General features: G+C 37.0%; 1 protein-coding gene across 1 annotated transcript; it reads left to right on the forward strand.

Annotated features, from left to right (window-relative positions):
- Nucleotides 1–34,451: 34,451 nt before the first annotated feature.
- Nucleotides 34,452–39,591, forward strand: LOC131030194 (probable beta-D-xylosidase 5). Its single transcript, XM_057960906.2, has 8 exons — nt 34,452–34,555; nt 35,803–36,224; nt 36,383–36,670; nt 36,994–37,163; nt 37,310–37,407; nt 37,539–37,877; nt 37,989–38,402; nt 38,745–39,591. The coding sequence occupies exons 2-8, from the start codon at nt 35,814–35,816 to the stop codon at nt 39,395–39,397; spliced, it is 2,373 nt and encodes a 790-aa protein (XP_057816889.1). The 5' UTR covers nt 34,452–34,555; nt 35,803–35,813; the 3' UTR covers nt 39,398–39,591.
- The last annotated feature ends 32,498 nt before the right edge of the window (nt 39,592–72,089 follow it).

The raw sequence follows: 72,089 nt of genomic DNA on the forward strand, positions 1-72,089 counted from the left end.
TATATTTCAGTGAAGACTGATTCACCCTCCCCCCCTCTCAATCTTCCTTCTTGGCTACTGCTAACAATTGGTATCAAAGCTAGACCCTCTGGTAGAAGCTTAATCACTTGAGGAGATCCAGGATGGAAACTCAAGGTATTATCTTTAAGAAGGACAATCTGAAATTTGATGGGAGTAACTATGCTATATGGAAGGACCGGATAGAAGTGCACTTAAAATGTCTTGGTGAAGATTATTGGAAGATTACAAAGAATACCTAATGTTCCTCCAAATGGACTGACTACTCCTGATGAGATCAAGGAAGTTGAACATAATATTAGAGAAAAGGAAGCATTTCTTAGTGCCCTAACTGATTCTAAGATGAAAAATGTAATGGGACTTCAGACCGCACATGAGATCTAGGTGAAGCTTTAGATTTTGTATGAAGGTGATAAATAGGTGAAGGTTGCTAAGTTGTAGAGTTTGAAAGGAAAATATGAGACATTGAACATGGGAGATAATGAGAACATACACTCATGGCTAAGGTGAATGATCTTGTCCTAAGTATCAGATGTGTTGGTGGAACCATTGAGGAAGATGAAATTGTTGCTAAGGTGTTGAGTGATAACTCAATGATGAACAGATAGTACGAAACCGGTACTAAGAGGGGGGGTGAATCAGTACAAACAAAAACACAATCCAAAACCGGTTTGTCAGTAGACACTGTGGTTTGATAGACAAATAGTAACACCGGTCTTCAACAGAGTACAACCGGCAAACCCTAGAATAAATGGGACAAGCATAAACTAGTTGATACTTATCTTCTCATACAATCTAATACTTCATTTCCATTTCACCCTAGTGCATGAACACGTAATCTATTATCGAAAGATATATAAACAGCTAGATCAACATGATTTACCTTCATACACAAATTACTCAAACCATCACAAGAATATCACCACACATGACATACAGATTTTTCACATGGAAACCCAATTGGGAAAAACCACGGTGGGGATGAATACCCACAAGCTATTTTTTAACTCTTTAAAAGTCCGCTCTGTTAGGAGCCTTGTCCGGTTAAAGACTGATACAATAGGTTTTGTTAGGAACTGATCTTGTTAGGAATCACCCAGTTAAGGGATGGCTAGAATACCCAATTAAGGGTTAAACCCTGTTAAAGGTTACCTTGTTAGAGGATTTCAAGAACTCAATGGTTTTGAGTCACCCTGTTAAAGGATTTATAGCAAGTCGGTTAAAGCTAACCAATTAAGGGATTTCTCAACTGTTGAAGTGGTTAGAGATCAATAGGTATTACAATGATCTGGTAACAGCACTCAATGCCATTGCAGATCTGCTTTAGCTCCTCTTCACCTTCTGCACTTACACTCTGTAGGTATTACTTCTCTCTTCTGGTCTGGCAAGAATCACGTATCTCTTCTCTTGGATACACACACACAACTTTTGCCAACAACCTCAGAAAGAAACACAACATCGACCTTATAGGAAACAGATAGGTCGGTAGCATAAACCCTAAACCCTAAACTTGTTAGGTTAAGGAATTCAAACAATTCAATCCTGATCATTGAGCACATTGCATTAAATGCAACAGTCTTGATCCAATCTCAAGATGTTCTCCATCATTTGTTTTCCACCGATTTCATGGCGGCTGATAACTCATCACGCATTATCACCATTTACAGGCTTCATACATTCCCGAGGTAGATGGGAACAATCTCCTTCATGAAAGATCCTTCATGCGCACAAGGCTGACGTGGCAACACAATCTATTCTTTGTTACAATGCTAACTCATCACACAAAGTCACCGATTGAGTCACACAGGCTTGAAACACTTCAACCGGAAACCCTGAAGTTAAGACTACCAACTGGTAGTCATACAAAGCTTCCATGTGTCGGTTCCCATTACCACATGTCAGTTCACCTTAAACAAACACACTGCTTCACTTTGGCACAAATGTCAGTTCTCACATATACCGGTTCTTGGTAACATACAGGTTCTCACATATACCGGTTCTCTCCTCTTCAGCATATTGACATCAATGACAACATACAATGTCATTATGTCCTCATACCAGTTCACTTAATGCCAACAATCTCCCCCTTTGGTATTGATGGCAATATACAAAGATATCTCTCCCCTTCACATCTTCTCCCCCAATTTTTGTAGATATCTTCTCCGCTGCTCTTCTTCTCCCCCTTTAACAACAATGCCAAAGTGGAGGCACAAGCTTCCATGTTCCATTATGTTGCTCCCCCTGAGGAGTAGCATCCTTCAACACATCAATCCGAAATAAATTTGACTATGTAATACCTGACTGATGTGGAGCATATACCTTTAGTTTACCTCCTGAAGGGGCAGCACCCCTAATTCACCTCTTAAGTACATAAATGTAGCCTTTGGGAGAGGCTTGGTGAATATGTCTGCTAACTACTCCTTACTGGAAACATGTTCCAGTGCAATCTCTTTGTTCTGAACCTTTTTCCTCAAGAAATGATACTTAAGCTCAAAGTGCTTGGTTCTAGAATGTAAAACTGGATTCTTGGAGATGTTAATTGCACTAGTATTGTCACAAAATATACTTACCGGTTCAGATATAGGAACTTTGAAGCCATTTAATACATGCTTCATCCAAATTGTCTGAGTACAGTTCATAAAAGCTACAACATACTCTGCTTCCATTGTAGACTGAGAGATACAACTATGCTTCTTACTCATCCATGAGACCAGTCTACCACCAAGAAAGAATGCACCACCAGTTGTGCTCTTCCGATCATCTACATTACCAGCCCAATCAGCATCTGTGAACACTTTCAGGTGAAAATCATTATTGTATGGATACCATAACCCATAGTCAATGGTTCCCTTCAGATATCTAAGAATCACTTGACTGCAACCAAGTGGGATTCTCTTGGACTTTTCTGGAACCTTGCAGTAATGCCAACTACATGTGCAATATCTGGTCTGCTATGTACTACATAATGCAACTTACCAATCATTGATCGGTATTCCTTCTCATCAACCAATGCTGAGTCATCCTCTTTGGATAGTTTACAACTAGTCAACATTGGTGTACCAACCGGTTTTCTCTCTTCCATGCCAAAGGTCTTCAACACCTCTTTGACATACTTGGATTGAGTGATAAAGATTCCATCTTTCATCTGCTGAATCTGCAGTCCAATGAAGAACTTAATCTCCCCTATGAGTGACATCTCAAACTCTTTCTTCATCTCATCTGCAAACCCATGACTCATCTTGTCATCTCCACCAAAGATAATGTCATCAACAAATACCTCATAGATTAGGATCTAATCTCCTTCAGATTTCAAGTAGATATTGCTATCTTCGCTTGTTCTCTCAAATCCAATCTTCACAAGATGGGAGTGCAAGCGTTCATACCATGCTCTAGGTGCCTGCTTTAGACCATATAAGGCTTTATGTAGCCTACATACCATGTCACTATCTTCAGATAGGGTAAACCCATCTGGTTGCTCTATATACACCTCCTCTTCAAGTACACCATTTAGGAATGCAGATTTTACATCCATTTGATATACTTTGAATCCTTTAAAAGCTACATATGCAAGAAGCATACGAACTCCTTCCAATCTAGCTTTAGGAGCAAAGGTTTCTCCATAGTCTTCTCCTTCTTCTTGGGCATATCCTTTACACACCAGTCTGGCTTTGTTTCTGATCACTGTGCCATCCTCATTCAGCTTATTTCTGAAAACCCATTTGGTGCCAATGACATTTTTATGCTCCGGTCTAGGTACCAAAGACCATGTACCATTTCTCTCTATCTAGTCAAGTTCCTCTTCCATTGTCTTGAACCAGTCTTCATCTTTATGTGCCTCTTTGAATGATTTAGGCTCAAATTCAGAGATCATACATGAGTTTTCTCTAACCTTTCTTCTTGTAAGGATTCCTGCATCCTTATCTCCTATGATCTACTTAGGATCATGATTTAGCTTGACATGTCGAGGAATGGTCTTGATAGATTCCTCTTGCTTTTCTTCTTCATCCTCATCTCCATCACTATCAGCATCTACATCTACCGATGTAGGAACACTATTACTGGTACTTGGTTGACTAGCAACCGATTCCCAGAAGGTTACAGCTGGTTCATTTACCACTTTCTTACTGTCGGTTTCCTCAGTTTTCTCAGAGGCTTCATCAACTCTCACATTTATGCTTTCCATAATTCTCTGAGTCTTGTTATTGAAACACTTGAGAGCTTTTCTCTTGGTGGAATACCCTAGGAATATTCCCTCATCACATTTTGCATCAAATTTGCTCTGGTGTTCGCTCCTCTTGATGTAACATTTGCTACCAAACACTCTAAAGTAGCTAACCATAGGTGTCTTACCAGTCCAATACTCATAAGAAGTTGTATCCTCACCTATCTTGATGAGTACCCAGTTCATTGTGTAGACTACAGTGCTCACCGCTTCTCTCCAAAAGGTGTGAGCTACCTTTCCTTGAATCAACATAGTTCTAGCTGCTTCAACCACAATCTAGTTATTCCTCTCTGCTAGGCCATTCTGCTATGGAATCTAGGGGGCAGACAGTTGTCTCTTGATGCCATGTTCTTCACAGTACCTGTTGAATTCATTGGAAGTGAATTCCCCTCCTTGATCAGTTCTCAGGCACTTGATCATTTTACCACTTTCCTTCTCCTCTAATGCTCTGAAAGCTTTGAAGTTTACAAAAGCTTCAGACTTATCTTTTAAGAATGTGACCCACATAATTCTTGAGCAGTCATCAGTAAGAATCATGAAGTACCTATCACCCTACACACTCCTAGTTTTCATAGGACCACACAAATCAGTATGCACAAGATCAAGCAAATTGTCAATAGTGAAAGGTTCACCTTTAAAGGTTGAGGAAGACATTTTCCCCAGTTGACACTCTCTGCACAAGGTGTTTTCCAGTTTTCTCAGCACCGGCAACCCTCTAACTGCCTTGATCTTACTGGCCTTCACAATGTTATCAAAGTTTACATGGCAGAGTCTCCTATGCCATATCCAGCTATCATCAAATTTAGTCATAAGACATGTACTTATATTTGCAATCAGCTGAAATAGGTTACCTTTGGTCTACATACCGGTGGCCACCAGTTCACCATTCTTTCCTTTGATTCTACACACTCCATTCTTGAATTCCAGAGTGAGACCATTGTCATTCAACTGGGCAAAACTCAGAAGGTTGTGTCTGAGACCATCAACCCAATACACATTGTCAGCACTACTCTTTCCATTTAGAGAGATGGACCCTCTGCCTTTGACCATACATGGTGCATCATTACCAAAGCGAACCACACCACCATCATACTCTTCCAAGGATAGAAACTTGCTCCAGTCACCAATCATATGGTGAGAACAACCACTGTCAATAATCCACTCATTGGAATTATCAAAGTGGGAGACAAGAGCCTTCTTGTCTAACACATCTTCCTTGATAGCAACAAACACAATATCTTCATTTTCTTCATCTTCCGATTCCTCATCTATGACACCTTCATCAACTATCATAAAATAGTTTCTTTGGTTTCCTCCTTTGAATTTCTTGAACCTTTCTGGTTTGTCCTAATTGTCACCATTAGGACAGTTTACAGCAATATGTCCTATCCGGTTACAAGAAAAGCATTTCAAAGGGATCTTACCTCTGTATTTATCGATTCCTTTAGGAAGTTTCCTGGAAAGAAGAGCTTCAAATGCCATCAGAATCTCCTCATCATCCGTTTCTCTACTCTATCTTGGTTCACCACTAATGCTAGCTTCTTTTCCTTTTCTGGATGGTACAGCAGAAGCTTTAAAAGTTGATTCAGTCTTTTGAACACTACCATCAAAACTATTTAGCTCATAGGCTATCAACTTTGCAATGATGGAGTTTAGGGATACCTTAGTCTTGTCTATTGATCTCAGCTCTTGAATAGAAGCAACCCTTATTGCATAGACCGGTAATAAGGATCTCAGGACTTTGCTTACCACAGTGGAATCTTCCATTTTACCACCTGCACTCTTGATATCTCAAACAAAAGTTTTGATTCTTATTGCATACTGTTGAATGGTCTCACCTTCAACCATCTGCATGTCTTCAAACTTCCCTCTAAAGCTTTCTTCCTTAGCTTGTTTTACATGCTCATCACCACCATAGATATTTTCAAGAGTATCCCATACCTCTTTGGGATTTACCTTATCTTGGACATCAATGAACTCAATGTCAGATAAACTACTAATTAGGGCTTCCATGACTTGCCCATTCTCTTGCATCTCTCTCTTTTGATCATCGATGAGAGTACCGATAGGAGCAACATAGGCATTCTCAACATAGCTCCAGTGTTGAGCACCCATGCTTCTGATGTATATCTTCATTCTGTCTTTCCATTACTAAAATTTTCTCTATTGAACTTTGGCCCTTCCCTCTTCATCATTAGACTGGGATCTTTACCTCGAGCGGTTAAGCTTATAACACAGAGGACCTGGAGGATGCTCTGATACCAATTGATAACTCAATGATGAATGGGTAGTACCAAACCGGTACTGAGAGGGGGGGCTGAATCAGTACAGACAAAAACACAATCCAAAACTGGTTTGTCAACAGACACTATGTTTTGATAGACAAACAGTAACACCGGTCTTAAACAGAGTACAACCAGCAAAACCCAAAATAACTGAGACAAGCATAAACCAGTTGACACTTATCTTCTCATACAATCTAATACTTCATTTCCATTTCACCCTAGTGCATGAATAGGTAATCTATCATCAAAAAATATATAAACAGCTAGATCAACATGATTTACCTTGAGACACAAATTACTCAAACCATCACAAGAATATCACCACACAGGACACATAGATTTTTCACATGGAAACCCAACTGGGAAAAACCATGGTGGGGATGAATACCCACAAGCTATTTTTGAACTCTTTAGAAGTCTGCTATGTTAGGAGCCTTGTCCGGTTAAAGACTGATATAATAGGTTATGTTAGGAATCGATCCTGTTAGGGATCACTCGGTTAAGGGATGGCTAGAATACCTAGTTAAGGGTTAAACCCTGTTAAAGGTTACCTTGTTAGAGGATTTCAAGAACTCAATGGTTTTGAGTCACCCTATTAAAGGATTTACAGCAAGCTGGTTAAAGCTACCCTATTAAGGGATTTCTCAACTGTTGAAGTGGTTAGAGATCAACAGGTATTACAATGATCTGGTAACAGCACTTAATGCCAATGCAAATCTGCTTTAGCTCCTCTTCACCTTATGCACTTAGACTCTATAGGTATTACTTCTCTCTTTTGGTCTGGCAAGAATCATGTATCTCTTCTCTTGGATACACACACACAACTTTTACCAACAACCTCAGAAAGAAACACAATATCAACCTTATAGGAAACAGATAGGTCGGTAGCATAAACCCTAAACCTTAAACCTGTTAGGTTAAGGAATTCAAATGGTTCAATCCTGATTGTTGAGCACATTGCATTAAATGCAACAGTCTTGATCCAATCTCAAGATGTTCTCCATCGTTCATTTTCCACCGATTTCATGGCGGTTGATAACCCATCATGCGTTATCACCATTTACAGACTTTGCACATTCCTGAGGTATATGGGAACAATCTCCTTCATGCAAGATCCTCCATGTGCACAAGGCTGATGTGGCAACATGATCTATTTGTCATTACAATGCTACATCACACAAAGTCGTCGATTGAGTCACACAGGCTTGAAGCACTTCAACCGGAAACCCTGAAGTTGAGACTACGAACCGGTAGTCATACAAATCTTCCATGTGTCAGTTCCCATAACCACATGCCGGTTCACCTTAAACAAACACACTGCTTCACTTTGGCACAAATGCTGGTTCACAGTGTTATATCGGTTCTCACATATACAGGTTCTTGGTAACATACTGATTCTCACATATACCAGTTCTCTCCTCTTCAACATATTGACATCAATGACAACATACAATGTCATTATGTCCTCATACTAGTTCACTTAATGCCAACACTGAGATATTTGCCTCCTACATGGAAACATAAGGTTACTGCTATTGATGAGATCCAAAGTGTGACTATAGTAACAAGAGATATATTGGTTGGAAAGATTTTTGGGTTTGAGCTAAGTGAGTTTTGAGAATCACATGGAAAGTCTAAGACTGCATTTAGAGCATCTGCATCTATATTTGGTAAGTAGAGATATGATCCTGATGAGTGTAAAATATCTAGATATGAAAGAGAGAGAAGAGAGATGGAAGAGAAAGAAAGGGAGTTGGATGAACTTGAAGCACTGATTTCCCGAAGATCGCCTAAAGGTGCCAATAAGTATGATGGTTTGTTGCCTTTGAAATGTTTCTCTTCTAATAAGATAGGACATTTTGCTTCTATATTCCCAGAGATAATGGCTAAGTATGATAGGCATGATAAGCATGATAGGAATGATAGATATGAAAAGCATGAGAAGTATGACAAGCCTTACGAGCCTAATTGGAAGTATAGAAACCAAAAGAATTATTATTATGTTGCTCATGAAAGTGTTACAGATGAAGAACCATAAGGAGATGAAGTTGTATTCCTTTCCATTAAGGAAGATGGACATGTACCTATTGATTCCACTAGATGTACTATTGAGGAGAAAGCTTTAGTTGCTAAAGTTGAAAAGAAAGATGAATGGGTAATTGACAGTGGTTGTTCACATCATATGACCGGTGATAGAAGAAAATTATTGAGCATGGAAAGATATGATGGTAGAATAGTTAGATTTGTAGATGACAAAGCTTGTGTGATTCGTGGGAGAGGTTCTATTTCTTTTGATGGTAAGAATAACACTGATGATGTCTTGTATGTTGAAGGTTTGAAGTATAATCTTTTGAAAGTTGGGCAGATAGTTGATAAAGGTTATGATCTACAATTCAAGGATGGAAAATGCAAGATCTTAAATGCCTTTGGTATAGAGATTTCTTCTAGAACTAACACTGAAGGTAATATTTTTCATTTGAATGCTAGTGAGAAAAGCTATTTGATTGCTCAGATAGATGAGAGTTGGTTGTAGCATAGGATAATGTGTCATTTGAATTTTGATTCAATGATTAACATCCATTATACACATGTTGTTAGAGATCTGCCTAAGATTATTAAGCCTGCTAATCTGGTATGTAAGGAATGTCAGTTGGGTAAGAAAACAATAATTTCTTTCAAGAAATAGTATACATCTGATGGACTGCTAAGTCTTGTGCATACTGACCTATGTGGACCTACAAATGTTAGAAGTGTGAAGGGTGAAAGATAATTTATGCTACTAATTGATGATTATTCTAGGATGATGCGGGTTGTGTTTTTGAAGGAGAAATTAGAAGCATTGGACAAATTCAAGATATTCAAAGCTAAGGTTGAGACTGATTCTGGATTGAAGGTGAAGTGTTTGAGATCTAATAGAGGTGGATAATTATGTTCTGATAAGTTCAATTCATTTTGTGAAAATCATAGGATTAGAAAACAATTATCTGCTCCTATAACCCCTCAATAGAATGGAGTTGTTGAAAGGAAGAATAGAACTGTCTTGGATGCTGTAAGGACTATGTTGATTGAAGCAAATGTTCTAAAGATCTATTGGAGAGAATGTATTAGCATTGTTGTTTACACATTCAACAGAGCTCACATCAAAGGTGATACTGGTAAGACCCCTTATGAGCTTTGGTTTTATCATGCTCCTACTATGAGATATTTCAGAGTATTTGGTAGCAAATGTTATATCAAGAGAGATGAGGATATAGGAAAGTTTGATTCTGGAAGTGATGAAGGAATTTTCTTGGGATATTCAACAAAGAGCAAAGCCTATCGGTGCTACAATAAGAGACTAAGAAAGATAAAGGAGAGTGCAAATGTGAAGGTGGATGAGAACCTTGGAAAAGATATCAAACCATGTGGTTATGATGATGGACATCATATTGTTTTAATGCCTATTCAAACCGAAGAGCCTAAGCAGAATGATCCGGTAAAGATACTTAATCCAGATGTTGTTACTGGCAGTGAAGAAGTGAAGGAACTTGATAATCAGAACAATCAGAAGACTTTGAGGTATGTAAGATTGAATCATTTTGAAAATTAGATTATTGGTGATAAGAATAAAGGTGTGATGACTATAAGAAGGTTAGCTACTGAATAAGTATGTTTCATTTGTAAAGTTGAACTTAAAGATGTTGTTGAAGCTTGCAAAGATGAAAACTGGATGAGATCTATGGAAGAAGAACTAGATCAAATTAAAAAGAATAATACTTGGGAACTTGTGCCTAGACCTAAGGATAAAATGTTATTGGTACTAAATGGGTATTCAGAAACAAATTGAATGAAACTGGTGAAGTTGTCAGAAATAAAGCTAGACTAGATTTTAAATGATATTCTCATAAAGAAGGAATTGATTATGAGGAGACTTTTGCTCCGATTTCTAGACTTGAAGCTTTTAGAATGTTGCTTGCTTATGCTTCTTATAAAGATTTTAAGGTATATCAGATGGATGTCCAATCTTCATTTTTAAATGGTGATCTTGAGGAAGAAGTTTACATTGAGCAACCTGATGGATTTTCACTATCAAATGACAGAGATATGGTATGTAAGTTGAAGAAATCTCTCTATGGATTGAAGCAAACCCCTAGAGCCTCATATGATAGATTAGATAAATATTTGTTGAAATTGGGATTTAGTAAAGGTGTTGCTAACAGTAATCTATACTTTAAGATAGAAAATGATAACATCCTTTTTGTTGAAGTTTTTGTTGATGATATTGGTGCAGCTGCACCTAGGACTTAGGCTTATAGTATTTTCTCAATTTTGGCTTGTAATGACCTTAGCCAAGTCAGGTACTTAATAAGGACTCTAGGAGGGTCCAAAGAGTGAGTGTGATGAGTAAAATGTAGGCCTAGATTGAGTTAGTTCTTCTTAGGTTTGCATTTTGTGCATAAGTAGTGGTTTGAGTAGGATATTGACCTTCTTGATGGTCAAAAGTGGTAAAACTTGGTATGAGCATGAGTGAGATTTATAATAGTCTTAGGAAAGCTTAAAAAGTCATGAGTAAAGACTTAGAATAGGTTTCATAGGTTGGAAAAGAAAAAAGTGCAAAATTGTAAAAGTTGTCATGACAACTTTTGTCCAGAAATGCTTAGCGATGGAGTTGGGGATAGCACAACACCCTAGAATTCCTCCACACATGGGAAATGCTATAAGAAATTCCTCTTGCATGGTTACCAAGGTTGGAGATTTGTTTTTGTATGATCAACAATTTGAAACTACTCATTTTCAAACTGTTTGTCACTATTTTGGCTTATTTTGCTTGCAATGTGATACAAATGCATTGAATCCATTGATCCAATAATGGATTGAGTTTCCTTGGTTTGTTTCAGATTAATTTAATTCATTTCAAATCTTTTTATATAGTGTGTGTTGGCATTTTCCAAGTTTTGTTTTCAAACAGCCAGTTTTGGCTTGTACATAGTAATTTTGTGTAAAATGGTTACCCCATGAAATCCCTCTGTGCTACCATCATGGCCTGTTGGGACACAGAAGGAAACCACTTGCACAATGTACATATGTAGGAAGAAGCTCTAGAGGTGAATATTGATATGACTATCACCTTGTTCTAGGTGATTCTAGGAGCAACTCGGGTAGAGAAGACAGGGTGAAATTGGAGTGTAAAGTACTGAGCATAAAACCATAACCAAACCTTTTAGAGGGGTCCATGAAGTTCATACAGAGTTTTCAATGCAAGGAGAAGCCTTGACAAGACCATTTGATTCCCATTTCACAAACTTTACTAGTCACTATCGGTTAGAAGGCCTAGAAACCCTTCAAAACCCTCATTTTTGGGTTAGGGCATTGTACGGTGGGTTGATAAATAAAAACCACTAAAATCACTTGGGGATAGGTGATTCTATGAAGAAAAACCAATCTTTTTGTAGGGTCTTTTGGACCATTTTCTTCCAAGCCCTAGAAAACCGGATTTTGGAGGCCTAATAGGGGCTCATTCCTTGTAGCCCTTTTCTAGGCAAAATGGTGAAATTGGTAAGAAAGCTATTGTATGCAACCCTCAAATGGACCCAAATGGTATTCAAATCATGTTAGAAGCCACCTCCACACCTTTGCAACAATTCACAATAGTAGGAGATAAGATTGACAAATTGAGGTCAAGACAGCAATGATGAGCGTCTTGGGAAACTCTTTGAATTGGTAGGGTTCCTAGTTAAACACTTGATGCAAACACCTTAAGATTGACAAGAAGAAATCCCTAGAAGAGATTGAGAAGGAATTGGAGGTTTTATAGCATAGCTAGACCCAGAGAGTTGGTGGAATTGAGCAATACCAACTAGGTGAAGTGTGAGCAAGCTAGGTGAACCCCATCAGATATTATCTTTGGAGGTGATGATAACTTGAGCATGAATTTTGTTGGTGATATAAAAAAAGAATTTGAGATGTCTATGATTGGTGAGATGAAATTATTTTTAGGTATTCAGATTTCACAGACTGGAAAAGGTATATTCATATCTCAAACTGAGTATGTTAAACTGGAGAAGTTTGGGTTAGATGACTCCAAACCTGTTGGAACACCTATGATGACTAGTTGTAAATTATCTAAGAATGATGAATCTCCTAAAGCTAATTAGAGTTTGTACAGATATATGGTTGGTGGAATGCTATATCTTATTTAGACTAGGTCGAACATTATGCATGTTGTGTGCATGGCCACTAGATATCAAGTTGATCCAAAATAAAGTCATTTCACTTTTGTGAAGAGGATATTTAGATACCTAAAGGGAACTGTGGATTATAGTTTGTGGTATACGAGGAATGATGATTTCATGTTATGTGCCTACATTGATGCAAATTGGGTTGGTGATGTTGATGACCAGAAGAGAACTACTGGTGGAGGATTCTTTTTCGAAAAGAAGTTGGTTTCATGGGCTAGTAAGAAACAAGATTTAGTGTCCTTATCTACTATTGAAGTTGGGTACATTGTTGCTGCTAGTAATTGCACTCAAGTAGTCTGGATGAAGCGAATGTTGAAGGATATCAGAGTTATTTATGATGAGCCTACTATTATATATTGTGATAATTCTAGTACTATTAGCATATCAAAGAATCTGGTGCAACATTCAAAGACTAAGCATGTGTCAATCAAATATCATTACTTGAGAGAGCAAGTCAGTGAAGAGAAGGTGAAGCTAGAGTATGTATCTACAAAGGAACAAATAGCTGATATTTTCACTAAACCTTTGCCTGTAGATACATTTGTCTATTTTATAGACAACTTAGGGGTATCGACCCCTCCTGATGAGAATTGGATTCATTGAGTTGCATCAATCCGGTGGACTTCACAGTCTTATATTTTTATCTAGACTGATGAGTTGGTGTTGCTCCTCTGTTGGAGTAGTCTGTGTTTTGGGGAGAGAGATTCATGTTTTATATTCTGAGGAAGAGTGAGTTTGGTTTTCTATTTTGAGATCTTTGGCATTGTTTTCAAACAGGGAGAGATATCATGTGAAAAATTGCTTTATGTATCCTAATCTTAGGGGGAGTTTGTTGGAGATATCTTCTTTCTTTGCATTGATTATTTTTCACATTCATAGGTTGCCATCAATGCCAAAGGAGGAGATTGTTGGATATTATTGGTTATTGTTGCTACTAGGATATGTTGTTGTCATTGATGTCAACATATTCCTATGTATTGCTCCAGTGATTGTATATTGGGAAGATCTTATGATCCGGTTTGTTGCTTTGGTTTGTTGATCACTATTTTGCAGAGCTCGGTATTTCCTCTGGTATACTCTAATGTTATCAAATCTTGTGCTGATTTTTTGGGATATTTCTTGGGATAGTCTTATGTATCTTCATTTCATATAGATCATGATTTGGTGCTCTGCAAGTTGTCTTTCTTTATGACAGTTTCTGATTGGTTGTGTTCTTAAGCTTTCAGATGTTGACTGATGAAGATTTGATAAGTGGTGTTGGTGCAGCTGTTCCTGATGATTCTAATGTGCTTATTGATTTTTCCTAGTCATGTCCTATTTGTTTTGATGATTCGCATTTATCATTGTGTAAGTTTTTGGTGGTTTATATGAACCGGTGATAATTTTTGTGTTATGCGGTTTTCCTGGTGGTGTAGCGTGTTGCAGTTGATCTTGGCATGATTTCTAGTAGATTTGAGTGTTTGGAAATTTGTTTTAGGAACATGTTATGCTATGTAAATCATTATATTGGTCCAGTGGTTGATCTTTGTATCGTGTGATGTAATTTTATAATTGAGGGTTGAGGGTTTAGCCGACCTTGTTATCAAGGTTGATGAATTGTATATATAGGTGATATTGTCATGTAATTTGGTGGTTGAGATAATGTCTACATTATTAGAGAGAGGTTTATGTGCAAACAAGTGATTCATCCTGTGATGTTGTGATTGAGGATAGATTGGTGTTGTAGACCAGACATATGTGCTTAACCAGAACTATAAACGGGCATTTGGAGATACTATTCTTTCAGTTCATTTCTTCTAGATTGTAGTCCAAATCTTGTTGTAATTTAGTGAGACTTCCTTGAGGTTTGTAGCCTTTCCGGTCATTATATTTGAGTAGTGAGCTCTAGGCAGTATTCCTAAATGCGTGTGCATTCCCCATTGTAATATTTTCACATACTACTACAAAGTAGCATCTTACTGTGGGTAGGTTCCCACTGTGGTTTTTCCCTTAACCGGATTTTCCATGTCAAAATCCAGGTGTTGTGTGTTGTGCTTTCAATTTGATTATCTATCTTATTACTGCAATTTATTAGATCTATGTTTTGTGATTAAGTTTTATATTCCGTTGAAGACTGATTCACCCCCCCTCTCAGTCTTCCTTCTTGGCTGTTGCTAATAGACACAACATTGACAGACAAATTACATGAGTATAACACCTATTTATACAAATCATCAACCTAGACTACAAGGTCGACCAAACCCTCAACCCTTAATTACAAATTTACATCACACAATACATAAATCAACCATTGGACCAATATAATGACATAGACGACATAGCATGGACTTAAATGCATCACCATCGGAAATCTCGCCAAGATCAACTACAACACGTTTCACCTCCAAAAATACCGCATGACACGAAGAATATCACTGGACCCATAAGATCTTCAAGAATGTGCACAAGGATCAATGAAGACCACCAAAACAAATAGGACATGATCAAGAAATGCCAACAAGCATGTTAGAACCATCTGCAATAGCTACACCAACACCACTTAATCAAATCTTCATCGATCAACATGCTAACACTCAAGAACACTCATCAACAATAATTTGGACTAGAAAGATAACTTGTAGAGCACCAAATCATGAACCATTTGAAATGAAGATACACACGAACATCCAAAATGTTCTCCCAAATCCACAACCAAAGATATGTTCATACCGGAGCACAATGGATCAAATACCAAAACACTGCAACACTTAACACAAAAAAATAGTCTTCATACCGGAATCCACAACTCAACCAAATCACCACATAGAATCATGGAATCAATAAAGAATAAGGTATCTCTAGTTGATTCAACATCCCAAACAGATAAACCAACCAGATCAACTCACTGCAAACATCGGATCACAAGAACAACTCTTTGCAACACCAAAACATAAGAATATGTTGACATCAATGACAGCAACATATCCTAGCAATAACAATGTCCAACAATCTCCCCCTTTGGCATTTATGGAAACATATTATTTTGAAAAAAAATCAATGCAAAGGAATGAATCAATATCAACAATCTCCAACAAACTCCCCCTAAGATCATGCACACAAAGCTCCAAAGATAAAGCAGTTTTTCACATGCATCTCTCCCCCTTTGACAGCATTACCAAAGGCAGAATACAAATCATGCTCTCTCTCCCCAAAGTTCATCTTCTAAGAAGGAAAATCACTCCTCCTTGGGAGAAACTCACAACTAATCATCTGAATCATGCACTGACTACTTCAGCTGAGTAGAAGCACCAACTCATCAACCCAAATAAGAAGATAGGGCTATGAAGTCCACCTCATTGATGCAACACCATGAATCTAGTTCTCATTAAGAGGGGCAAAGACCCCTAACTTGTCTCTCAAGTACACAAATGTATCTACAGGAAAAGGTTTAGTGAAAATATCTGCAATCTGATCCTTTGTAGATACATATTCCAATCTGACTTCTTCATCACTGACCTTCTCCCTTAAGAAATGATATTTTATAGACATGTGCTTTGTTTTAGAATGCAGTATCAGATTCTTGTAAATATTTATAGCACTTTAATTATCACAATATATAAAAGTAGGCTCATCATAAACAACTCTGATATCCTTCAACATCTGCTTCATCCAAACTACCTGAGTACAGTTACTAGAAGCAGCAATGTATTCAGCTTCAATAGTAGATAGAGATACAACATCTTGTTTCTTAATGGACCATGAATTCAACTTCTTTCCCAAAAAGAAAGCTCCACCAGTAGTTCTCTTCTAGTCATCAACATCACCTACCCAATCTACATCAGTATAGGCACGTAGAAGGAAATCATCATTCTTCAGATACCATAAGCCATAGTCAACAGTCCCCTTCAAGTATCTGAAAATTCTCTTCACAACAGTAACATGAGTCTCTTTAGGACCAGCTTGAAATCTAGCACAAAGACAAACAACATGCATAATATCTGGTCTAGTCTTAGTTAAGTACAACAATCCACCAACCATATATCTATATAAAGTCTGATTAACTTTATGGGATTCATCATTTTTAGACAACTTGCATCCAGACATCATAGGAATTCCAACAGGTTTAGAGTCATTTAACCCAAAATTCTTCAACAATTCCTTCACATACTTAGATTGAGAAATGAAAATGCCTTTGTTAGTCTGTGTAATCTGCAATCCTAAAAATAATTTCATCTCACCAATCATAGACATCTCAAATTCCTTTTGCATATCATCAGCAAACTCCATACTCAAATCATCATCTCCTCTAGAAAAGATATCATCAACAAAAACTTCAACAATCAAAATATTATCATTATCAACCTTAAAGTATAAATTACTATCAGCAGTACCTTTACAAAATCCCAAACAACAAATACTTATCCAATCTAGCATACCAGGCTTTAGGGGCTTGCTTAAGTCCATACAGTGCTTTCTTCAATTTGCAAACCATGTCTCCTTCATCTGATAAAGAAAATCCATCTGGGTGCTCAATGTAGACTTCCTCTTCCAAATCACCATTCAAAAAGGCTGACTTAATATCCATCTGATATACCTTGAAATTCTTGTAAGCAGCATATGCAAGAAGCAACCTAACATCTTCAATCCTAGCTACCAGAGCAAAAGTCTCCTCATAATCAATACCTTCCATCTGTGAACACCCTTTACATACTAGTCTTGCTTTGTTTCTAACAACTTCACCGGCTTCATTCAATTTATTCTGGAATACCCATTTAGTACCAATCACATTCTTGTCTTTAGGTCTTGGAACAAGCTCCCAAGTGTTGTTCTCCTCAATCTAATTTAGCTCTTCTTCTATTGCTTTTATCCAATTTTTATCTTTGCATTCTTCTGCAACATCTTTAGGTTCAATCTTTGAAATCAAGCATATCTCTTCAGCAACAATCCTTCTCCTAGTCATCACACCTTTATTTTTATCACCAATAATCAGATTGTCTAAATGATTCAATCTTACATACCTCAGTGTCTTCTGATTATTTTGATTCTTGGGCTCTTGAACTTCTTCACCGACAACAACAATATCTGGATTAATTGTCTCTATCAAATCATTTTGCTTCAAGATCTTTACCTATGCAGGCTTTGAAATAACATCTTCATTATCAAAATCATATCCGCATGCTCCAATCTGCTTTCTAATACATTCATCAACCTTCACATCTGCACTCTCTACTATCTTTTTCAACCTCTTATTATAGCATTTGTAGGCCTTGCTCTTAGTAGAATATCCCAATAAGATTCATTCATCACATCTTGCATCAAACTTTACTATATCCTCATTTTTCTTGATATAACATTTACTTCCAAAAAATCTAAAATATCTGTAGGAACGTGACCAAACCATAGCTCATAAGAATTTTTACTGGAATCACCTTTAATATGCACTTGATTGAATGTGTAAACAATAGTACTAACATCTTCTCTCCAAAAAGTTTGTGCAACATTTCCTTCTATAAACATAGTCTTGGTAGCATCCAAAATGGTTTTGTTCTTCCTTTCAACAACTTCATTTTGCTGAGGGATTCTAGGAGTAGATAACTGTGTTCTAATTACATTCCTCTCACAAAATGTATCAAACTCTCTAGATGTAAATTCTCCTCCTCTATCAGATCTCATGCACTTCAGCTTCAATCCTATCTTAGTCTCCACTCTAACTTTCAATATCTTGAATTTCTCCAATGCTTCTGATTTCTCCCTTAGAAAGGTAACCTACATCATCCTAGAATAGTCATCAATCAGCAACATGAAATATATGTCACCCTGCATGCTTCTCACTCTAGTAGGACCACATAAGTCAGTATGCACTAGATCTAACAATCCACTAGATGAATACAACTTACTCTTGAATGAAGTTTTTGTTTTCTTTCCCATCTGACATTCTTTACATACCATATTAACAAGCTTCACAATCTTAGGAAAATCTCTAACAGCTTGAATAGAACTTATCCTTATCATGCATTCAAAATTAACATGACACATCCTTTTGTGCCACAGCCAATTTTCATCAATCTAAGCAATCGAGCAACTTTTCTCACTAGCATTCAAATGAAAGATATTACCTTTAGTTTTAGTCCCTGATGCAATCTTTACACCAGAGGCATTTAGGATCTTGCATTTACCATTCTTGAATTGCAAATCATATCCCTTGTCAACCATCTGTCCAACACTCAAAGATTATGCTTTAAACCTTCAATGTTACAAGACATCATCAATATTATGCTTACCATTGAAAGATATAGAACCTCTACCATGAATCACATGAGCTTTGTCATCTTCAAATGTCACTATACCACCATCATACCTTTCCATACTCGTTAATTTTCTTTTATCACCTGCAATCTGATGTGAACAACCATTGTCAATCACCCATTCATCTTTATCTTCAATCTTAACAGCGAAAGCTTTCTCCTCAATAATGCAACTTGTAGAATTCACTGGTACTGGATCATCTTCCTTGATAGCAATAAATACAAATTCATCTTCTGAATTCCCATTCTCTAATTATTCATATGTCACTCCATCAGCAGCAAAATAACATCTCTTCTGATATTTGAATTTTTGATTAGGCTTATAGGGATTATCATTCTTATCATGTTTCTCATGTCTATCATACTTATCAAATCTATCATGTCTTTCATGCTTATCATATCTAGACATTCTCGTAGAGAACCTAGAAGCAAAACGACCTATCTTATTACAAGAGAACATTTCAAAGGTAACTTTCCATCATACTTATCAGCTCCCTTAGGCAATCTCCAAGCAATAAGGGCTTCAAGCTCATCCAATTCTCTTTCTTGCTCTTCCATCTCTCTCTTTTCACTTTCATATCTGGATACCCAACATGAACTTTCTCCCGGATCATACTTTTTCTTCCCAGATATAGAGGCTTTGAATGTAATCTCATATTTTCCATGTGATTCTCCAAATTCGCTCAACTCAAATGCAGCAAGCTTTCCAACCAACATGTCTCTAGTCACTGTAGTCACACTCCAGATTTCATCAATAGAAGCTACTTTATGTTTATAAGTAGGAGGCAATGATCTCAGCACCTTAGCAACAATCTCATCTTTTTCAAGAGTTCCACCAGCACATCTGATATTCATGACAAGCTCATTCACCTTAGCCATAAAGGATGTTATGTTTTCATCTTCTCCCATCTTCAATGCTTCATACTTCCCTTTAAAACTTTGCAACTTAGCTGAATTAACTTGCACATCTCTTTCATACAAGGTCTCTAGCTTCTTCCAAATCTCATGTGCAGTCTACAAACCCATCACATTCATCATCTCCGAATCAGTCAAAGCACTCAGCAATGCTTCCTTAGCTCTTATGTTAAGTTCAAAATTCTTGATTTCAATAGCAGTAACTGGTCCATTATGAGGAACATTATAGACATTCTTTGTAATCTTCCAATACTCATCTCCAAGACACTTCAAGTGAACTTTTATCCAGTCCTTCCATACAGTATAATTGCTTCCATCAAATCTAGGACTCTCCTTCTTGAACATATAAGTTTCCATCCTGGATCTCCTCATGCGGTCAAGATTTTTCCAGAGGTTCTAGCTCTGGTACCAATTGTTGGCAACAACAATGAAGGAAAACTGAGAAGGGGGGGGTGAATCAGTTTTCACTGGATTAAAAAAATTAAGCACAATCTTTGATCTGGTCAACTGCAGTAAGAATAAAGATAAATACAATAACAACAACACACATAACACCACTATTTTTTACATGGAAAACCTAGTTAAGGGAAAAACCACAGTGGGAACCTACCCACAATAAGATTATACTCTACAGTAGTATGTGTAAATATTACAATAGGGAATGCACATGCATTGAAGCACATTGCGTAGAGATCATTGCTCAAAATATAATGACCCAAAAGGATCCAACCTTCAGGGAAGGTTCACTACCTTACAATAATGATCGGACTACAATCTGGATTACATTAACTGCAAAGATAGCATCTACTAATGCCTGATAACAATTCCGGTTAAGCACATTTGTCTGCCCTGCAACAATCTTTCCTCAATACACCATACCAAAGGATAAATTTTCTTATGTGCACATACACCACTCTTTGATAATGCAGACACAACATCGACACACAAATTACATAACACCTATTTATACAAATCATCAACCTAGACTACAAGGTCGGCCAAACCCTAAATCCTTAATTACAAAGTTACATCGCACAATATATAAATCAACCACTTGACCAATATAATAACATATATGACATAGCATGGACCTAAATCAAATCTCCAAATACGCATCACCACCGGAAATCTCGCTAAGATCAACCGCAACATGTTACATATAATATCCCCAATTTAAGAACTAAAAGATAGATGATTTGATAATTTTGAAACTTATTTATTATGCACTCTAATTCTTAATCATCATGATGCCTCTACAAAAGGGACATTACATTCTTCATCATGAAGACAAGATATATATCCATACCTCATCAACCATATAGTCTCAGAAAATCAGCAAAACCTAACAATGTCGTGTTTCCCACTGGGCCAAGAGTTAATGATAGGAGTACATTGAGAAGTCTTTTCCATCACTCTATTACCATCGAATCATGTTATAGAAGACATTCTTAGAGTAACCAAATGAATATTCACGGTGTCGTCAAAGTGATGATGGACACCAGCAACCAAAGGATGGTTGATCGTTAGTTAAAGAATGACAACAATAGAAGATGTTAGTAAACTGACGATTATAAAAGATAGTAATACATGTTTTTTAAGGCATGTTTACATTAACAAGGGTGCGATTTGTTTATTACTTATCTAATTAATCAAAGACAATGATTAGACATACACATGTGATTTGGATAAAAGAGCAAATAACAATTGATTATGGAAAGGCGTGATTCGGGAAGATATGTCTCTTAACAACCAATGGATACAACTATCCAATAGAAATGAGATATATAAGGGGAAGGGAAAAAGGAGGAGAAGGATATGGAAGCAGATAATATCAGATTGGGACAGAAATATATTAAAGGAAGTGATACCAACATACACTTTGGGATGTCCACAAAGACATATAAGGAACAACAAACCATCATATTGCTCTGAGCGATATTTGGGAACTAATTGTAGAAGTTTAAAAACCAAGATCAGATACGGCAAGAGTATCAACAAGAATGTTGCAAGTTCTTATCGATCTTCTTTGTATATTTAACAATCTTCATATCTAAGATAGCAAGAAATTTTTAACAATATTGTACTAAGAAGAGAAGAAAACATCTTGCACAAACATTGTCAAATACCAAATATCATATATATATATATATATATATATATTTCATTCTATTTCCAAATATCCAGCTCATTGTAAGAACCGGTTATTAGTTGACCTATATTCTATATATTGTTTGATAAGGGACATTACAGTGGTATCAAAGCAAAGTGTTGCCAAGGTGTGGAAAATTGGTGAACGCAAACATATCAATAAAGGAGGGGTCAAGAAGCCATGGCGGAGCAGTTGGAGTAGACTAATGACAAGTTTGAGAAGACAAAGTAGTTAATCCTCTGAGCCATTCAAAACATGAGCAATAACAATACTAGGGTCAATCCCAACTCGGGAAGAGACACACACTCCAACCAATCTGAAAATGAGCATTCATCTCAAGGATCCATCCTTAGACTGACTATGCCCTCATTCTTTCCAAGAGAAGAGCCCATGGTATAAGTGGAGTAACCAATAACTAAAATTTTTGATGAGATAGCAGCGATGTATGCAAGGCTAGACCCCAAAGTACAAGAGCACATCCCTTTTAAAGAATATTACGAGGTTAGGACCCGAGCCAACCTGAACAGGAGGAAGAAGCATGTTAACAAATATCTCAAAGCTAGGTTGAGTAAAATGACATTACCATACTTTGATGGGATCGGAAAATCTTCAACATAATCGTGCGTTCAAAAATTAGATACATATTTATCTCTTAGCCCAATGATGGAGGAAAATGCCATCAAATTTTCTACCCTTCATCTAACAGGGATAGCACACAATTGGTGGCACCATGGTCTTGTCACTCAAGATAATTGAACATTACTACATATGGAAAATTCACTCAAAGGCTTGTCTTAAGATTTGATCAAAGACATCCAGAGTGATTCTTCAAAGAACTAACATTACTCACACAACGAGGGACAGTGGAAGAATATGCAAATGAATTTCAGAATTTGGTAGTCATGGTCCCCAACCTCTCTCAAGGAAGGCTCACCTACTTATTTGTAGAAGGGCTCAAAGAATCCATTAAGAAGATTGTCAATCCATTGGAGCCTCAAAATTTAAGTGAGGCAATACAAAGGGCCATAAAGTTTGAAGATAATTTATCAAAAGAAAGACCAAGATATATGACCTCCAAGACGTACTCTAGAAGAGATCGTAGGGATGAACCTCATAGGGAGAAAGGAACACCATGCCATTTTTGCAAAGAGACATGGACACCCGGACATAGATGTCAAAACAAGGATGGTCTTGGGCAAAGGGAAGAATTGAGGAGAAAGAACTCATGTTTTAAGTGCAAAGAAACATGGAGACCTAATCATCAATGTAAGAGAGGGCAATTACAACAAGTGGAAGAGTCCAAGATGAAGAAGAAGGAAACTCGTACAAAAGACCAAGGTTGGAAAAGCATAGACATGGAACATTATCTATAGTTTCAAACAAATGTGAAGATAAACCATTCAAACTCAAAGGAACCCTTAAGGGACAAAAGGTAATCTCCTTGGTTGATAGTGGGGCTTCCCACAACTTCATTAGTAGAAATTTGGTAGTAAGGAGGAAGCTGAAAGCTGAAGAGTCTGAGGGGTTTAAGGTGGCTTTGGCAGATGGGACCATCAATAATTGCACCAAGGTTATGCCTCAACTAGAAATCAAGGTGGGAGAACATATTGTTAAAGGAAACTTCTATGTGATTTCCTTAGAGAATGATATAATATTATGGAGGCCTTGGATCCACTCATTAGGTCGCTTCACTATGGACCTTCCAAATCTCAAGATTTGTTTATAGCAAGATGGACAAGAAGTAATATTAAAAGGCCTACCTAATGGAGACCCAAAAGTAGTTTCTTGCAAAAATATAGAAAGAATCATCCGACATGGGCAAGGAGAATGGATTGCTCAATGTTTGTTCTTAGACAAATCTGGTCCAAACTCACCTTTGGTTCATATAGACATGCAGCCCATCTTGAAAAGACATAAGGGAGTTTTCAAGGACATTCTACATGGGATTCCGCCAAGGAGAGGATTTGAACACTCCATAGAACTCTAAGAAGGGGCCAAACCAGTGATTACCATTCCCTATAGACACCCACAAAGGTTCAAAGAGGAGATTGAAAAGACCATCAATGAACTCCTTAAAATGGTAAACATTCAACCGAGCTACAGCCCCTTTGCATCATCTATTATCTTAGTCAAAAAAAAGGATGGAACCATGAGAATATGCATAGACTGCCGCGCCTTCAACAAAAGAACCATCAAGAACAGGTACCTTATACCAAGAATTGATGAATTAATCTATGAGCTTCATGAAGCAAAATATTTCTCCAAGATTGATCTATGAACGGGTTATCACCAAATAAGAATGAGGAAGGAAGATGTACCCATGACAACCTTTCGATGCCACTATCGACACTTTGAATTTTTTATCATGCCCTTTGGCCTTACGAATGCACCAACTACTTTCCAATCATGTATGAACCATGTTTTCTGTCATCAATCAAGGAAATTCTTACTTGTATTCTTTGATGGCATCCTCATTTACAACAAAACCTGGGAAGAACACCTTCAACATGTGGAGGAAGTCCTAAGCATCCTAGAGAAAGAATCTTTTTACACCAAAGAGTCGAAATGCGAATTTGGTATGAAAGAGATACTCTACTTGGATCATAAGATCAATGAAGAAGGGGTGAGCGTGGATGAGGAGAAGATCAAAGATATTAAGGAGTGGCCTACACCCAAAACCTTGACCCAACTAGGGAGGTTTATTGGTTTATGCAGCTATTACCGAAGTTTTGTCAAAGGATTTTCCAAAATAGCAGCACCCCTCACGAACCTAACCAAGAAAGCATCCTTCTCATGGAATGTTACAACACAACAAGCATTTGACCAATTAAAGGAAACTATGAGCTCATGTCTATTTCCAGCTATTCCAGATTTCACACTACCATTTGAATTGCAATGCAATGCATCGGGAGAGGGGATTGGAGAAATCCTCATGCAAAGAAGACACCCAATAGCATTTAAAAGTAGGAAGTTGACTGAAAGAGAAAATCACTATTCAATTTATGACAACGAGATGTTAGCTATTGTGCATGCCTTAGCTAAATTCCGACAATATCTTGTATGTGGAAAACTTCATGTTAAAACTAACCACAATAGTCTACACTACTTTATGAATCAAAAGGATTTAAATGACCAACAATAGAAGTGGATAAGTAGGATACAAGCCTATGACTTTGACATTGAATATGTCAAAGGCACCCAAAATGTAGTAGCAAATGCATTATCAAGATGACCGTGTTTGAATACCGTTACAAGCATCATGAAATAATGGAAGAATGACATCCTTGCAGATTATGCCAAAGACTCCCTTGCCAACAAAATCCTAGAAGGGAAAATGCCAAATGATGAATACAAGGTAAATGAAGGCATCATCCTATACAAAAGCAGAGTATACCTACCTACTAATTCAAGGATGAAGGAGAAGATTTTGAGGGATTATCACGATAATCCCCTAGCATGACATCAAGGTTACGTGAAAGATATTCATGGAAAGGACTTAGGAAAGATGTCCTCAAACATGTGCAAGAATGTATGACTTGCTAACAAAACAAGGTGGAATAAGGACACCCAGCTGGCCTCCTACAACCACTACCCATTCCCAACTAGAAGTGGGAAAGTATCTCTATGGATTTTATAACCGGACTACCAAAGGTGCAGGGTAAGGATTGTATTTATGTCATAGTAGATAGACTTACAAAATATGCTCACTTCTTTGCCATCTCTACCAACTACAATGCAGTTCAAATAGAAGAAGTGTTCTTTAAAGAAGTTTTTAGACTTCATGGTTTGCCAAGGAATATAGTTAGTGATAGGGACAACCGATTTCTTAGCCAATTTTGGCAAGAACTTTTCAAATTGGCAAGCACAGAACTTACACCTAGCACTAGCTATCACCCACAAATGGATGGTCATACTGAGATTGTCAATACATGGATATAAGGGTATCTAAGGAACTACATCACAAGGCAGTAGAAAGCATGGCATAAGTGGCTGCATCTTGGGGAATACTGCTATAATAACACACATCACATGTCCAAAGGGATGAGTCCCTTCAAAGCGTTGTATGAATATGAAGCCACATCATTTGGTGACTTTTTCCAAGACAGTAGAGTACCTGGAGCTAAAGACTTTGTGCAAAAAAATATTGAAATTATAAGGACCCTGAAGGAGTGTTGGTATTATGGATGTGTTGCATTAGTTTTGTCATTGATGTCAACACTTATCCTTCTAGAGATCTTTGGTTATGTTGAACCGGCACATTATGTTCATCAGCAAGTTCAGTGACTTATGCACAGTCACCGGTATATTGTTCACCAGCACTGAGGATGACTTGTTACCATCTGGAGATCACTTAGTTATATCGAAGACATGGTTTGGATACTTGGTTTTGGTATTTTAGTTATTGACCTAATCAGGTTGACATATTTGTTGTTACCAGCAAATTGGTCTAGGTTATGAATCGGCATGCATTATCTATTCCAGATCAGCACGACACGTTATGGAGATGATTTAATTAATTGGATATTGTTGTAAATGTATTGAGCCGACATGATGCATTACATCTTGACTTATTTGTAATTGGTTTAATTGTAATATTCTTAGTAAGTCGACCTACACATTTGGTCCTAGGTTTTGGTATATATGTAAGATCTCATTTGTGAGATAGGGAGAGAGTAGATTATTGTAAATAAGGTTATGATTTTGTAACATGGTATGTGCGAATATTGAAGATCATATGAGCAGACCATAGAGAAGGTTCAAGGAAGGTTTGAAGGTGATTATCAGAGCTTAACCGGTACTGAATCCAACATTGGAGATGCTACTTTGAGCAGTACATTATCATTGGATTTAACCATCCAATTGTAGTCAGTGTGACTCCTATTTTATGATTGAGCAGTGAGCTCTAGGCGGTTGGCCTTTCTGCATGTGCAAACCCCATTTGTATACACATACTGTCTATAGTAGTATCATCTGATTGTGGGTAAGGTTCCCCACCATCGTTTTTCCCCTTACAGGGTTTCCACGTACAAATCTTTGTGTTATGTGTTGTGGATGTTGTTTCTTTTTCTATTTTATGCATTGAGTTTCACCGGTATTAATATTAACTGCTAATCTGTCAACCGACATTATATTTGGTTTACCGGTAATAAGTATCAAGTTTGATTAGGTTATATTTGGGTTGAAATTAATAGACAACTAATTCACCCCCCCCTCTTAGTTGCCCCCGGGTCTTAACAAGGAGAACATCCAACAAACCCAAAATCAGCAAAAACTATATGTTGATAAGAACCGTGTGGAGAGATCATTTGAAGAAGAGGACATGGTGTTTTTGAGGTTACAACCATACAAACAATCATCAATTAAGCCAAGTGGAGCAGAAAAACTCAAACCCAGATTCTATGGTCCCTACAAAGTCTTGAGAAGGATAGGGGAAGTAGCTTATGAAGTAGAACTCCTCGAAAGTAGCAAGATCCATAATATATATCATGTCTCTCGGTTGAAGAAGGTTCTAGGACAACAAGTTGTCCCATGTACACAGCTACCACCCTTGGATGATGAGGGGAAACTCATGCTAGAAACAGAGATTATCTTGGATACTAGAGAGAGAAGGCCATGAAATAGAACCATCACTGAGTTCCTAATTCAACGGAAGGGCCTACCAATAGAAGATGCCACATGGGAAAGGGAAGAAGATGTTGAGGCACTCCAGAAGGAGAGCCACACTCATATGTAAAATTTATACCATTGTATTTCAAGTGTAAATATTAGAAAGATGTACCAATCAAAATTTTTGCAATCAAATTATTGGAGTAGGTATAAGGAAAGGGGATGGCTCAAGGAATCCATCACCTTAGAAGAGTAGGATGACACAAAAAGGTCAATCCTCTCTAAGTGTAATGGCTCGAGGAAGCCAATGTGGATAGCTAGGCTCAAGGAAGTCAGCACCTCTCTAGATATTAAGACTGAAGGAAGCCAAGAAAAATGGGTGGCTAGGCTCAAGGAAGCCAACACCCTAGTAGAGTAGGATGACACAAAGAAGGTCATTCCTCACTAAAGAATAAGGGCTCAAGGAAGCCAAAAGGGGGGGCAACTTGACTCAAGGAAGTCAACACCCTAAGTAAGAATAAGGGCTCAAGGATGCCAAAGGTGGGCAACTTGACTCAAGGAAGTCAGCACCCCAAGTAAGAATAAGGGCTCAAGGAAGCCAAAGGTGGGTGGCTTGACTCAAGGAAGTCAACACCCTAAGCAAGAATATTGGCTCAAGGAAGCCAAACCCTCTCAAGTTGGATAGAGATGCCTCAAGGAAGTCAGTCTCTCTCATGTTGGGCAAAATGGCTCAAGGAAGCTAGTCCCTCCTAAGTTGGACAAAGATGGCTCAAGAAAGCTAATCTCTCTCAAGTGGGGCAAATGGCTCAAGGAAGACAATCCCTCCAAGTTGTAGTATATACAATAGAAACTAAGTAGTTATTTTTCTAACATTTATCAATTTTATGTTTGGTACTACTAATCTATGTGCAGGTTCATCTAAGAAAGAAGACAAGGAGGAGGGAGATTGCTTGAGGACAAGCAAATTCAAGAAGGGAGGATTGTAATGTCCCCAATTTAAGAACTAAAAGATAGATGATTTGATAGGTTTGAAACTTATTTATTATACTCTCTAATGCTTAATCATCACGATGCCTTTGCAAAAGGGACATTACATTCTTCATCATGAAGACAAGATATATATCCATACCTCATCAACCATATATTCTCGGACAATCAACAAAACCTAACAATGTCGTGTTTCCCATCGGGCCAAGAGTTAATGATAGGAGTACATTGAGAAATCATTTCCATCACTCTATTACAATCGACTCATGTTTAAGAAGACAGACTCAAAGTAACCAAATGAATATTCACGGTGCTTCCAAAGTGATGATGGACACCAACAACCAAAGGATGGTTGATCATTAGTTAAAGAACGACAACAATAGAAGATGTTAGTAAAGCGATGATTATAAAAGACAAGAATACGAGTTATTTTGAGGCATGTTTACATTAACAAGGGTGTGATATGTTTATTACTCATCTAATTAATCAGAGACAACGATTAAATGTATACACATGCGATTTGGATAAAAGAGCAAATAACGATTAATTATGGAAAGGCGCGATTCAGGAAGACATCTCTCTTAACAACCAATGGATATGACTATCCAATAACAATGAGATATATAAGGGGAAGGGAAAAGGAGGAGAAGGATATGGAAGCAGATAATATCATATCGGGACGACAATATATCAAAGGAAGTGACACCAACATACACTTCGAGATATCCACAAAGACATATAAGGAACAACAGACCATCATTTTGCTCTGAGCAATATTTGGGAAGTAATTGCAGAAGTTTAAAAACCAAGATCAAATACGACAAGAGTATCAACAAGAACATTGCAAGTTCTTATCGATCTTCTCTGCATATTTAACAGTCTTCATATCTAAGATAGAAAGAAATTTTTAACAATATTGTACTAAGAAGAGTAGAGAACATCTTGCACAAACATTGTCAAATACCAAATTTCATATATATATATTTTTCAATCTGTTTCCAAATATCTAGCTCATTGTAAGAACCAGTTATTAGTTGACCTATATTCCATATATTGTTCGATAAGGGACATTACATTATACCTCCAAAAATACCGCATAACATGAAGAATATCACCGGACCCATAAGATCTTCAAGAACGCACACAAGGATCAATGCGGACCACCAAAACAAATAGGACATGATCAGGAAACACCAACAAGCACGATAGAACCATCCGTAATAGCTGCACCAACACCACTTAATCAAATCTTCATCGATCAACACGCTAGCACTCAAGAACAGTCATCAACAACAATTCGGACTAGAAAGATAACTTGCCAAGCACCAAATCATGAACCATTTGAAATGAAGATACACACGAACATCCAAAATATTCTCCCAAATCCGCAACCAAAGATATGATCATACCGGAGCGCAACGGATCAAATACTAGAACACTGCAACACTGAACACAGAAGAACAGTCTTCATACCGGAATCCACAACTCAACCAAATCACCACATAGCATCATGGAATCAATAAAGAATGAGGTATCTTTAGTTGATTCAACATCCCAAACAGATAAACCAACCAGATCAACTCACTGCAAACACCGGATCACAAGAACAACTCTCTGCAACACCAAAACACATCAATATGTTGACATCAATGATAACAACATATCCTAGCAGCAGCAATGCCCAACAAAAAGATGGTACAATGAAGAAAATAGAAGGCATGTGGACAAAGGTATGTACACATAACAAGGTCACATTAAGAGATGATGAAGTGAACAAAGTGATTTAAATGGAACTACCTATCTTTTTTATTCTAATTAATCTATTCTAAACAATAAAAGAATATGATCATAGAGAAGCTATGGTTTTATGCTTAGAAAAGATGGTGGGATATAGAAAATAGAAGACATGTGGACGAAGGTATGCACGCATAACAAGATCAAATAAACTTAAGAAATGATGAAGTGAACAAAGTGATTTAAATAAAACTAGCTATCTTTTTATTCTAATTAATCTGTTCTAAACAATAAAAGAATACGATCACAGGGAAGCTATGGTTTAATAATCAGAAAAGATGGTGGAATGCAGAAAATAGAAGGCATGTGGACAAAGGTATGTACACATAACAAGGTTAGATAAACTTGAGAGATGATGAAGTGAACAAAGTGATTTAAATGGAACGAGCTATCATTTTATTATTAATAATCTATTCTAAACAATAAAAGAATATGATCACAGAGAAGCTATGGTTTTATGCTCAGAAAAGATGGTGGAATGAAAAAAAAATAGAAGGCATGTGGACAAAGGTATGCACGCATAACAAGGTCAGATAAAATTAAGAGATGTTGAGGTGAATAAAGTGATTTAGCAACCTTCAATAGCATAATAACATTAGTGGAATCACACCATGATCTTGAAGGATGGAGAACAAAAAAACATATTGTGTTTACATGGACAAAAATGTAATTGAGCTTTCTGAAAGTGTTATAGAAAATAATGGATCCAAGGTTCTGCATTACAAAGTGGCTACCATTTAACAATCTAAACAATAGAGTTGTTGTCAGGTAATGTGAATATTCCACAGATTTGGAATCTCCGCAACATGAATACTGTGGGTGAAATGTCATGTTTGTATTGTTCAACCTTGCTTGTCTCCTTAAGTATCTCTTTTGCCATTTTGCTGTCAATTATTGATCTTTCTTTCTTGTGAGTGGATTGTTTGATTGGATCTTTATTTGAATTGAGTTTGGCTTGTTAATTATGAAGCTACTTTTGCTGTCCCCTTTGTTAAGTTTTGCTACTATTGTCTTACATTCTCTTGAGCATTTACTTTCTATTTTAATCTTGCTTTACAATTTCTTGTGCCTTGCCAGCCATTATGTCTTCCAAATCTTATTTGAATTGCTTTCTTGTCTATCCTTTTCCCATCCGTTATGAAGCTAGTTTTGCTGTCCTCTTTGTTAAGTTTTGCCACTATTGTCTTACCTTCTCTTGAGCATTTACTTTCTGTTTTAATCTTGCTTTACAATTTGTTGTGCCTTGCCAGCCTATATATATATATATATATTCCAAATCTGATTTGAATTGCTTTGCTCTGTCCTTTGCCCATCGGTTGCCTTGGGTTTTAGCTGTAGTTTTGTCTCTTTTGGCTATTCTTGTTTGCCCGCCACTTCAGTTTTATGGTTGATAGTTCAACCTTGCTTGTCTCCTTTGGTCTCTCTTTGCTTTGCTGCTGCAAATTTTGTTACTGTATATTTAGGATCTTGTTTATGGTGTATCTCTCTTGATTTTTTTATTTGTCTTTTGCTCACATTTGACCTTGCATCTCTACTTGCATTCACAAGCCTTTTTTTCCTTTCAGCATTGAACTAATTCTTTCACTCTTTGTTGTTGCTCTTGTTTGATTTTATCTCTCCTCCTTATTGGCCTCCTTGTTGTGTTTACCTTAATTGTGTTGTTTCCATCAAGCGTGCATATTGTATCATTGAGTATTCTTTATTTGCATCTCCTAGTGATTCCATCACTTCTATATTTGCTAGCTAGGATTGATATTACTCTATACCTGTAAATCCATATGCTTCATAGCAATTTCCTCATTAACCCTTGCAGTTGCAGAGTTTACTATATTTTCACAACACATGGATCACTCAAATTTTCTTTGAAACACTACATTTCTTGCCAAAAACTTTCTAAAGAGTAAGTGCTAAGACATTCTGGTTCCAGGGGCTAAAAGCCAGAACTGCAAGGTTAATAAAATTTGCAAAATTTAATTGTTGTGTTTCTGTAATTTTGTTAAGTTTCATTTCATTATTAATTTATTCAATTACAACTCCTGGTTTTCTTGAATTAGTTCTTTAGCATCTTTCTATCAACAAGCACGCAGTGCACCCATAGTTCATCACACACATGACTCATCTTCAAATCCCTTCGTAATATTGAAGTAATATGAGCCCCTTTGTCTTTGGAAGTCATGACAGAGACTGCAGAGGTTCTTCTTCAACTTCATGCAATCATGGATCAAAGAAATTCCCATGTGGATTCCCCCAATTGTGTCAGCCTACCATATCCCGTCTAGATTCATGTCTGCCAATTAAGCCCTTCTTTCTCTACGTTTCTCCTAAGTATGGTCATTGACAGCTGCCCTGTGAAATATGAAATTTCGTGATGATTGTCTCAAGTTTGGGAATTCGAGCCGTTGGTGAATTTTCTGTTAAGGTCAAATTGCAGTCATACAAGATCCCCAAAACTTAGGCATACCAAAAAAGGATAGGATTGATGTTTGTTCACCTATTTGTGTGATGGACTGTTCCCAGGGACAATTTTAATGAAGCATTGTATAATTAAGTATAAAAAGAAATATGCAATTAGAATGAAAACAAATCAAACGAGATTGACATGTAGCTAACGAAAGCAATGTGAACGGAGATTGAGAGATGGTAGGATGCATTGTCATCATCCTAGTCTACTATCGATTTCAATTTTGAATAGGGCCTCTTGGATATGGAGTTTCCTCTACAACCACAATTGCTGGAGTAAACTATTTCACCAATTGATCACTTTTGGAGAAAAAAGAGATAAACATTTGGCAAAACCAACAACATATTCTTTTTAATAAAATTCAAGAGCTTTAGATTTGAAAAATAGGAGTGTTACATAAACTATGACACTGCATAAAGACAGAACCATGAGCTTCCATAAAGCCACTCATCAGAAAGATGAGCAATTATACTTCAACAACTGGAACAAAATAAGGCTATGCCAAAGAACATCTTGACAAGATCCATGACTGTACACAGTCAAGAGACTTACAAACTGACATAGACCTAAGAAAGCATACTTAAATTAGAACACCATTACAAACTGATATAATAGACATGCGGGTTCGAGGACGCCCTGATCATAAGATAAACAAAAGCCGGAATTTCAAATTGTTTATTGATTTCTGCATTTCCCAAGAAAAATGAGATTTCAAAATTGGGGTCCTACGACAGGTCCCTAAAATTTAGAGACTGAGGGGTAAGGTAGTAAATCAGGGCGTTTCAATCCAAAGTCTGGCCTTGTGTGGAAATTCAACAACCAGCTTATGTGTTGCGGCGTTGTGAGTTCTAGCATGCTCTGAATGATTGAGTGTTGCCTCTAGGACAAGTCGCTTAATAGGATCATATACAAATATCAGCTCAAGGGTTTAGAGATGAAGCTGCTGGAATTCAATGGTTTTTAGCAATTTTTGTATGCAAGCTTCCTGTTTTTGATGTAGTCATGCATTTCCAGTGTACATTCTCCCAGGAAAGGGATTTAATTTTGATTTACCAGTTTTTGCAGCAAAATGATGGGAACTGCCAGCAAGTTTATTGATGACTCTAATTAAGGCTTCAATTGATCAGCGCGGGAACATAATTTATGAGAGTTTTCAATTGACCAAGTAGGTATTGCGCGGGATTTTGATTGACGGCATGAAATAAGTGACAGAAAGGGAAACAGAAAATACTCGAGTTAGAAAAAGGGAGAAATGTCGAGTTAAAAGGGATTGACTGCTGGTTAAGCCTAGCCGGAGAGGAGTTCTTTCTCTCCAATTCCTCTCCAATCGCATGTACTTCTTGTTAAAGTTCATATTACAGAAGTCGAAAGCTAGCTTTTTGTTAAATTACTGCCATTGATTACTAAATCTATTGAGTTAAACTACACTTCTTCACTTTGTTAAGATGAAGAAGTGTGAGTAAGTTGAAGTGTAAGTAGTTAGGAATACACAAATTTGGATAAACTCTAATGATCTTTAGTTGAGGAGATAACTGTTAAAATTATCCTGGAGTGCTATATGAACGGGAAATCTTCGTCACATCCTCACATTCTTCTCTCTTGCATTCTTCTCTTGGTACGTTGCAAATCATTATTGTATTTGTATAATATTTTGGAATTGTTTATATGTGGTGCACTGTGCGACATTGTTACAGTTGTTTTGGAATACTGTATTTTTTCTGAAATCAACTGTTTATGAGAGTTAGTGGCTCAAATTTTAGTAGACAGAAGTAGATTAGAAGATAGAAGACAGCAGAAATGATACAGTACATCATAATATAGTCCAGCTTTTACAGGGTCAAGTATAATGGTCATAGGATATATTTTTTTACGAAGAAATAATAAAAATTGCATTGCAAATAATTATGTTGGACAATGCCAAAGTGTCAATTGGCTTATAACTAGTCATAGTTTATCAGAGCTACATCCTAAATGTGTAGGATAGAGGTGGAACCTATTGTGATTGTCATTTTGTATTTAGGATCTCTCACAGTGTTATTCTATGCATCATTGGATATCTAATGAAATATGGTCTGGTAGATCCTTTTTGTTTCAAGTAAGGTTGCCTGCAGAGGCATTTTGCAGGTGGTATGATATACTATTTTATGGCTGTAAAGTGTCAATGGTGGTAAGTTTCGTTTGAAGATCATAATTAAGCTTTGATTTGTTCAGTTGTATCATCTGAAATCACTGTAATAGATAGGCTCTATTGGTAAAGCTTTGAATGTTCTGTTTCAGACTGACCATGGTCACAGGTTTGAGCTCTTATTCAAATGGCATGTTTGGATGAGGGGGCATTGAGGCACAACCATGGAGTTACAAGATCAGTTTTAATGATTACTGATTCTCCGTGTATATTTTAGATAGAAAAAATACATTTTATTAGGTTTACCATAGAAATAAAGTAACAACATTAAACGTGGACCTTTAAAAAACTTGGGATGAAAAATATTGTGATTGATGGTAGCTACATAATTTCTTAATTTGGGTCCAGAACTAATAGACTAAGATGACCTTAATAGGATGAAAATTAGAATAAAAATAAGAAACATTGAACAGCACAATTTGCTCTTTGAATTAATAATATACAGCTGATTAAACTCGTTTGTCAATAACTAATCATTAACTTCTTTGAAAGGATAGACTTCAATTTAAAGGCGGTCTTTGTTTTCCTTGTGTATCAATTATTACTATAATTTTTTTAATCAATTGCATATAAGAATTAGAGTTAAGATTGATGTTTTGCATCTCACTACTCTTTCTCAGAGATGATCAGGCATATGAAAATTATTCTAGACTGATTTTTGCATAGGATCATGACAGGCATTGGCATCATGGGTTGGAAATCTTGGGTATTTGCAATTGTTGTTGTAATTACTGTCACAGCACTGAGATGTGAAGCTGCTGAAAGTTATGTGTGTGATCCAGTGAAATTTGCTAAGATGGGTAAGGATATCAATCAATATACATTCTGTGATTCAACATTGGGATTCGAGGAGCGAGCAAGAGACCTGGTGAGTCACATGACTTTGTCAGAGAAAGTTGGACAAATGGGCAGCAGTTCAACTGGTGTGCCCAGGTTTGGACTACCCAAGTATGAATGGTGGTCCGAGGCATTGCACGGTGTTTCGAACACAGGACCTGGTGTTGTGTTTGACAAGAACATCCCTGGTGCCACTAGTTTTCCTCTTGTCATTCTCACTGCAGCTTCCTTTAATGAAACTCTTTGGAGAGTAATAGGAGAGGTAAATAATTATTGTTTCCATGATAGCATATAAGAATGACAATATTATTGTTTCCATTATTTTTTATAGAATTTGATGATTTTTAATAGCATATGTAGTATAGTTCAGAAAATTTTGATAAAATATAATATATTTTTTTACTATTATTGTATGTGTAGGCTGTGTCAACTGAAGCAAGGGGCATGCACAATTCAGGAACTGGAGGGCTAACCTATTGGAGTCCCAATATAAATCTTCTAAGAGATCCTCGATGGGGTCGAGCCCAAGAAACTCCAGGAGAGGATCCCCTTGTGGTTAGCAGATATGGTGTCAACTATGTTAGAGGTTTGCAAGATACTGGCAATATCTCCTCAAACATGCTTAAGGTTGCTGCCTGCTGCAAACATTATACTGCCTATGATCTTGATGCATGGAAAAATTTTGACCGTTTCCATTTTGATGCACAGGTAAGACTAGTTGATTGAGGATCTAACAATATCGTAACTATAAACTCTATAGCTGTGTGAGATAGATGCTATATTTATTTTATATCAGTGTCTTTTTAAGCATTTGAAGCTGATTCAGAGTAATCATTTGAGTTCAATCCAAAATATTATTCACTCAAGCATATTTACTTGTCTTTATTTTCTAATTTATGTGAATCTTATATTAAATTGCATTATAATCATATATCTACTGTGGGATTATTAATGTGTGTTTAACCCTACAAATATAACTTCATTAATAAATTTTAAATGTTGTCACTGTGAATATGTGTTGAGAGATACAGGTGACCCAACAGGATATGTTGGATACATTTCAACCACCATTTGAGGCTTGTGTAAAGCAGGGTGCTGCTAGTAGTGCCATGTGTTCCTTCAATAAGATCAATGGTATTCCTTCTTGTGCAGATCCCCAACTCTTGAAAGACACCATCAGGGGTGAATGGAAACTCAATGGGTTAGTAAGATCAATGTTGAGCTAATTATGGATACAATAATCCAATTTTCTTCAATAATTATATCAGATTTAGAGCATAGTTGGGATTATTGTTTTCTATGATAATTCATAATTGACCTTGGGATTCTGTTATTATCTACTTGTAGATATATTGCTGCAGATTGTGATTCTATACAAGTATTATTAGAAAAGCACCTATATGTTCAAACTCCTGAGGATGCAGTAGCATATGTGCTAAGATCAGGTGAATGTAGAATTATTTTTAGTTTTGTATAGATTATAAATATTGAGACCATTTCCAATGTATTCTAGTATTTGTTTATTTTCTGGGGAGTTGGTGGAGGCTTATTAGTCATGTTGTTTGTGATACTCCAGGGTTGGATTTAGACTGTGGTGATTACTATACAAAATATTTAGTGCCTGCAGTTGTAAAAGGAAAGGTGAAAGAATCAGATATAGACAGATCTCTTGTATACACCTATACCACTTTAATGAGGCTAGGTTTCTTTGATGGAAGTCAAGAGTATGGAAACCTTGGGGCTAAGGACTTGTGTACACCTGAGCATCAAGAGCTTGCAGTGGAAGCAGCTAGAGAAGGTATTGTGCTTCTTAAGAATGATGGATCATTGCCCTTGTCCACCTCCAACATAACAAGGTTGGCGGTTATTGGACCCAATGCAAATGCCACCACAGCTATGATAGGCAACTATGCAGGTAATCTACTGCTTAGAGCTTAAGTTATCTAACATATACTTAATAAATTTTTAAGTTTTATTTTAATTTTATTTACAATGAGAATCTAAAATCCTTAACTTGCATTTGTAGGTATTCCTTGTAAATATACATCTCCTATTGATGGTTTGGAGAACTATGTCAAGGTAGACTACAAACCTGGTTGTTATGATGTTGCTTGTGAAGATACTAGTTTAGTAGTTTCAGCAGTGAAGGCTTCAAGGAAAGCAGATGCTACTGTGTTGGTGGTGGGTTACAATCTAACCTTTGAGGCTGAAGGACATGATAGACAAGACCTCCTCTTACCTGGGAATCAAGAGCAACTTGTGTCTCAAGTTGCAGCTGCTTCTAAGGGCCCTGTTATACTTGTTGTCATGACAGGCAGTGCTGTTGATATTTCTTTTGCACAAAGCTTAGACAAAATAGCAGGAATCCTATGGGTGGGATATCCTGGCCAAGGAGGTGGTGATGCCATTGCTCAACTCATTTTTGGAATGCACAATCCAGGTAAATTAGATCAAATGTTATAATTTATCACATTAAACTAATTTATTAAATTACATAATAGTAAAACTAAAAATGTTATGTTAAATCTGCTGGATGTAATTGTGTGTCATGTATAATTTCTTAAATTTAGTTTTACTAGGTACTTTTTGGACCTAATTGTGTAAATATTGGAATTTCGGTTTTTATGTTCATTGTACATCACCCTCTTACATTAAAATTCAAAAGTATTTTACAGAGCAAAGTAACGCATCGCCAACAAACCATAAAGCATTTTTACATAAATTTTTGTGTATTCATTCATAAAGCATATTTACTTAAAATTTTGTACACTCATTTGTGCAGGCGGTCGTCTTCCAATGACTTGGTATCCTAATGAGTATGCGGAAAAAGTGAGTATGACAGATATGCACATGAGAGCAAATCCAGTAATAGAATATCCAGGCAGAACTTACAGATTTCACACAGGAGACACATTGTACCCATTTGGCTATGGGCTCAGTTACACTACCTTTGAATATACCATCAAATCTCATTCTTCCCAACTCCTCAAATTGCACTTGCCTAAAAATCAGAAATGCTACACATTATTCCAATCCTTAGGTGAACCCATTTCCAAGTGCCCTTCAATTCGCTTAGAGGATGAATCTTCTAAGAAATTATGTAAGGATTTCGAATATGAAGTACAAGTTGAAGTAAAGAACAATGGAACCAAAGATGGTAGTGAAGTGGTATTGCTATACGGTGTGCCTCCATCTGGATTGGGTGGAGCTCCTATGAAACAACTGGTAGCATTCCAAAGGCTGTTTTTATTGGCTGGAAGCAGTGAAATTGTTACAATGAAGATCAATGTTTGTGACAGCTTGGGTCTAGTAGACAATGCAGGTTATAAGATATTGCCAGCAGGAACACAGACTTTAATCATTGGAGATGATTCTACTAATTCTATTTCTCTCATCACTTCTTTCCTCCCTTTTTCTTCTTCTAATGTTGTATAATTCATTCCATTCTATTCATCTTATTAGCTCTTTCCTCCTTGCTTCTTCGAATGTTGTACAGTTCATTCCATTCATGAACTGATCAGAAATAAAAAGAAAAATAAAGAGAGACATAATTCTGTTCGACTTTTACTGAAATACAAATAAGAAGAAGAAATGATAAACCATGTTCTTTTTCCATTTTTTATTTTGTTTCAATTTATAAATCATTTTTAAATAAAACTATAAAGGTGTTGATTTTTTTTGAAATATTATCATACAAACATCAAAAATACTTTTTTGTATTTTTTCTAATATGCAAAAGATCTATCAGCAATATACAGTGGCATTCAAAATGTGGTAGTCAACATAGTAAAGATGCAATGGCATTGATCCAATCTACAGGAGCTGCAAGTCTCTTGGAAATCCTTAGTGCTAAGGATGATGGTAACAAGGAAGAATTGATTGGATTGAAGAATGTTGTTGATAAAGAAGTATGTTGATTTGCATAAGGTAATATTGTCAGACAAGTTGTCAAGCATCCATGGATAAGTTTTAAGGTTTAAAATAGAACATCTCAATTTATAAAGCACTGTGATGGAAAATGAATGCAAGTGTGAGTGTTAAAGGTAGCAATAAGGTGAATTATATTCCTTGTTAATCAGCGATAGTAAACTCTATGAGAGCACAATGAACAAAAGGTCAATTGTCAAGAAATCAGATGGCCAAAGCCCCCGCACCACTCTGTGCTTCCTTTTTATCTGTATCCTAGAGGGAGTTATTTTGAGTATTGTCAAATATGTCAAGTATGAGAAAAGTTTGTAATATGGCAATGGTAAGGATAGTGGCAATTTGCCTTGAAGATGCCTAGGACAGTGATGAATAGGACAGCGAGTAGATTTCTGAGTTTAAGAAGAAGCAGAGTTTAACATGTAGCAAGTTCGTGTTCAAGATAAAAATCATAGCAAGTAAGAAGACAATCCACATTCATGCAAAGACATATACTATTTAAACAATGTTAAATACATTGATGTTTGTATGGAATGGCTTTTACATCTTACTAAACAAGTGACAGTCACAAAAGAGGTCGTTGTTATAGCAGAATGCTAAATGCATGATAGTCATTTAAAGTGATAGTTGGTAGAGAGAAGTGGTAAATGATAGAGCAAGGTTGGAAACGATGAAAGAAGCCAGAATGGAGTAGAACATCAAACAGTGAGCATAAAAAGCACAGAGTCCTAGCAAATGAAGAGCAGTGACAATCCATGGAAAAAAGAGAGACAGTGTAGAGTTTGTCAAGAGACAAGCAAGTTTCTAATTTACTAGCTGCAAGCTTTTGAATAGGATTGTCATGTGTTTCTTGGTAGAAGTGACATTCACTGTGTGAATGCTAAAGGACAGGTAAACAAAGCATGACATCCTAGAACCAACTTTATAAGCACAGTGGGCTGCCTCAAAGATCAGTCCAAACAAATTGTACAGATTTGATTGTGTGTCTCTTTTTGCATCAAAGACACACAATCAAATCCAGAAGCAGCTAAGTGATTAATTAATGGATTGTGGAAATTTGATAAAATTAAATTATACAGAGTTAAAAGGCCAAAGACAATGTAGGTTTTATAGTAGGCCTGAAAGCAAAGAGGATAACATATGTCATAGTTGAAAGAGTGATAGTATAAGGACAAGTAAGACTTGAAAGAGACCAGCAAGAGTTCGCTTGAGATCATGGAGCTTACATGGAAGACTGCCACAGTTTTATCATTAGGACTACCATAGCCTTGTCACATGGAGAGCAATGTCCAACAACCTAGCAAAGAAGAAAGGACAGCAATCTTGATGGAACGACAGAAGTGAGTCATTATAAAGTAGTGCAGGGTTTAAGAATGACAATGTCAAGAATTATATGGACAATCATGATCAGGTTTATAGGATAATTTGTGAGAAGAAAGTTACATCAGAGGACAAGTATTTCCAAGTATAGAGACATAACTAAATATTGTCATAGCCATACCTAACTAAGTTAAAAGGCTTAATTGCAAAAGGCAAGATGAATTTGAGAAGGTTTCAAGAGGATATTGTGATATGCAAGTTGCAGACTGATGTTAGCACTACTACAGAAGAGAAGTTGCAGACAAAAGGGGGTAGGATTATCACTATTGTTAGAGGACAGTCTGAAAGAAAGAAATAACTTTGGCAGTCATGTATGATCAAACACTTCAAGAATGAATGAATATAAAGAGGACAGCCGCTAAATGCCAGTGCATAGTGAATGCTGGTCCAGTGACAGTGAGAAGGAAGAGTAGAAACAAAGTTGTCAAGACAGAAATAAAAAGAGGGAGAAATGATAGTGTAGACACCTAAAAATGGTCAACGCTTGCGAGGTCATACTTTAACATTTGCGCATTGCCTCATTTTAGGTTTTTGCGTCGTATTAACATTTCTCCTATGATTTGCACTTGATCTTTATCATTTGCGAGCATCGAGTCATTCTTCTGCATTCTTCAGTCATCTCGTCCTCAAATTTGGTCTTGTCGACAACACTATCTAGTCATGATTTTGATCGATTTTATCCTGTTGCATCAATGTGCGTGCTAATTTGTCATCATTTTGGACATCGTCAATCCTAATTAGGGTTTTGTCCTCTTTTCAATCTTATCATCTGGCGATCGGTTTATCAATCTTGTCGTTTTACGATCGATTTGTCATCGATCGTTGTCATGTTCGATCTTGTTATTTGCGATCGATTTATCATCGATCGTGGTCATTTTCAATCCTGTCGTTTTGCGATCTATTTGTCATCGATTCTTGTCTTTTTTTGTCAATCTTGTCATTTTGTGACCGATTTGTAATCGATTGTTATCTGTCTCAATTATGTCAATTTGGATCAATTTGTCATTGTTCCTCGTCAATTGGCGCATTTTCTTAATCAAATCATTTTGTCGCACTGGTCATTTATCAATTCAAAATCATGACATTAATTATCTTCAATCAAGACCTAATTGTCATTTTTGCATTTCTAATTCGTCTTCTAGGGTTTTATGATTTATTCATTTAACCTAATTTGTCATTTCTTCCTCTAGGATTACTAAATTATTTATTAATCCTAAGTCTTCTCATTACAATTAAATCTTTATTTAATTGGCTAATTATTCTTCCTCTTGTAAATTAATTAATAAATGAAAAATTATTAATTAATTTACCTAATTTCTAATTCCTAATTTTCCTCTTTTTTCAATTTTCTAATTTTCTTAATTTCCTAATTTCAAATTCCTCCTATTTCTCTCCTAATTCTATGGGAATGACATTTCAATTTGTCATAAATTGTCATAATTGACAATCAATCAATTTTGACATAGAATGTGTCATAATTTGTCATCAATTATCAATCAATCAAATTATAATTTGTCATAATTTGTCATATTGATTTGCAATTTCCATTTGAATTGCATCATGCTAATCTTGTCATTTCTCCAATTTCTCTATAAATTGGATGAATTTCTTCAATCAAAGCCCTTGATCCTTGAATCCCGAATCCGAATTCTTAATCAAACTATCGAACTTACGCTTCTAGTACTCTTGAGCTTTTCATCAATCTTGCTTTCAATTGTATGTGCACTTGTAGGTGAGATCCACAAATCCATTGAAGAGGAAAGAAGAACAATGGAGCCGCATGGAAGGAGCATTCAATTCTGCATTTGGTTTGCATAATCTTTCATTTTGAATGCTTTGTTTTCATATCTCTATTGAGTGTGCTTAGGATTAGGTTCATTTGCAATGAGTGCTCTCATGATTGAGTTATCATGTCTAGTGTTTTGATCTACTTTTTTTGATGATTCCTAATTCTGATGCTACATTAATTGGTGAACCCGACGTGAAATACTAACCTTCTAACCCTTTAACTGTGATTTGGAGTGCTTTCATGTTGATTTTGCAGACAAAAACCCAAAAACAGGGCCGTGCAGGGTATTCTGGACACTTCCGTGCTTGTGTCAGACATCTTGCGCTTGTGTCATGCATCTTGCGCTTGTGTAGGTGACATTCCGCGCTTGTGTCATACATCTTGCGCCTGTCTCATGCATCTTGCGCTTGAGTAAAGTCCAGAACAGAGGTGAAAAATGCAGTGTTTACTTGAAATTTTTGATGTTTTTGCATTCTGTTTTCTGTGCTTTGGATTTTGGTACTAATTATTTGTGCAAGATCTTGGCGTACGCATGAAAAAGACTACAAATCAAACTACTAACATGTTTTGTGCAGATTCGATGGTCAAAGACAACAAATCAAACCTCTAACTTGGGTTTTGCAAGTTGCCTTGGAGAAACAACCAAATTGTGTGTTTGAGATTTTTAATTAGGCACTTAGTGATTTATAAATAGGTGGGAATGAACATTTGCTTGCTTTGATTGTTAAGTATGACATTGGAGTAGGAGAGTATGCTCTCATCCTTCATAGGGTGATCAGAAATCCAAATCTTCAATACCATGCTCATGTCTTTGATTGTTTGTCATCCTTAGAGGGCCTGCCTTCCCGACCACTTTGCTTTTGCAAGCAAGTGATAATCATGAGAAGGGAACGACCCAAAGTGAGTACGGCTAGAATTCCTTGGCATTCTAACTCACTATAAACAAATACCTGATGAGCGAAAGCTTTGAAGGAAGTGTTACGTGGGAATTGTAGTTACTTGGGAAGTGATGCCCCTTGAAACTCTTTCTCATATCAACATCTAAGTAGGGCCTTTTGGTCTAAATCGTGCTTGCGCGACTACATTTGTTTGGTATCTTGATGGGCTTAATGTCTCAATCACGCTTGCGTGACATCAAGGAGTAATGCTTAACAGAAATCCTTACTAAACACCTTGCTTTTAGAGGCCAAAAACCCTTCTAGTTGCTTGAGAAGGACAAATTCGGATACTTGGAAGAGATACTAAGTTCACCATGGGGAGATTCCATGGGGACTGATGCTTGGCTGCCCTGAGAAGTGAGTGCCATGGAGGGGAGCCCGTGGGGTCAAGCATCTATGTATTCTCCTTGAATCTCATAATGAGTCTACCTCTCAAGTACCTAATGTCTTTGCCTACCATAAGAAATGTGGAAATGAGCATGAGTGTCTTGAGTCTAAGTTGCAATATCTTGTATTCTTTGATTGTCAAAAGTTGAATTGCATCCCATTTCAAAAAGCAAAACAAATTGATTCAAAACAAGGTTAAACATAAGAGACATTCATCCAACAAACGTTCAACAAGCTTCAAAACATCTTCAAACATGATTATCCAATATTGTTCAAAATCTTGTCTCAACATGCATGTCACTTACATTTAGGTTCATCCTAGGTTGCATTTTGCAAAGTCATTTGTCAAGTACCAAGGTTAGGTTCCACCTAAGTCATACTCCTTTGCATATCAATAAGAGTCGTCCATTTGCATATGTCCTCTTGCATTAAAGTCATACCATTGTCATACATTGCATACCCTAAGTTTCTTCATTAAGCTTAGGTCATTATCATATCATATTAAGGTCACTTGCATAGTAATTGTCCCTTTACATATAGTGTCAAAACTAGGTCTTGTCATACTTGAGTAATCCAAATCTTTGATAAACCCTAAGTCATTGTTAAGAAGTCTAGACCTTATCAAGTCTTTTGTCCTTTTGTCATCAATATCATTTTGTCAAACCTAGCTTAGTATCCAAGCATATAGGGGAGACATTGTCATCTTGTCCTTTGTCCATTAAGTCCTTTTGTCCTTTGAGGTCTAGACATCATTTCAATTTCCTAAGGGTCTCTTTTTAGATTTGCATTTCAAAAGTTTGTCAAAATCTTCAAAACAACCAAGAACATAGATTGCATGCTCGTCTATCTAGTTTGCATTTAGTTGCATATCATACATTATCCTTGAAAATTCCAAAAAACATTGCATTTGCATAAGTGACATGCCTGTTGAGACAAGATCAAGATCTAAGAAGATGAGTGAACCAATGTATCAACCCATGGACAACATAGCAAATTCGCAGTTTCAAACTAGTCAGACAGTGCAAGTTGAGGGTTCATCAAACACATCTCTACCACCATATGGAATGGTTCAACTTGGACCACCACCATTATATGAACCAGTGTTTGTACCTATGAAACCAGGACATGGGAGTGTCCCACCTACTCCAAGAGGAAGTCCACCTTTCGATTGGAATCAACCAAACTTGCAACATGACATTCAAACTCAAACGTTATATGAAGAACAAACTCTTTCGCAAGGATTTGGTTCAGATCAAGGCATCCAACAAGAAGCGAATCCAAATGTCCAACCAGATTCTTCATCTGATTCTGACGCTTCTGATGATGTTGACGTGTTCTTTCAAGATCCAAAAATGACAAAAAAGATGGATAAGTTCTTGAACAAGGTCTTTAAGATGTTTCCACAAAAGTATCTTAACATGATGAGTAATGTGACCTCTTCAAGTGAACAAATCAATGTGCAAGAACAACAAAGCGGTGAGTTGTTTAGTTTTTCCCTGCATCCAAATGAAGACAATACACATCGAGCAACTCAACCTACATTGATGAGCAAACGTGCCTCAAAGGCATTGACAGTGACTATTCCTCAAAAGTCACCATTTGAGACAATAAATAATCCACTATTCAATTCAACGCCTGTAACACAAGATCAAATGAAGAACACGCAAGCATTCACAACTGTCTCCCAACAAGAAGTGGTTCCTTACATGCATAAAGTGGGATCAAAATCTAAGATGCAGGAAGGCTTCACAACTGGAATGCCTAATGTCAACAATGTCCAAAATAATTCCATGATGCAACAAAGTTCTTATGTCCCGTTAAGTTCAATATCTTTGCCAAACACTATTGTGACAAATCCTTCAATAATGGCGACACAAAGAGCTATGGATAGTGGTTTGCACCAACAACAATTGTTGCAACAATTGAGTAATATACAAAAGGTACAATCGAAGGTGCAAACAAGTAATGTGCAACAACAACAAGTTCGCATTCGACAACAAATTGCAGCGCCTTCGGCACCATTACAAGTTAATGCAAACTTACAACCATCACAAGGGGTTGGACTAAAAACACAGCAAGTTGATGCAAGTGCTATACCCCATCCTAAGGAGAAGCAACGAAAAGCACCTAAACAAAGTTTTTTACAAATGATGGGATATACACTGCGACAACAATTGGCACAAAGTCAACAAATTCCGATTCGTCAGCACCAACAACATGTGCCACAATATGTGCCAAGGCAAACAAGTTATCCTACTTCACAACCGCAATTGGCGCCTATGCAATATCAACAACCTACTCAATTGCAATATCAACCTAGGCTCCAAGAAGCACAACAACAAGGTCGATATCAAGGCATAGCACAACCACAACAACAAGAGATGTACCAAGAACTTTATATGCAGGAGACCCCAAAAACGACCATTGCAGAGTATCAACAACCGATCGGAAATGCGATATATCAACAAAGAATACCAACTGGGATTAATGATGGACCTCTACAATCTGATACAATTGTGCAACAACTTGAGAAGTTACAACGAAAAGTTGACACATTAGAAACTAAAGGAACAAAGAAGTTGTATACAGATCAAGATTTATGTCCTAATCCATTTGACAAGAGTGTATACATGCCTCCATTCCCTAAGCATTTTGAGGCACCCAACTTTGAGAAATATAGAGGGAATGGCAATCCAAAAGATCATATTCGAGTATTTTACGTGGCATGCACGGAAGTAAGCTATGAGGAGACATATTTAATGCGATTATTTGCACGAAGTCTCACTAGACAAGCTATGGATTTGTATTCACATCTGCCAGGAAATATAAAGACTTGGTCAGAACTGGCGCAAAAGTTTATATCTCATTTCGCGTTCAACATCGACAGTGATGTGACTATGTCGGATTTATGCAATACCAAACAAAAGCAAGGTGAACCATTAGTGACCTTTTTGCAACGATGGCGAAGCTTGTATAGTCGTTCTTCTCTCGATATACCTGAAGAACAACAAGTGAATCTGTTTATCCAGAATCTGGTCCCAGAAATGATGTATGAGCTAAAATTGAAAAGTCCTAGTACTATAGAAAAACTCATTAAGAAAGGAATGAGTATTGAAACAGCTCTTGTAGCTAAAGGAATTATCAAGCTCAATAAGGACAATGACAACACAAATTATTCAGGGGACAGAAACAGATTTTGGTATAAGAACAAGAACATCACTAATGATGGTGTTGTTGATGCGAGAGCGGTGCATGCAAATCAACCCCCATTCACAATTAAGAAATTGAGTGTTCCTAACATGTCAACTATGGAACAAAATCAAGCACCAAGGAGTAATGTTACTCAACAGCCACAATATCAACAACATGCTCAACAGCCGCAATATCAGCAAAATGCTCAACAACAGCATGCGCAACAATATAATCAACAACAAGGCCAACAACAAAATCAACAACGCAAACCCTTCCGATCGCGGGATGGGCCTCCTCGACAGTTTACACCATTGGGAGAGCCTATTGAATCAGTAATGAAGCAATTAATACAAGCAAAATTTATCAAGCTACCAGATATTAAAGTAGAACCAGCGGTAAAGCCGCATTGGTGGAATGATAATGCATACTGTGAGTATCATCGGTCCAAAGGACATAAAACTGCTTCATGTTTTCAATTAAAACACATGATTCAAGATTTATTAGAGCAAGGGGTAATTGAGGTAGATCCACCCCATCCGACCTCCAACACTGATCATACCATTTTCAAAACTCCTTTGCTTGATCATGACAAGGGCAAAGCATCCTCTTCTAATTCTGCTCAAACAGCCAATTATGCAAATACCGGTTATCACAATGTTATTAATTGTTTTCATGCATCAAATGAGTATGTATCCACCTTGAGAATAAAAGGACAAGATCCTTCTTGTGCGGTCAGCACTCGTCGATCCAAAATAGTCTTGAAAGGAGCTCCTGCAGCTCCTCCCAAACCAATTCCTGTCAGTCAGTATAATCTTTTGGATCACCTAGGAAAAACACCTGCACAAATATCCATTCTAGAGTTGTTGAAAATGTCTCCCATGCATCGTGCAGTCCTAGATAAAGCTTTGACTGAGTCCACTATCCCAACAGATATTGATGTTGACCAATTTCAAGTGCGGATTGGACATTTAGCCATTTCCCAAAGTGTCGCATTTTCTGATAGTGATATCTCACCTGATAAGCTCCCTCATAATGACCCTTTGCACCTAGAAGTCTTTGTCCATAATGCAAAATTCGGCGAGTCTTGATAGATGGCGGAGCGGGTCTTAATATCTGTACCTTAAGAGTGGTCATTGGCCTTGGATATATAGAAAATGACATTGATGCTTCCAAAAGGATAACAATTAAAGCATATGATGAGGTTGAATGCCCATCCAAAGGGATAATTACATTTCCTATCAGGGTTGGTCCAGTGACGGAAAATACTTTCCTACAAGTCCTAGACCTTGATCTCCCTTATAATATGATTCTTGGCCGTCCATGGATCCATGCAATGAAAGCAGTTCCATCCACCTATCATCAATGTCTAAAATATCCTTACAATGGAACTGAGATAACAATTCCAGGAGATCCTAATCCATTTCAGTTCTGTGCTACCTTAAGGGGTACTCCTCAGCAGCAAGTCCCAGTCAATAGAGAAGCCAAATCACATAACTATGTGGATCCTAATCAATTATTAGATGCTGTCAAAGGAAAACTGAAGATACAGGACCAAGGGTGTGGAGAATATTCAATTGACCAAACATTCCTCATTGGGAATTTGCCGATGTCTCCAAAATCATATGGCAAACCGCATTTATTGCAAAAGGAACCCAAGGTCATTATTCAATATCAGCCTCCTACTACATTTGCAAGATGGGGAGAACTTGACAAAGAAACTATAGATGATGATGTCATAGATTGGCTCTATAAGGATCCAACTGAAACCCCACCTGTCAAGTTGCCAGTGGAATTATATGGCAAAGGATTTACTATGCTACAGAAGAAAGGATATGATGGTTGCAGTGGCTTAGGCCTGAACAACAATGGAAGATTAGAACCTGTCATACCCACGAGGCGACCCCCAACTTTAGGGTTAGGTTTTGTACCATTACGAATTGGATCCACATCTACCAAAACGTCCACGTGTCAAAAAGGGTGTGATTCTGACGATGAAATAACACCTGAGGATACCCGACCCGAGACTGATTCTAATGAATGGGAGTGGAGTTCTTTTTCTTCTAGCTCCTATGCCCTTGACAATATCTTCATTGACCCTAATAATTTGCCTATGGAAGACAAACATGAAATAACTCCTCTTCCTAAAACATGTCCTCATGCTTGGATAGAGTCATTTTGGGATCCAAGCTCCGAATTCGATACAAGCAGTTCGGATAGTGACACCACAGATGTTCACATTTTTACTATATCAACCCTCTCTATCCTTACAATTGATGATGGCATGCCCCTCATTTATCCCCAGCTTATCCAATATGACCAACAAGAACCGCTCACATTGGACTGTTTTCAAAATGACGAAGCAATTGCAGAATTCCTGGGACTATGGGAAGGCATACCACAAGGCGATCATAAGGCAGGATTTGCTATTGACCTGGATTCAACAACATATTTTGGGGAGTCAACTCCCTCTTCTAGTCATGAAAAAGAAAAAGAAAAAGAAAAAAATCAAAAGAATAGATCTTTGGGTGAAAACCGTAAGGCACTCTCTGATCATACAAAAGTAAAAATAAAAGACATACCTGCGGGTGAAAACCTTTCTAAGGCGCCCAAAGGTGGAAGAGTGGACGTACCCCTATCAATTCAGGATAAATCAACACTGATTGTGGAGATGACCGAGGACATCAATCTGGGAACACCTGACAACCCTAAGGTCATTCATTTTGCTGCTTCTCTATCAAAACAAGAAAAAATAGATTTTGTCAATTTCTTTCTAGAGAAGAAGATCAGTTTTGCGTGGTCTTATGCAGATATGCCTGGCCTCGATCCAGAGTTAGTCCTTCATCATTTGCCATTGAAAGCAGGTGTTAAGCCCGTCAAACAAAAGCTTAGAAAGATGCATCCTCAGGTGGCTCTTTTGGTTAAAGTGGAGCTAAAAAAATTGCTAGATGTGGGCTTCATCCGACCCATTGATTATGCAGACTGGATTTCAAATCTAGTGCCAGTTAGCAAAGTAACTGGGGGCATCAGAATCTGCACAGATTTCAGGGACCTGAATAAAGCATGCCCTAAGGATGATTTTCCATTGCCAAACATAGACATCATAGTGGACATGATGGTGAGATATGAGATGCTTTCACTAATGGATGGTTTCTCCGGCTACAATCAAATCCGCATTGCACCTGAAGATCAGCATAAGACAGCATTCACCTGTGCTTGGGGCACCTATTGCTGGAATGTGATGCCCTTTGGTCTCAAAAATGCCGGTGCAACATATCAAAGAGCAATGACGACAATTTTTCATGATTTCATGCATACTTTGATGGAGGATTATGTTGATGACTTGTTATGCAAATCTGTTACCAGAAATAGTCATCTAGCCATCCTGGGCCCAATCTTTGATAGAATGGAGACCTACAAACTCAGACTCAATCCAAAGAAGTGTGTCTTTGGTGTTACAGCTGGCAAATTACTTGGATATATTGTTTCTCACCGAGGCATTGAGGTCGACCCCGCCAAGGTCAAAGCAATAATGGATATGCATCCACCTTCAAACCTCCGGCAATTAAGAAGTCTGCAAGGAAAGCTCCAATCAATTCGCCGCTTCATAGCTCAGTTGGCCGACAAATGTCATCCATTCCAGCATCTATTGCACAAAGGTGTCACTTTTAAATGGACTGAGCAATGCCAATTAGCCTTTCAAGCTCTCAAAGACTATTTGCTGTCACCGCCTATTCTAATGCCTCCTATCGATGGCAAGCCATTTTTACTATATATCTCTGCAACTGAAACAGCATTAGGAGTTCTCTTGGCTCAACAAGATGAGAGCGGCAAAGAAAGAGCTATTTACTATATTAGCCGGACACTGGTAGGCTATGAGTTAGATTATTCAACTATTGAAAGGGCATTCTTAGCAGTGGTATTTGCAACACAAAAGCTCCGACATTATATGCTAAGCCACCAAACACTGTTGGTTGCAAAAATTGATCCCTTAAAATACTTGCTTAGCTGAGCAGCGCTGACAGGTCGCCTAGCAAAGTGGGTCATGATCCTCAGTGAATTTGATATTGTGTATACGGAGCGAAAGGCGATCAAAGGACAAGTCATCGCAGATCAACTTGCAGACGCTCCTATTTTTGACGATCATCCCATGTTGACCGATTTTCCAGATGAATCAGTCTTTGCTTTCACATCTTCTAATGAATGGAAGTTATATTTTGATGGGTCCCACACCAAGTTCGGATCCGGAGCAGGCATTTTATTTGTCACCCCTCAAGGTGATGCTATTCCAAAGTCCTACAGAATAACTTTCCAATGTACCAATAACATTGCAGAATATGAAGCACTGGTCATAGGACTCCGAGTAGCCGTCCATTGGAACATCTCGCATTTGCAAGTCTATGGAGATTCTCAATTAGTCATCTGACAAGTGAATGATGACTATGAAACAAAAGATGAGAAACTTATTCCTTATAAGCACATGGTAGATTTCTTCAAGACAAAATTCACAGCTATCCATTTTAGTCAAGTGCCAAGAATGCAGAACAAGTCGGCAGATGCAATGGCTACAATCGCGTCCATGTTGAATATGCCTCATAATATGGACAAGTGTGAATTCTTGGTCAAACAATTGCTGGTTCCCTCTTTTGACATTCCGACAGCTGATGTGATGTGCGTTCTTGTTGGTCCCAACTCCCCCTGGTACAATGACATATATCAGTATTTGAAATCCCAAACCTTACCACCTAACCTTTCCGCTAACCAACGCCGAGCCTTTATCCGACAGACAGCCAAGTATGTCATCATCGCTGACACCCTTTACCACCGTTCCTTTGACCATACCGTCCTCAGGTGTTTGGATTCTGACGAAGCACAAACGGCTTTACACGAGGTTCACGATGGTATATGTTGGGGCCATTTCAATGGTCTTAGCTTAGCCAAAAAGTTGATTCGTGTTGGGTATTATTGGCCCACTTTGGAAAAAGATGTTCATGATTTTGTTAAAAAGTGCTACAAGTGCCAGATCCATGGAAATTATATTCATGCACCAGCTCAAGAGCTTCATTCTGTTATATCTCCATGGCCCTTTTCTCAGTGGGGATTGGATCTTATCGGCAAGATTCAGCCAACATCTGCAAATGGACACAAGTTCATTATTACAGCTACAGAATATTTTACAAAATGGATTGAAGCCATCCCCATGACCTATATCACTAGTGTCCAAATTTCAAAATTCTTGCTAAATTATATCATATGCAGATATGGGGTTCCCCTTGCCATAGTCACTGATAATGGTCGCCCTTTTAAGAATAAAGATGTCAAAGAGCTTTGTGAAAAGTTTCATATTCAACACCGTTTTTCTAGCCCATACTATCCACAGGGTAACGGTCAAGCTGAAGCATCAAATAAAACCATTATCAAGATCCTGAAGAAAGTTGTCAATGATGTTGGTCGAGATTGGCATGTACAGTTAAATCTAGCACTATGGGCCTATCGCACTTCTATCCGCACACCTACTGGCGCAACACCTTATTCCTTGGTGTATGGTGCGGAAGCCATTTTACCTTTGGAAGTCGAGATTCCTTCCTTGCACGTCTCCTTGCAACACCTGATTGATGATGAGACACACAGAGTCTCTTGGTTGCATCAGCTTGAAATGTTAGATGAAAAGCGTCAAACAGCTTTGACACATTTGCAAGCATATCAAAACCGTCTCCGTCGCTCTTATAATAAGAAAGTCAATGGGCGACACTTCGAAGTGGGAGACCTGGTTTTAAAGGCAAATCCCAAGAATGCACAGTCTACTGACATCATCAAGGGCAAGTTTGAACCTAATTGGGTTGGGCCTTTCATAGTAACTGCAGCCTATGGCTCGGGGGCATATCAGCTTGCGACTCCAGAAGGTGAACCTATGTCTGATCCTATTAATAGCATGCATCTTCGCAAGTATTGGGCATAGTTTTCTGTCAAATAGTTCTTCAAATATGATCCTGAAAAAATACAAAAAAAAATGAAAAAATGAAAAATACAAAAAAAAAAAATGAAAAAAAGAGAAAAAAGGAAAAGAGCAAAGAAAAAAAAGAGTAAAGAGCAAAAAAAAAATGATTCGCCCTCTAGTGAAAACCTGGCAAACAGGCGCTTTGGGCAAGTACCATGGTGAAAACCTGGCAATCGGGCGCCATGAGTAATGAGATTATTGCTTCGTCATCTATCATGACTTCTAGATATGCTTTCTCTCGGCCGGTTTATCATGCCTATCTTGGTCTCGACCCAATGTTCTATTCCAGGCCTATTATTGGTCAACACCACTGTCTTGCCTACTCCAGTTTCTTGTACATATGTTTTGGTCCTAGTCTATGTGTCTTTCAAATGCACATTGGCTGCCTTCCCCTTGTCATGATCAATCACTGGAACTTTTAAATTGAAAAATGTCCTGAAAAAAGTCTTAAAAATTGAAAAATGTCCTGAAAAAAATCATTAAAAATTCAAAACGTCCTGAAAAAGATCATAAAAAATTGAAAAATGTCCTGAAATAATCCAAAAAAAAAAATTGAAAAAAATGTCCTGAAAAAAAAATCTCTTAAAATTTTTAAAATGTCCTGAAAAAAATTTCATAAAAACATTTAAAAATGTCATGAAAAAATCTCAAAAACATTTAAAAATGTCCTGAAAAAATCTCAAAAAAATCACATAAAGTCCTAAAAAAAATATCTAAAAAATTGAAAAAAAAGAAAATCCCTAAAAATCATAAAAAGTCCTGAAAAAATGAACGCAAAAACATTTCAAAAACATTAAAATCCAAAAACAAACATTTTGTCAATAAAGGATCCCTTTTTTGTGAATACGACAGATCCCTGACCATCCATCCAACGACAATCAATCCAACATTGTGCTTTAATGAAATCACGCTTTAACAGATGAACTTTTTCACTCAAACCAGACATTCAAACTGATCAAAATTGTCATATCACTCGAATATCGGCATCAAAATCATTTGTCCTTGTTCCTACTATCATGGGTCTTATACAGGGTGTGGTATACTCGAAACCAGACTGTGTCCTGTCTTAGACGGGGTATCACATTTCCTGAAACCAGACAGCATGATCATCCTATCAGCACTTTCAACTTTTGACAATGAAGATCAAGATGTTTGTCTGATTGGCTTGAATTTGTGTATCTTATCTTTTTATTGATTTATCTTTGGCTTCGATCATGTTCCTATGTTGCTCGATGATGTCACTGAGTGATTTAGAGTGACCGGGATGGTTCATGATTCTTTTCTTTTTTGATTGTGATTGTTGCTTGTCTATGATGTGTCTGTCTTTTGCAAAAAGGGTTGCATTTCAGCTCTGGCCTTCAATGCCATGACGCTACGCATCCATTTTGCTAAATAAAAATAAAGGTTCTCACCTACAAAGTGCATTACTGAAAGCAAGTTTTTCGTCATCTCTAATTGTCCTCTGTCTTATTTCTTCTTACTAACATTTCTTCCGTCAGTCCGGATAGTCAGTTCGGTCTAGTGCTCCGATATCCAAACACATATGCTGCATCCTGCATCCATTTGGTTAGTACATTTGCATTCCATCACATATTACATCAAGCATTCTATTCATTTCATTTCAAAAATACATCAAAAATACATAAAAATACATCCATACATGTTCATAAACAATACATAAGTCATCCATACATAGCAAAATAACTGCAAATCATAACACATTGCATCCCATCATATCGATGCATTTCATATCACATATCATAATAATATCGGAGTACAAAATCGGACTGTCTGTCCTAAGTATGGCCCGCAGGCTAACTACAAAATGTCAAACTACATAATGTCCACTGTCTGTCATAAGGAGTACATGCCTCTGTCACTGGGTGCTCCCTCTGTCCTCCTCATCCCTGCCATGTCTCGCGGATGATGTCCCTCCTGGTCCTGGTTGTGGTGGTCTCATAGGTCCACTTACCCCCATGCTGCTCAATGACCTCCGAGAGCGTGCCCCGCTCTCTGTCCTCGATCGTGCCCGATATGAAGGTGCTCTCTGCTCTGGTGGAACTACACTCTCATATAGTGTCCTCCAATGGCGTATCTCCTCTCCAGTCTCTACCAGCATCTGTCCTAGCTCCCGTACACTGGCATCCCGAATCGACCCAATATACTCAGTGACTCTCTGTTCCTCTCGCTGTGCCTGAGCAATCACTGCATCTCGAGCCGTTGTGAGTCTAGCTATCTCCGCTCTGAACTGGTCCTATTGTCTCTCTAAAGTCTCAATGTGATCCTGCTGACTCGCTATGGTAGCCCTGCACATCTCCATCTCCTCTGTCCTAGCTGTCCCCGGCTCTATAGGAATATCCTGCAATGTCTCCTGATCAACTGAGTCTGGCTCCTCATCATCCTCCCCACTATCATCTCCGTCATCGTCCTCCCCACCATCATCCCCATCTCCCTCATCCTCATCTCCATCATCATCATCACCCTCATCATCCTCCTCATCCTCATCATCTCCCTCCTCTCCTATGAGTGGGAAGTCCTCCTGTCTCCTAGGTACTGGAATATCAGGATCAGTCAAAGGCACTGGCCGTCATTGTGCAAACCATGTCTCATACTCCTCTATCGTCCCAACATCCACCACATCTGACCTCCACTCCCACTGTCTCGGCTATAGCTGTGCAAAGTCGGCATAGACTATGTGTGGCTGAATCATACTACCCCACTGACTCGTCTCTCTATGAGATCGGGCAAAGCGTGCAGTCCTCCTAGGTACATCCTGTCGCTCTCCAAACTGTCGTCTGACCCTCTCTGGCAGGTACAACTCAATCACTCTCTGGTGATTCATTGGTCGCCTAATCAGGTACCTCTCCTGTCTGCAATATGGTAGTTCCTCATGATCATCTGACCATCCGGGGCAATCTCGATATGGCCTCCATATGAATTCTCTCAGTCTGTCTAGCTCATGTCGCCAGTACAATATGTATCCAAAAGGACCCTGTCTCAGTGCTCCACCATAGCAATACACATATGGTCAGTGTGGTACAATCTGTCTATCTGTAATCAGTCGACATATGGCTATGTGCTCAAATGCCCATACCTGAAGCAATGTGACTCCACAGCTCAAAGTCTGCACTCCCTGATACGCTATCTGATGCAGCTGAAAATATAGCATAGCAAGCACACATGGTCCCCATGCATACACTATACCCTCTGTCACCATCCGCTCCAGCACTCTTCCCCATCCAATAGGGAATCCATGACCTCGTTTGTCACCTGCTAGAAGACATGCTATCACAATTGCTATCACCACATATCGTCGGTCATACTCGGCAGCCATAGTCTCCCAGCGAATCTCCCTCTCGACAATGTCCAAATCATCTGCGTCACACTCAAACAGTCTGCATAATGCGTCTCTACCTGTCGCTGGGTCATACTCTATCATCTCCCCATGTATCAGAATGTGGAGGATGCGCCATACGTCCTCTAGAGTCACCGTCGCCTCTCCAGTCGCCAAATGGAATGAGGAGGTCTCCGAATGCCATCGCTCTGCCAATGCGGTAAGCAATCCTGTGTTTGCCCTAATCTTGGGCATGTATGTGATATAATATATCCCTAGTCCTGCTAATGTGTCTCTCTCTGTGCTCCTGAGTCTATGTCGTAGCATGAAACAGTCTCGTCGATTCTCCCGCGTGATCAACGGATACTGTCGACTCTGCATCACAATCGGGGCATCATTTTGTCAGTTTTAGGGTTTGCTCCTACGGGTTGCATTTCCTCATTTTCATGTCCAATCAGGGTGTTTTTCATCTACATTGACCTATCCTACCCTTGTCCCCCCTTTTCAGGTCATTTGCATGCAGTTTTGAGTTAAAATTGAGTCATTCATGCACTATTACGCCTGTGTCTTCTAACCTACGCCTGTGTCAGATGACCTACGCTTGTGTCTTCCTACACAAGCGCAGAACTCCCTACACAAGCGCAGAACTAGATGACACAAGCGCAGGAGTCCATTTTTGTATCCCCTATGGGCCCCGCAATGTCCCGCAAGCCATCAAAATTCATGAAATTGAAAACATGGGTTTTTGAGATCCATACCGCTGCTCCTGCGTCATCCAGTCATCTGAATGTGTGTACACATTCTCCAAGGTGATCCGCCATTGGAATGTTCGCCATCTCTCTGCAAGTGTCCTTTTCCAGAGCAACAAATCCTCCTCCTTGTCTAGTGCAAATGAGCAATTTTCCATCTCTTGGTCTCATTTATAGCTCTTTGTCATTGTATAGATGGACGTGCATCCTCTCCATCTTATGTTGGTCACGGTCTTGTGCACCTTAAATTGCTTGTCCTTCATGCATCCGATATCCGATTGTCAGTCCGTTCGATCCTATCATTTTTATCGATCAATTGGCCTTTTTTCTGTATGTTTCTTGCCAATTCCTCGAGGGGGCATGTATATGTCATTATTATTGTCTGGGGTATTTTCATTATTGTTCTTTGAAACAACGCTTACAATCACATTGTCTCAAAGAGGGGCAAAATGTAGACACCTAAAAATGGTCAACGCTTGCGAGGTCATACTTTAACATTTGCGCATTGCCTCATTTTAGGTTTTTGCATCGCATTAACATTTCTCCTATGATTCGCACTTGATCTTTATCATTTGCGAGCATCGAGTCATTCTTCTGCATTCTTCAGTCATCTCGTCCTCAAATTTGGTCTTGTCGACAACACTATCTAGTCATGATTTTGATCGATTTTATCCTGTTGCATCAATGTGCGTGCTAATTTGTCATCATTTTGGACATCGTCAATCCTAATTAGGGTTTTGTCCTCCTGTCAATCTTGCGATCAATTTGTCATCAATCATTGCTCTCTTATCAATCTTATCATCAATCTTATCATTTTGGACATCGTCAATCCTAATTAGGGTTTTGTCCTCTTTTCAATCTTATCATCTGGCGATCGGTTTATCAATCTTGTCATTTTACGATCGATTTGTCATCGATCGTTGTCATGTTCGATCTTGTTATTTGCAATTGATTTATCATCGATCATGGTCATTTTCAATCCTGTCGTTTTGCGATCTATTTGTCATCGATTCTTGTCTTTTTTTGTCAATCTTGTCATTTTGTGACCGATTTGTAATTGATTGTTATCTGTCTCAATTATGTCAATTTGGATCAATTTGTCATTGTTCCTCATCAATTGGCGCATTTTCTTAATCAAATCATTTTGTCGCACTGGTCATTTATCATTTCAAAATCATGACATTAATTATCTTCAATCAAGACCTAATTGTCATTTTTGCATTTCTAATTCGTCTTCTAGGGTTTTATGATTTATTCATTTAACCTAATTTGTCATTTCTTCCTCTAGGATTACTAAATTATTTATTAATCCTAAGTCTTCTCATTACAATTAAATCTTTATTTAATTGGCTAATTATTCTTCCTCTTGTAAATTAATTAATAAATGAAAAATTATTAATTAATTTACCTAATTTCTAATTCCTAATTTTCCTCTTTTTTCAATTTTCTAATTTTCTTAATTTCCTAATTTCAAATTCCTCCTATTTCTCTCCTAATTCTATGGGAATGACATTTCAATTTGTCATAAATTGTCATAATTGACAATCAATCAATTTTGACATAGAATGTGTCATAATTTGTCATATTGATTTGCAATTTCCATTTGAATTGCATCATGCTAATCTTGTCATTTCTCCAATTTCTCTATAAATTGGATGAATTTCTTCAATCAAAGCCCTTGATCCTTGAATCCCGAATCCGAATTCTTAATCAAACTATCGAACTTACGCTTCTAGTACTCTTGAGCTTTTCATCAATCTTGCTTTCAATTGTATGTGCACTTGTAGGTGAGATCCACAAATCCATTGAAGAGGAAAGAAGAACAATGGAGCCGCATGGAAGGAGCATTCAATTCTGCATTTGGTTTGCATAATCTTTCATTTTGAATGCTTTGTTTTCATATCTCTATTGAGTGTGCTTAGGATTAGGTTCATTTGCAATGAGTGCTCTCATGATTGAGTTATCATGTCTAGTGTTTTGATCTACTTTTTTTGATGATTCCTAATTCTGATGCTACAGATAGTATTAAGACCCTGTGACAAAGCACAAAGCATTTGGAGATGGAATATTTCATGGTCTTAATGAACGATACATGGTAGTGAGATAGACCTAGAAGATTATGATAGGGGGATATACCTTGAAGGCAAAGATTCAAGGAATGAGGGTGTTTCAGTCATGGGAAGAACAGTCAAAAGAGACTTACAAATGAAGACAAACCTGCAAATAAAAAAGGACAGTCATATGACTGTTGAGAAGAGAGGCTTAAGAAAGATCTAGGCTTATAATTAGTCCTGATCTAAGTCAATGTTAGAGCTTATTAAAATCATTATCTAATACAGTGAGAAAAAAACAAGATCAATCATATAAGCAGTGATTTTGTGCTAAGTGCATGATGAACATGAGGATGGAGAAGCTACAACTGAATGGCACATGTGGTAAAACCTTGTCCTAAAAATTCTCCCATGCCTAGGAGGCTTCTTTATCACTTTAAACTTGTTTTGTCACATGCCCTATGACCATGGGAAGAAGTTGACATCAGTTGAAGGAGTAAAAAGGAGTTGTTGAACATTTGTAGAGAATCTAGGAGGAGGTTGGGGACTTGTTCAAGTGGTTGAGTAGATGTAGGAGGTAAATTTGACCCAATATGAGCCATTTGAGAGCATCTAGGAGCTGATTGAGGGGCACCATCAATGGATGGGTCAAAGTAGGATACTTTTTTTCATGAAAGTATTGATGAAACTATCACTTTTGAGATTTTTGAGGGCCTCAAAGGTAGCAACACATCAAATGGATGCTCAAGGAGGATTTGACCAAGCAAGTAATGTAACACGACATTCCTTTCTCAAACACATGTTCCTTTCTTGTAGCAAGTTGTTTCACAATATAAAGAGCATCCTTAGGATTCTTTTATATATTCTTGATTTTGTATGAAATATTGTACTTGAAACAAGGTTGTCTCACATCTACTTTGTACGGTAAATAATTGTAACTTAGTTTCAGATTGAGAAAAAAAACATTTCAGACGTGTATAAGCTGTTGTAAACACCTTTTGTCAATAAAAGTTAAGCTTTTGACCTTATCAGAGATGTTACATTGTGAAATTTCATTTAAGATAATTGATGCAATCTTGTGATGACATGTTCTCTCCTTGATTTCTGTCCCATCTTCATTGCCTTCATGCAAAAAGATGTTTATTTTTGTAGGTTATGATTTGTGTTAACCAACTAGTGATAGAGTTTGAGTTGTGACAACTTTTCTAGCTCTTTCTAAATGCTATCCTTAGTGCTTTCAACCTAGTTATGAAGCATTTTTGCAAAGTATATCTAAAAATTATGAGTTGTGTATGTTGTGGTTTGAGAATTTGATCATATCGTGTGTCCAAAGAAGCACTATAGGTCTCCAAACCATTTTGGTGTATCACCTTTTAGTCTTAGTTTCATTTCATGTTTCTTTCCATTATTTTTCCAAGTATTCAAGAATCTCCAAGGGTATTAGCCCTCTCTAGAGGTTGGTCTCAAGCATAAGAGCCCACACTCTATAAGAACATCCTATGTTTCACTAGATTGCTGAGTTGAGATCTCAATGAGTGTGCAAAATTCAGCGATATCACATATTATAAGACCTCATTGGTATTGCATGAATAATGGTAAAAAATAATCCACTATCTATCCTAAAAATTATTCTTTATCCCTTAGTTATTGTCCCAATAGATGAGGAACTTACTACAAGCACCATGTATGGGTGCATTAGTTTGTGCATCAATGAGAAATGCATACAATTCATATTTTAATATTTTTTCATTTGCTCATAAGATAATTTATTCACATAAAATTATCCTTTTTCTTCCCTCTTGTTTGAACGAGTGTTGATTGGCCACTCACGAATACTATGTGAGAGATGATTGATTATAGTGAAGTGGCAAGGATAGACCTATGGGAGTTTGTTACTAATGGATCTCTCAACCTTCCAATTATTGCCTCAAGTTCTCTCTTGTTGTTTTCTATTTTTCATAACACATTTTCTTGCATCTTGGGAGGATGTGGAGGCATTGTCAAAGTGTTGGCATTATACACTCAAATGAGAATGGTTGATGTTGTCATTGATGGCAACCAACTGGTAACAAGGTTCAAAGGTTATACTGGCATCAGACTTCACCTACCGACACCATCAGTCACTACAAGGTTTATTCACACCGGTAGTCCAAGCTGACTTGGAAATAATATTGTTTATGAGAAATTTATCGTAATGTAATATTATATTTGTATAGCCGACATGATGTATTGTAAAGACTCATATATGTATGAGATCTTGTAGGTCATTTGTAGTGTAAGTATATGATAGGTAATGTAAGGAAGCGGTAATATGTGATAGGTTATGATAGCGAATAATTGTTCATGCACTTTGATGTATTTATCTTAAGAGCGAATAAGAGCAGAGCAGAGCGAAGCAAGGTTTTGGTAGAGGCATCAGACAGAGCTTAAACTAGTACTGAACCCAACATTGTAGATGCTATTTTGAGCAGTACATTGTTATTGGATTTAACCATCCAATTGTGTAGTCACTGAGACTCCATTTTTGTATTGAGTAGTGAGCTCTAGGCAATTGGCCTTCCTGCATGTGAAGGCCCCTATTGTACTTAGTAATATTTATTCATATTGGTCAGTGAGTAAATATTGTGGGTCACAAATCCCACTGAGGTTTTTCCCTTATTGTGTTTCCTCGTCAAAAATATTTGTGTTATGGTGTGCATTGATGCTTATTCTTTTGTTTCTCTTTACTGCATTATTATTTGTTTTTGTGCTTGTTCTTTAGCAAGGTTTTCATGAATAGGTGAATGAGGGTTTTGATCAAATGTTGGTGCACTATCAATTCCTATAAATTAAATAAAATCCATCCAAAACCATTTCTATCTATCTATGTAATCAAATTTTTACACTAAAAATCTTAATGGATTATGAACTCCCTATAATGATCAAGCCATTGACATAGAGAACAAGAAACCAATGGAGTTACTTATCACCAAAGAAAGAAATTTGGATCCAAGTGGCATCTAGAGAATCATGTTGAGAGAATAAAAGAATCTATCTTGGCATACCAAGCCCTAGGGCTTACTTGTGGTTGTAGATAGACTTCCTCAATTTGCAAATTAAAGAATAATCTTTAAAAAATCCCTATTTCTTCTTCACATAACTCTCCTCCCAAATATCCCCATGAAGAAATGCACTCATCGCATCCATCTAATGTATAGCACATCCATGAAGTGTAGCAATGGCAATAATCAAGTGAATGGAGTTCATTTTAGCAATGGGGGAAAGGTCTCTATGCAACCAATGCTAGGAACTTCTTAGAAACCTTTGGCCATGTTATCCTTATTTTTGTTTCGAGAGAAAACAAGGTAACCCCCTACAAATTTATGTTAAATTCGTCCTCTTTTCTCTAAGTTTTGGTTTTGGAGGCATTTTCATCGCCTCATTCATCTTTGAATACTTAGTGTTCATTCTTGAAAATTTCACCTTTTTAGTTAAAATTCAAATTTGAACTTAAAAATGAGTTTTTCTTGTTTTGGTGCAAAATCGGGTTCTAAACCCGACTCTACACCATTTTTAGTCCTTAGGTGCAAAATCAGATTTTAAACCCAAAATTGCACTTGGTAGTCTTTTTAGGTGTATTTCAGACTTGTAAGTCCGACTTACACCTCTTTGGGCATAATGATGTAAATCGGACTTATAAGTCTTAAATACACCATTATGAATCACGTATTTACAATTATTGATTTTAAGAGTTCGATTCTTTTTGGATTTCTTACCCCTTTATTATCGATTTGAGTCATTTCTTTCTCTTCATTATTATGTGGGCGATTCACAAGGCATCAAGCTCTTTTTTCTCAAGATCAGATTGATCTTTTCTGTGGTATGTATTTTTGGTCTTTTCCTCATGATTTACATTTTTCATCGAATCTTTGGTTTTCCCTTGTGGTAGGATTGAATATCACAATATACACCAAAGTTTTAACTCTGGTGTATACTGTGATATTCTACCTGTATACACATAAAAATGGCTATGAGCGATTAAATAAATATTTTATATGTATTTAATGTTTATTCTTCTATTAAATAGTTAATTTGAAAAGATTAATTTATTTAATTCATTTCATGTCTTTCTATTAATTAATTTAATTGAAATATTTTATTAATTAATTCATCTATCCTATTCCTCTAATTAATTAAATATCTAATATTTAATTATTCTTCTAATCAATTAATTGAATATCTAATATTTAATTATTTCCTCCAATCATTTGAATATCTAATATTTAATGATTATTCTTCTATCCTATAGTCTCAAATATTAAATAATTTTTAAATTATTTAAATCTTTTTTTCCAACTCACCTTCCATCTCCACTTCATCTTTCCTTTTCCAACTCATCAAACATGTGGCTAAAGATATTAATATTTCTTAAATATTAATTCATCATTTATCTCCAACCTCCAAATTTAATGAAATATTGTGTACGTATACATATTTCTTAAATTTTCTTCTATATTCCCTCCAACATCCCTTCATCTTAGGAAGGACTTGAGTCCACTTGTCCTCTCATGCCTAAATCTTCTCCAACCATCCCTAGATTCCCCTAGTCAGCAACCCAGTCAAGGTAAGATGAGTGACACTTGTCTTCTCCTTCCCCCTTCTCTCAACCTTCACCTTTGCTCACCACCATCCAAATCTGCAGATCTGATCATGACCGTTGATCCAGGCCACATCATCTTATCCTCTCAAAGTCTATAAAATCAGGAGTTTGAGTTAAGAAAGAGTTAGTCTTCAAGTGATTTTTCAAGCTAACCATTTGTGAAAACTTATGCATCTGTGAGTTTTAATCTTGAAGCAATTTAGTATTTCTCATTTAGCATAATCATTTAGCATTGCATATCATAATAACAATTAACTATCATTTATCAGTCCATTCTTCATATGCCATCTTGGAAGCTAGTAGTACTTGTCTGAGAGCACACCATATGCAACCAAGAATAGTGGAGTTAGGACACAACGAGACTTTAATCATGAAGGCAAAAATAGTGTTTTTATTTTAATATTCATTTCATGTAGTTTCATTGGTTGAATTTGAATTTCCTGTAGCATTTCCTTTGTATTTTGTGAAACTAACATGTTGCAAGTAGTATTCTAGTGATGAAATTCAAGTCGACATATTTTGGCGCCCATCATGGGGCCCAGATCCCTGCATATTCTTTCTAATATCCTATCTAATTCTTGCAAAAACAAATTTAACGCATTTGTAATACAGATTCACACTTGTGCAAGTTCTGACAACCCTTTATTTGATAGGTTAGCGCTTTTGTCCTGCAGGTTAGTGCATTTTCCATTTAGGTTAGCGCTTTTGTCTGTAAATCAACACATTTAATCTTCATAACAATGCTTTTGTCCTTCAGGTTAACACATTTGTCAGTTTGGTTAACGCTTTTGTCAATGAATTCTTGCTTCTTAGTCCGCAAAGAAGTGCTTTTGTATTTCAGGTTAGCGCTTTTGTCCTTTAGGTTAGCGCTTTAGAGGTGAAAGACAATGCATTTGTTAGGATAGCACTTTTATTTGCAACTGACAAAATTTTCTTGCAGGTCCGAATGTCCAAGAATTGAAATTTTCAAACTATTGACATGTCTATGTGTAGGATTCTTTTTAAGCAAATTTCATGCGTTTCCTCACCTAGTTAATTAAGAGCTCTATTTTGGAAAGTAACACATCATATCTTGCTCATTTATCTTGACTAAGGGGATAAATTGACAGCATGCAACTTGCATTTTGAGTGACTTCTTTAGAGTAGTTGCACATAGATTTTTGAAGGCTAAAATAAACTTGTGTTTTCCATGCTTGATGAAGTAGTAGGTAAGTATGCTCTCACCCTCATATGGTGATCAGAAAACCAGACCTACTTTCTTTTATGTATAACCTTTAGAGGGCCTGCCTTCCTGAGTTGCCTTGAGGGGGCTAGTGAGAAGGGAATGACCCAAAGTGGAAATGGGCTAATACCGAGTCCTTCCAATCCACTCTAAATAAATCGTGTTTGTGACAAAAGTCACAAGCAACATGTGTTGATAAGTTCATACCGACACTATGTTTCCCCATAAACCCTATGGAGCGTAACCTCTATAGGTTGGGAACCTTCTGTATTTACAAAGCTGAAAGTGTCGCATGTATGGCCATATGACCGAAAGCCTTTACTAAAAACCACTTGTACTAGTTGCCAAAATCCTTCTAATTGTTGGTGTTGGTGCAGGAGGTCGGACCTCTGAAGCAGCTCACACACATATGGTTCCTAGTAGAGATATAAATTTTGCCATGGGGAGTTTTCATGGAAACTGGTGCTTGGCTGCCCCAGAGAAGTGAGTGTCGAGGGTGGAGCCAGTGGGGTCAAGCATCTAAATATCCGCTTTGAATAGCGTAGCCTCGAGGGAAACCCCATGTGAGATTCAACAATTATTGTTTCAACTTGCCATAGGATTTGTATTTTCTTATGCATTTTGTTTTTCAAAATATTGTGTCTTATATGTCTATGACATGTTCAAAGTGGTCAAAAATTGAAGAAAATCATCATCTAAAAATGAACAAAAATCCAACAACTTGTTGAAAGATTTGAAAAGAATCATTGAGACATAGTGAGAATAGCGCTTTCAAGCAACAAAATAATGCTTTTATCCCATAAGTTAACACTCTTTACCACAAGAGTTAACACAAAGTCTTTTTCACATCTAAAAAATCAAACCAAAATTTCAGCATTAGTATCAAAACACTTCTTGAGTAGATTTGTCTCTAAACTATCACACATTTTCAAACTAGTTCAATAACTGGGTCACTAATCCAACAAGCTATTTCCAAAAGGTTTCCATAAGCATAAAAATTCAACAAGCTATTGATTCAAACATTTTAAGTGCAAAAATCAACATCATTGTCAAGTTTCTCATCAGGATATATCAAATCCTCTATCACGAAGCTTGATCAATTCATATTGTGTTCATTATCTTGGATATATCTTTCCTATTTTGAACCTAGGTCATATCAAAATCAGAATTGCACCAACATTGGAATCAAACAAAATTGTAAACTATCAGATGCTTATATGACTTTTAAGTATCGCCTTAAGAAAAGAAAACCTAGTTATAAAGATACTCAGAAAAGAATAAGATTCTTATATATCAATCGCAAGATCTTATTAAAACATAGGACATTCCTACACCATTTTTGTCACTATTTACATGGTTGCGGGATAAAATTTGACAAATTTTTTTTTCAAGGATGTGCTTTTCAACAAAGAGACACTTTATCACAACGAACAAACAATAGTGGTAAAATCAACAAAGCATATCTTCCTAAACCAATAATCACCTATTGAGTTGTCTTTTGGAAACTTAAAAAATTTCGAAACAATCACATGCCAGTTTGGACTAGAGCTCAATACAAACAACTTAGAAAACAACAAAAACAAATGGAGGAAGAAGATAATTCCGATGTTCCAAACTTTTGGGTATACGGCTGTTGATGAAGAAGCGGTCAATAACACCATTAGAGACCTTGAGAAAGATTTCAAATTTGATAGACTAATGAAAAAATTATTGGCAAAGCAAAAAGAGAAATACCTTTTGATGTTGGCAAAATCAGGAGCTAAATTGCCACAAGACTTTAACATAGAAATCTTGAAACAAGATGTGGAGGCAAGTAACACCCAAAGCACAGATGATCCAAATAATGAAGATGTAAACAAAGAAAGTCATGAAGAGACAAGAAAAGAACGTGATGACACAAGAAGAGAGCGTAGTGATAAAAGAACTTACCAAGAAATAAGGAGAAACTGTATGGATAATCTGTTGTTAAATCTCACTCAACAAATGCAAACTCTACAACAGTAGATACAAGATATGCAGAATGGAACAAGCTCCAAGAAGTATTCATTGGAAGATATTTGCTCGTATCATTTTGATAAAAATTTGAATATGATTTCCACAGCATTGCGAGATCCCTAAATATGACAAATACGATGGAAAATCTGATCCTCGGGATCACATTAGGGAGTTTTGTACTATGAGTATGGAATTTGCACATGACAAAACTTACCTGATGCATCTTTTACCTTGGAGTTTAAATGGACAATCAATGGAATGGTTCTCAAGATTACCATCTGGAATCAAATCTTTTGAAGAACTCGTGAATAGATTTATTTCATAATACTCTTACAATGTAAGGAATGAGATAACAATGCTGGATTTATGCAATGTTAAACAAAAGAATGATGAATCTTTTATGATCTTCTTTCAACGATGGAAATGGATGTTTAATAGGTATGAAAGAGATCTAGCTGATCAAGAAAAGATGGACATATTCATTGATAATCTTATCAGTGAAACAAGTTATCGACTAAAAATGCAATGTCCTCCCTCTTTCACCAAGATGATTGAGAATGGTCTAAAAATAGAAGACGCTATGGTAAAGAAAGGAGAGCTAAAACTTTACAATAATTCTTACAACAACAACAACAACAACAACAACAATGACAACAATGACAAACCCAAGTTCTGTTCAAAGAATAAGAATGCCATCAATGGAGGAAATAACAACAATAGTGCTACAAAACAACAACCAATCTTTAATCTATCAAGTCAAATCCCAAACAATAATAAATCCAAGCCTTTTTTCTCCAATCCTCACAGGAAATTCACAAACATTGGAGAACCCTTGGAATCATCTTTAAAAACTCTTGTTGCAAACAAACTGATTGTTTTACCAGAAGCAAGAAGTTATGAACCACAAGTCAAGCCTAATTGGTGGAATGACAATCATTTTTGTAATTATCATCAGAATAAAGGACACCAAACTAATGATTGTCAAAGATTGAAACACCTTATCCAAGATCTACTCGATGATGGAACTATCGCAATGGATAGCCATAAGACAAACGAATCTTACCTAGCCTTCAAAACTTAACTTTCGAATTATGAAAAAGGTGAACAATCCTAATTAAAAGATGACAAAGAAAAAGCCAAAGTGAACTACACTTATACATATGATGATGTGGTAAATGCCATCATTGTTAAAGATAACACACCTTCAGAGCCAATCAATGTCATTATGAGAAGCAAAACGAAGGTCACCTTTCTGGGTATAACAAAAGACTCAACATCCACTTCACAACAATACAATTTAGTAGAGAAATTACAAAGAATACCCGCTCAAATATCAATTTTCGAACTTCTCAAAGTTTCACCTATGCATAAGGAAATTTTGGAAAAATATTTAGTAGAAACAACAATTTCAAAAGACTTGGATGTAGATCAGTTCCAAAACATGGTGGGACACCTTATAGCCCCTCATTGCTTATCATTTTCTGACAATTATGACGCGTCCTTGCAACATCATCACAATGCTCCCTTACATGTTGAAGTCACCATTAATAAAACTCGTGTCAAACGCGTACTCATAGATCGTGGAGCAGGCTTAAACATTTGTGCATTAAGTTTAATAAAGGCTTTGGGATATTCAGAAAATGCAGTAGATCCAAAGAAGAAAATAACCATTAAGGCTTATGATGAAGCAGAGCGTTCTTCTAAAGGAACTATGGTGTTACCAATCAAAATAGGACCCGTGGAAATTAATACATTATGTCAGGTTTTAGATTTAAACCTCTCTTATAACATTCTTCTGGGAAGGCCATGGATTCACAACATGCAAGCAATTCCTTCTACATATCATCAATGTGTAAAGTTTCCTCATGAAGGACAAGAGGTCACTATACTTGCAGACTCTAGCCAATATTGCAATAATCTAAAGCCAACACAAGATACAAGAGTTCCACATAACAGAGAATCAGTATATTGTACCAAAGAAATTCAAGAAAAGTTATGGGAAACCTTCGAGAAAAATCTCAAATTAAATGATGAAGGAATGGGAAAATATTCTTTGCATAATTTTCCACTTTCACCTAAATCATATGGAAAGCCTACAAATATCCAATCGCGGACCTCAGAGAAATCAAAAGACGTGTTTAATGGAGCATTTGTTAGAGCTAGAACACTTGAAGAAGAAATTGAAGACAAGGACATTCTTGGTTGGTTGTGCAAAGATGAAAATGAAACTATAGCAACAGCTACAGAAGTCAATATTCCCATAGAACAATATGGCAACGGTTATAAGATCATGCAAAAAATGGGATATGAAGGAAAAAGACTAATTGGTAAGCGACATCAAGGTATTTTAGAACCTATTTGTCCTCACTCGCAGTCTAAAGAAGATAAATCAGGACTTGGATATCTAAAATCAAATCAAAAGCACCATAATTATCAACAGCCAAAGTGGAGAAAGAAATCAATCTCTAAAGAAGAATAATGGCAAGAAAAGCTACATCAAGCAGCAGAAATAGTAGCCAATAAGAAGAAACAAGAAGAACATAAGAAACAAAAAGAGGAGATTGAAATCAAAAGAAAAGAAGAATTTTGTCAACAAGTTTAAGGAATATGAGCAAATGCAAAATCTAAACAAGATATTCCAGAAGCAGTGAAAGTAGAGATGGCAGAAATTAGGGAACTTTTTGCACCATACAACATTCCTGTGTGGTATAGTGGTGTAGTCCTAGACAATGGTTCAAAGACAGATTCAAATGAATATGAATGGGGTCCAGATGTCTCATCTAGTATATCAAGTGATGAAAAAAATGAAGAGAAAGCAGCTATCACAAAGGAAGACTTGTCTATTACAAAACAAAAGATAGAGTTAGAAAGAAGACAAGAAGAACTCAAAATCCAGAGAAAAGAGGCATATACAAGACAACAAAAGAAAGGGGATGAAAAAGACCAATAAGTAATGTCAGAAGAAGCACAAACAGATATAGATCAAGCATCTAGAAATATCAGATATCTATCAAATGAGGAGAAAGATGTACCAAGGTATGGCAGAACCATAGAAGAACTAAGAGATAGTCAAGTAGGATTGACTATTAGTCCAGAAGAAGCTGAATTTGAAAGAAGACAAAAGCTAGCAAAAGAATCCTCTATATTATGTACACAAGTATGTCAACTTCAAAATACAAATGAATTTATTGAAAATAATCAAGAAGGAACTTGTAGTACTAAAGACTCGTGTGTTGATATAATCCATTCGTTTAAGGGACAAATGTCAGATGAAGAGCCATTTGAGTGTGAACTACAAAATACCAATACTGATTTTGTTAGAACTAATTGGATAACACTTGGGAGAGACTATCCTCAAGATCATTCTATCTATAACATTACCTACTCTACACCAAATTATAAACATTATGTCATGAACTTTGAAGCACCTAACAATGATGATTATTATGACTTACCCCTTCTTCATCCAGAACTAATTGATTGGGATAATCTAGAAAACCCTGAATTGGATGTCTTTTCCAATGATCATTATTTAGCTATGTATTTTAATGCTATCAAACCCATAACACCTAATATATCTTCCATTGCGGAATCAAGTAACGTTTCTTGTAGTCAGGAGAATGCCAAAATTTCTAGTCACAAAATTGAAATAAAACAAGGAAAAAGACCTAGTGCTGAAAACCATTTCATGGCAACACTAGATCAATCAAAAGGAAAAATAAAGGATATATCTGATGGTGAAAACCTCTTTGAGGTGCCAAAAGATGGAAAGTTTGACATCCTCCCTGCATATTTTCAAGAGAGATTTGCTATTCTAATAGAACCAACAGAAGCAATAAACATTGGCACATCAAAGGATCCCAAGATACTTCATTCTGTTGCCTCATTATCAGATAAAGAGAGGAAAGAATACATAGAATTATTCAGACAAAGACAAATAAATTTTGCTTGGTCCTATGCAAAAATGCCAGGACTTAATCCAGATCTTATAATGCATCATCTCAATATGGATTTAAAAGCAAAACCAATTAAATAAAAGCTAAGGAAGATGCATCCACACATCACTCTTCTTGTAAAAGTTGAGTTAAAGAAACTATTAGATGTGGGTTTCATAAGACCTATTGCCTATCCAGAATGGGTTTCAAGCATTGTGCCAGTGTCAAAGCCAGATAAAAGCATAAGAGTCTACACTGATTTCAGAGATTTGATCAAAGCATGTCCCAAAGATGATTTCTCACTACCTAACATTGATATAATTGTGGACTTATCAGTAGGGCATGAGATGTTTTCATTAATGGATGGATTCTCAGGATACAGTCAAATAAGAATCATCCCTGAAGATCAAGAAAAGACAACATTCACCTGTGCATAAGGTAGTTATTGTTGGAATGTTATGCCATTTGGGCTTAAGAATGCAGGAGTAACTTATCAAAGAGCTATGACAACAATTTTCCATGATACGATGCATACATTTATGGAAGATTATGTAGATAATATACTTGCAAAATCTCATACAAGACAAGACCATTTGA

This window comes from Cryptomeria japonica, chromosome 9 (genome assembly GCF_030272615.1).
Source record: "Cryptomeria japonica chromosome 9, Sugi_1.0, whole genome shotgun sequence".
Taxonomy (NCBI): Eukaryota; Viridiplantae; Streptophyta; class Pinopsida; order Cupressales; family Cupressaceae; genus Cryptomeria; species Cryptomeria japonica.

Coding starts and splice junctions, on each gene's coding strand:
- LOC131030194 (XM_057960906.2), top strand. CDS start 35,814: ATGGGTTGGAAATCTTGGGTATTTGCAATTGTTGTTGTAATTACTGTC. Junction 36,671..36,993: donor GTTTCCATTTTGATGCACAG/GTAAGACTAGTT, acceptor TGAGAGATACAG/GTGACCCAACAGGATATGTT. Junction 37,408..37,538: donor AGCATATGTGCTAAGATCAG/GTGAATGTAGAA, acceptor GTGATACTCCAG/GGTTGGATTTAGACTGTGGT.